The following is a 71,357-nucleotide window of genomic DNA, read 5'->3' on the forward strand; positions in this document are numbered from 1 at the left end:
GTTGGCACAGAGGGTGTGACCTGGAAAACCTGAACTTGCTTGCTTGTCAAATGGTGGCCTCTGGGAGTCAGCAGACATGGGTTCCAGTCCCAGCTTGATCGTTTTCTGTGTTATTAGTGGTTCTCCCTTTCCTGAGCCTCAGTGTCCTCATCTGTATAACAAGACCACGTGGGCAACCATTTCACAGGGTCATAATGTGGTAAGGAAACACGGACACTTTGGGCCAATAAGAGAAGTGCTGGTAAAGGGAACACTAAGGAGTCAAGGTCCCAGGGCTGGTGGAAACGGAAATGAACACAAGTTGAACAAAGACTGAGGTTCAAACCCCACATGTTGTCTGGGTATCGGAGGACCAGGCCATCCTCAGCTCAGGGCTCCCTGCTGAGATGCTCCCGGGTGCATTCTGTGTGAAGAAGCATCATAGCCCCGAGGCACAGAACCGGTCCCTGGGGAATACCCAGCCAGCACAGTCTCCATCCAATGTTTCTTTGGTTTTATTATTATAAACACATCATGGCTCTGCCAAACCTGGGAAATCCTGGGCTCTGCGTGCTCTACCTACCCTCTCTTATCTACCCAGACAGGGCCACACAGAGGTGTCTAAGCCACATGTAGACTCGAGACACGTTTGACAGAGCAGTTCAACTCATAGCTTATAATGACGCCATTTCTCCAGCTGTGAAAGAGCTTTACAAAAACCGTGCCAGGGCTCCCCAGGATGCTGGGTTGCGTGATTCATGTTTTTGGAGCTCCACAAACTTCAGTTTCCTTTCCCGGAGCAGTGGGCATAGGCAGGAATTTCCACGTTTGGGACAGGTCCTTTTCGGAAGGGAATGTCAGGCAGTGACATCCAGGTCTCTCCACGCAGTGGGTTAACAGCCATGTTTAGAGAGAACAAAAATTAAAACTACATCTCTCTCCCTCCTCCCCCAACCCGTCCAAGGCTCAGATCTCGTTATGGTGTGGCCCATGTACATTGAAGTGTGACATTTGGTTTCAAAAAACATTCAGTCTCTTTGGCAAACAGAGAAATTGGCAGGGAGCTGCAGAAGTGCATTCTTCCCGTGGCCCTTCACACTAGTGCTTCATCCTCTCCAATAACCGCTGGTAGACAGGGGCTGAAAGAAAGGCATTCGAAAGGTGAAAAGGATGCAGACTTCCCCGAGTCTGTCTAGGACCTGTCAGCACGGCCTCCTTCTGCCAACTCTCCTGACCACGGCAGGGGCTCCGTGGTTTGTGGAACCTCCTATCTTCATGAGGTTCTGAACTAGGACTTTCTACATCTACTGGCTTGGAACTGTGCCCTCACCACGGGCTCCTACCACACCCCTGTGCAATATTTCCAGGCTCCCAAAACCAAACATTTACGTCAACTCTAAAAGGTTAGTACTCTTGTTATCTCCATCTTATAGAGAAGGAAGTTGAGTGTTCTGTGTCTGACCTGAAGGCCAGGCTTGCTTTATTGCACCATGATGTTTTTATCTATAGAAAGCAGATGGTAGGTATGGCCTGCTTGAGGGTAAGGCCCAAACACATCTATGGGGACTTCAAACCCAGACCAGACTTACCTAGTTTCACAGAGCTCTGGGCAGCCTGAAAGAAAACACAAGGTGTCAGGTTTTCTAGTAAAAGGAGTACCTGCACCTGCTCAGGGCAGAAGCTTCGCTCACTGTCACCCTTAATCAGAACAAATGCTGGGGATGAGGAAGAGGAAGGGGGGTGTGGAACCACTGGGCCCTGGGGAGTCCCTCAGTTGGACTTGGCAGCCCTCAGTGATGTAAAGCTCCTACCAAGTGAAGCTTAAGGTGAACATTCCCAGGAGACCCCAAAGCCAGGCTTCCACCAAGACCACAGCCTAGAGCTTGGGGAGCTGGGACTGCACAGGGGGTGGTGCTAGGAGTAGAAGCTCAGGACCAAAAACCCTTCCTGAGGGGCACTAAGCACATCACTCTGTCCAAAAGAAAAGGGACACATTCCAACTGCATGCCTCTGGGTTAAGGTCTACCTCCTGCAGACTCTTCTCTTGAAATGCAACCCTTCTGGTAGGTGCCCCGTATTCCCGAGGGGCTCCATCTGGCCCGAAGTAGCAAAGCAACCTGAGTGGGGCTGCTGGGCCATGGGAGAGGTCGGAAGCAGGAAGAGAGGCACACAGAGTTAAAGAGGTCCTGAGAGGGGGTGAGGCGAAGGCAAGGAAGGGAGGCGCCACCCACAGAGCCGGTCCTGGATACAGAGCCCACACTCCAGTCCAGCAAGCCCCAGTATCACCCAAAGGGGCCAGGTCATGGAAAACAGAAGAGCAACTTGAAGGCCAAGGCTCAGGGCAGGTCACCATAAGCTGAATTCCTCAGAGAGGTGAATTCTGGAGCTATATCCCTTCTCACCATCAGTGGCTTCTGTAAGGACAGAGGCGCGGAGGCCTCGGTGTGAAGGTCTGAGCTTTCGCCCACAAAGAAAGCTGCGGCTGCCTGGGTTCTTTTCCCTGAACTTCACATAGGCCCGTGCTAAGGATGCCCCAATGGGAGAGGAAAGAAGTTTCAAGAGAGCCCTGGGACATCAGCCAAGGAAGAGAGCGGATCCGGAGCACCCCTCTGTAGGCCCAAGAAGAGGACCCAAGGCTGCTCAGGCCAGGGGCAAACCTAGCAGGCATCTTACCCTGGAAAATGCTGACGCCTGTTTGAAAATTTCAAGCGCAGAGTCTGCGAGTTCATCCCCTCGTTCCTGAGGTCTGTTGGCTGTGGATGAAAGAAAAGGAAGCTTTGGTGACAGAGAAACTATGAGCACGTCATTCCTAACAGCCATGCCTGAGGGGCACTGATGGGCTTCCTGGCCCACATTTTCCATGAATTTTCCCCTTATAACTTTCATAATACATGGCAGAATCTGGTCCATGGGGAGAGGGCACACAAAAGGTGAATGCACAAGTGAGGACCGGGCGGCACTCAAGCTCAGCTTTGCTGGAGGTGAAGGGGGCTGGCACGGGCCACGTGCTGGGAGAACCACATTCACGGTGTCCACCTGCAACAGACAACTGGGCTGTGTCTGAGTGGGCTGAGACAGCCAGGCAGTTCAGTAAAGAGAGGTCTGTCCTTGGTATAATGCCTTTGAAATAACAGTTCAAATTTGCTTTCAATTAGCCACAGCAATGCTGTCCACAAAGACTCAGTTTGCATGTAGCACCTTATTCTTATCTTTGCTTAGGAGAATTTTTCTATTGAGCATCAATTGCTAGCAAAGGGCCCAGGTACAAACTGAGTGCCGGTAGGATACTTCAAGGCCTTACCTGGAGGCTGCAGGACACTGGAGATGGCATAGACCACGCCATTGGTGGCCATGATGTCAGCTTCAGCAACAGGTTCCTTATTGACACTCACTACATTATTTTTCTGGGAGAAAAAGAAGCAACAGTTGTTGAACTTAGAGCATACGTATCTCATTCATTCAGCAAATGTTCACTGAGCATTTCTAGATGCTAGATTCTGGGCTGAGTGTGGGGGACACCCTGCTGAAAGTAATAGTCCCAGCTGGCTACAGACCTTTGGTTGGGTGGATTCATTCAATCCCTTGTGTGGACTCGGCATGTTATAATTTACAAAATGGAGATAGTATTGCCTCACTTCACAGAAGAGGAAACTGAGATTCAAGAAAGGCCAAGAGCTTCCTTTAAGCTAAGCCTGTGGGACAGATAGGGACAGAAGCCTGGCCTCCAGTTCTGGGTAAAGGGATCTTTCAAGCTTCTTCTCAACGCCCTTCCTACTTAGGATTTTCCCACGGGAAACACACTAGGGTAAATCTATCTCAGACTTTCCTGAATGACCCACATATCAGACCCAAGGAGTGAAAGAGGAAACTGAAGCTTGTGACAGACAGGACCTAACACCCAGATCTAAGAGCTGGGAGAGTCTCAGGTGACTTGCATAATCAAACTAGTCACCCCTGCCTCCCTACATGCTTTCCCGCACTCTGGAGAGAAATTGATGAGCAAAGAGATGACTGAAGGTCAGGAGAGTGCAGGGAGCAGAGGCTGAGCCAGCTGCATAGTGGAAGAGTGGTTCCTCCACAGGGCGGTCAGTGGCCTTGGCTGGTGGAGACAGGGAGGCCTCAGGGAGCTCCAAAGTAGAATATTTATCAATGTGCAAAGGAAAGGACAGCCCACAGGTCAAGCATCAGAAGGAAAGCCTTTTGGGATGGTCTGGCTCATGGTACAATTCAGTGAGCCTTGGATTTGGAAGATGAAGTGGGAAGGAGGTTGGGGATTGATCTCTGAGGACATATAAGTAATTGCCTATCATCTCCCTAAGGGACGAAAATCTAAAAGCCTCTCCCAGATGCCAATCAGATGCTTTATTCCTGCAAATCTGGAAGTTCTTTCATGTCTAACCGCACTCTCAATCGATTTCTCCGAAGACCCTTTTCTCTTTTCTTTCTTCCTTTGGACAGAATGCACTCGGAGATTCAGGATGTATCTTAAAGACTGTATGTGTGTCGAATGCCATTCCGGAGCAAGATGTGCCCTAGAACCCTGGTGGCAGGGCACAGCCAGCCTTTCCGTTTCAGACACACTCACTGAGCTGACTTCTAGTTTGTCGCCTTGGAGAGACTTCAGCCGCACCAGGGTGCCAACGCCTCCGCTAACCAGGATTTCATCACCAATGTGGTATTTCAGGATGTTGGCAAGCTCCTTGGCATTGCCTGCAGGTTTGTGGGAAAGAAAGCAGAGTTAATTCCAAGGCTGGTAATTGGTGTGGTCAAGAAGGCCCAGAGGAGAAGATACAAGTGGTCACCCCTGAGACAGAGAACTCCCTGCCTGACCAATACATACTCACTGAGCACCCACTGTGTGCTCAGCCCTCTGTCCCGCCATTAGTGATCAGGGGAACAAGACACATCCGTGGCCGTGCATCTCCCCTGTAGTCCGAGGGCTGCAGGGTTAAAACACGTGCTCTCTGTGAGGCTGAGAAGGAGTTAATCCATACTCCTCTGTGAGCATGACTCATGTTTCCATGAGCTAAATATTTGCTTGGAAAGCCAGAGACCTTTCCAGCCCTGGCATCTGGGACATTTCATCATCAGCATGGCTCCCGATGGTTATAACACAGTAGTGAAATATTTACACATTCTGCTCTCAAATGCATATTCTGAGACGGCTATTTCCTGAAGGGAGAACTTAAAAGAGTCAACAGCTGCAATCTGGAGGAGCTATGGAGCCGATGAGGTCAGGGTCGAGGGGGGGAATCCCGCCACAGCATCCCTTCTCCTCACGTCTCAGCATTCCTTCCAGCCCACATCAACTTCTCCACCAACTGGGGAAGCATCCGATTGCTCATAAAGGTGCACAGGCATTTCCCAAATTAAGTGTGGGAGGCAGTTCTTCAAGCTGCCAGCTGCTCTCTCATCTCTACCAAGGCTGCTCCTGGTGCTCACATTACCAACCAAATGGCTGAATTTCCCCAGGGCCATGGATAGCTATTTCCAGCATCTTGGAACTGAGAATAGAGGAAGCTTTAAAGCATTTTGGAGTGTTCATTTGGCTGTTGACACATCCACATTAGTGCTGTGGGATGAAGCCACCAGATACCAGGTGATTTCCAAACACAGACAGCCTGCAGCTGGCAAGAGCTCCCCTTCCATAGAACCACTGCCAGCCCCCGAGGTGCCAGGGGCCTCCCTCTTCTGCGATGTACAGCCCTCCATGCCCCAGGAGTGCTGCTGGGGTATACTCCTGCCCACAGGCCTGAAGCAGAGTATGTTTGGGAAGCTCTGCCCTCGCCTCTCCTCTGTTCTCACACAGCTGGAAATGAAATGGAAGCCAGGCAGCTCAGGCCACCTGGGGAATATTTTGTTCCTGCTGGACAGAGAGAGGGTGGAAAGTTTATGTTCAGAATGAACTTCTCTCCTCTTCTCAGGAATATACGTCATTATCAGAGACATAGACATTCATTTATCAATAAAGAAAATTAAAACAGGACACAAATTCAGCTCACAGCTGCCTTCAACCTGTTCTATTCTGTCCCAGAGTGGGAAGGGAGGTGTAGGCTATGTTGGCCCCAAGGTTTGGCCAAGGTTCTTCCTCCTCCTCATCTTCCTCCTCCTTCTCATGCCCACCTTTCTGTGATGGGTGGAAGTGTCTCTCACGAGCATGCGTCAGAACTCAACACCGTAACCCAGTCCCTCTTACCCACCATCATACCATTACTGATGGATGGATGTATGCCCAGCACTGTGGGGAACACCTCATTTAATCCTCACAACACACTGAGCAAGGTACTCTTACCACCCTCATTTTTTTTAAATGGAAAATCAGGCTAAGAGAGGTTAAGCAACTTGCTAGAGGTCACTCAGCTGGTCAATGCCAAAGCCAGGATTTGAACCTGCTCTCAGGTAATCCAGGAGTCCAAGCTCTTCACCACTAACTTTCTTCTCAAACATCCTCAACTACATTTCTCAGGGACGTGACCAACTTCCCGGTCAAGCTTTTATCCAGAGGGAGGGACGTTCGACGCAGGTAAAGGGTTCATTATCACTATTCTCACAGGTCCTAAATGGAAGCCATGTCTCAGTGACTGGGCTGGTTGTTATCCACCTTGAAGTCCTTTCTGCTCTTCTCTGCCTTGTTTGGTGTCCAGGATGGCTGATGGCTACAAAATGTGTCGTACCCTCCTGGAGCCTGCTGGCAGGAGGCCTGGCAGGCAGTGGGCATGTGGGAGGAGAGGAGGCTGCGGCATGCAGTCACCATGGTTCTGACAGCAGCTATCTGTGGCTATGGCCTCTATCCTGTGCCCCTCGTCCAGCTCTCCCTGGTCCTGCCCAACCACCCTGCTGCTAGGCCTGGGCAGTTAGTCCCTGGGTGCGATCACCCTTTGCCAGATCCTTAATCCTGCCCACACCTCTGTTAACAGACTCATCATTAAATTTCTCTCAGTCAAACCCTTTGCAATGTGCCAACTCTTCCCTGCTGGGACCCTGACTGATATAGTTACTTTAGAAAAGCTGAAAAATGCATTTAAGTTGGTCTTTACCCAAGAGTTTGTTTAGTTCTCCTGGTGGCATGGCTTGGAAGGCTTCATCTGTGGGAGCAAAGACTGTGTAGACCCCTTCCCGGTTGAGCGTCTCCGTCAGCCCTGCAGACTGGATGGCGGCTACCAGCATGCTGTGGACACACGCACAGAATATGTCACCTGCCTTGAGGGGGCCGTCACTTTCCCACATATCATACCTCTCCACTGCGGGCAGGTGGGGCCCAGAGCACCCTTCCACTCCATGCAAAAATGGGACAATCCCAGTCTGTCTCTTCCCTCCTTAAATGCTAAGCTCTGTTAAATGACCAGAAGTCAGAGGCCAAAAAGGGAAGGAGGAAGGGAGAGGCCAGCAGCATGGCTGACCCAGAGACGGGCTGGGGAGGGTAGAGGGTAGGTCTCCCAGGCTCTCGTGCAGGCAGCTGAACTCAGTGACAGGAAATACTCAATGTCACAGTACCTAGTGGTGAGTGAGGAAGTCAGACATGGAGAAACGGGCAACAAAAGTGACACAGGGAGCCTGCGAAGGAGCGGCAAGAAATCCTCAAGTGCAGTCAGATACTGCAGGGTGGGGGCACATACACTCAGGGGCTCTCAGCCCACTGGGACGTTGAATGGAGAGTGTGATGTCTTCCTTGCACTTCAATAACAAAAATGCGGTCCCTCTCTGTTCCCCATAGATGTAAGGGTTACGCTCCCAGAAATAACCCTTTTTCTCGACTTAGGCTTTCAAGGTCACCCTGATCTTTTCCACGTCCTAAGCCTGGAAGGTCACTAGCGTTCATGGATCCCCAGAGGGAGAGGGGAGCTTGACAGATAGCTGAAACCCAGCATGACCACTTGGCAAAAGCCCCGCCCTGGGAGGGGGCTGGTTACCTGAAGCGATTGTCCTCCTTCAGGACGTCCATGACAGTCCCCACTGGGGGGGTCAGCACCCGGTCCATGGTGAACAGGGTCGCATACCTTCCCCTCTTGTCATGGGCAGCGATGCAGCTGTTCTCGATGCACAGGCTCTGCAAACGGGGCAGGAAGGGCAGGTTATCCTCCTCACAGAAGCCCCCTGACTTGCGAGGACGGCTTCATCCACAAACATTCATGAATATATATTGGGGTGGGTTTTCAAGACTAGGACGAAATGATGTGTTTCCTCAAGGAAATAACATAAAAACAGTGTTCCTTAAGGAAAGAGGACCATAGAGGCTCCAATAAAGGTACACAGAGGCCCCATAATGAGAATATCATGTTACATGAGGCCCACTGACAATGATCAAATAAATAGGTCAAGTCTATTGGTGGACTGATTTAACAGATGTCAACAATCTTTGGTCAAATGGTGCTGGCTGGCCTCCAGCAAGAGCTATGCTGTGCCGCGCGTCCTGCCTGCTACTTCGGGGTAACGGCCGGGTTTGAAGTGAGAAGGGAGAAGAGAACCTTTGGACCGAGGAGGGCTGTGCTTCAGTCCAGGGGGCTTCTCTTCACACACACTAAGAAGGATTCAGACCTCCACCCTCCACCCTTCGTTCATCACTCTGAGTTCCAGGTGGACTGCTGCCCACACGGCCAGGTCAGACAGGTGTGTGATTTGTTCTCAAAGGCCCCCAGAAAAAGAGATTCTAATCCTTTGGCAAAACCTCATTTGATCCTTTGATATCAGATATACTTTGCAGAAATTCTTTCCTTCCTTATTATTAGAAGCTAGTTCACAGGCAAGCTCCTGGTTATTGAGGACTTTTTTTTTTTTTAAACGAATACAGCTTCTATTTCTTAGAGCTGAGACAAAGGAGCATGATTAATGACCGAGAACTTACATTACGATAAACAAAAACTCTCAGTTTTCTGCCGCCCAGAGTGTCCAGGGTCTGTCCATGGTACAGATACTTGGAGGCCAGCTGGTCTTTAACCATGTGGTTCAGAAGCAAATTCTTCATACGGGCATCAATGTGAGGGGTTCCATCTGCAAGAGGAGGTGCAGTCAGGGCCAGGGCATGCCCCGGAAAAGATGAGCAGAGAGACAAATGCAGCGAAGAGCCGGCTGTCCTTGACCTTGGGAATGGAGACTGAGCAATCAAATGAGGCTGCAATATTCCTTAACATCTGGCATCTTCTGTGAATTACAAAAACACTGGAAGGTCCAGATAATCCAGGGGTCTGGAGTTTTGCCCTACGAGGGAGGGGAATGCTCTCACGCAACTTGGCTCGTTCTCCTCCTTCCCCGTGGCCATGAGTCAGCTGTACCCTCACTGACCGCCTAACTATCACACTGGCGCTTGGACCCCATGAATAAAAAGGCAGGGGAGTGCCCTGCTCCCCTGACAGATCCAAACTCCTGAATTCCGAGGACCAGAGCCCCCAGTGCTCTGCCAGAGGAAACAGCAGCGACTGCAGTCCTGGCCAAGTCACATCTGCGCTCGGTTGAGCGGGGCGGGAGCGCTAAGGTCCACAGGGCGCTGTAACTCAGGGCGGTGACAGCGGTGGGGCAGCTGCCCCAGGGACACTCACAGGGATGCCTCCCCATGTTACCTTTGAAGACAGAATTCAGGGGTGCCAGGAGAGTCAACTGCTCGTTTCCAGAGAGGTGAGTGCTGAGGCCTGCTTGTTTGTAAAGGTCAATGGCGGTGGAAACATCGGACTCGGCAGCCAACTCAAACAGCGTCTTGGCTAGAAGGAAGGGGAGAGTGGGTTCAAAAGTTAACAGTGCTGTTTTCATTTATCATTCATTCACCCCAGGGCATGACATACATCAGCAGGAATGTCACCTCGTGAGTCAACAACACCTCGAAACACTGCTGGGGCACTGCGGGTCTGTGTCACCAGGGGACGGTCCCCCAGAAAATCTCACTGGTTGGGAAGTGAGGTGAGGTTTAGTTGAGCAGAGGTCGGCCACTGTCCCAGCCCTGGGGCAGGGCACTGTCTCAGGCCAGGGACGAAAGCAGCATTGTCTGTGTCAAGGCTTCTGAAAAGCAGATAATGCCAGTGACCACACCCATAGAGAATGTTCTCCTGGTTCGGGATTTTCCTCTGAAAATTCTTCAGCCACGTGCAGCAGACTGCCCTGGAATTCCAGAAAGGGGCTTGGATGCGGAATGAAACCCAGGCCAAAGTCCATTCAGTCATTTCTCCGGGGTCAGTGACCCTGAGAGATGCTTGGGCACTATTGAGACAGCAGTAGCCTTCTGTGGCAACCAGAACAGGTAGATGTTCTGAAAGGCTTTTGTGATTGAGTCGCTCCCTCCCCAGATGCCTTTAATGTCTCTCTACTGCCTCCAAGATAATGTCTGGACTCCCAGGCCTGCAGCTCAGGGTTCTCCATAATCTGGCTGCAACCTACTGGGTGCCCAGGCCTTCCCTCCTGAAAGGCTGTGAGCTGGGTGCAGGCAGGGAATTGGCCCCACAGATCCCTGAATTCCTCCGGTTCTGCCACAGTGGATGGCAGAGGGGGCAGTGGGCCTGGTGGGACCAAGGCCTGCGGAAGCCTGGCTTACCTGAGTCTGGGATGAGCAGCTCGTCGATGTAGTGGATCACACCGTTGGTGGCCAGGATGTCTTTGTTGGAGATGATGGCCTTCCCGTTGATGGTGAGCATGTCCCCGCTGCAACCCACCTCCAGCGTCGTGCCCTGCAGTGTCTCCACGGACAGTCCCGCAATAATGGCTTCGGCACACATGGCTGACTTCAGGATGTGGTTGTTCAGCAAATCTGAGGGCCAAACAACACAGGAGAGTCAGGGCCACTCCAGGCTGACCTCAGGGGCCAGCTGGCAGCCTGCCCACGGCTGTGAGGATTCTGTTCTCTTCGATGGATGCTGACCCTCAGACATGGCCTAGATCCCCCTCTCCCCCTGCCTGCTGTCCCTCCAAAACTAGCCGGGACTCTGTGGTCAGACTGCCTGAATTTGAGTACCAGCTCAGCCACTTATCAGCTGTGGGACCCAGGGCAGGTAATTTAGCCTGTTAGAGTCTCAACTTCCTCAGCAGGGAAGTGGAGATTAGCACAGCAGTCACCTCCTAGGGCTGGTGTCAGGATGACATGAAACTCTGAATATGAAGCACCCAGCATTTTGCCTGACAGAGTAAATGCCAATTCACTGTCAGGGATTAGCTTATGAACACTTGAACTTCAGGGTAAATTCTCTCTTCAGTACCCAAACTTTAGGGATAGGGGAAAAACTCAAATGAGTTTTTACCCTGGGACTTTTTAATCTACTTAGTAAAAATGTAAAATGTGGGAGGAAAAGATGGAAACTAGAGCAAATGAAGTTATGCATTATTCAGACACTTTACCCAGAGGTCTACTAGTTGCCGGGCTCTCTTAGGGTTTGGGAATGGTAACCAGTAAGACATGGTCTTTGCCATCCCATTCACCTCACCCATAAATCATAAATATAATCATTTATTTACTTGTCCAAGTGCTGCCATAGGGACCAGACAGTGGCTGAGGGCCCCAAGGAAGCTGCAAGGTGCAGACAAGGGGGGACGTGCCCCAGCTCCAACCAGACAGAGCAGGTTCTGTACATGGCTCACGGAAGTCACAAAGGCCCAGTGTCTTACTTAAGTTCTCACTGCAGGGGTGAGTTTCAGTTTGTCCTCAATGTGGGAACCAGAACCACACAGTCATGGTCAGGAGGAAGCTCTGAGGCCCTGCAGAGCCATCGGGCACCTGCAGAAGCATCAGGGGCTTTGAAAGCCAGTGATGACCCAATTCAACAAGACCACTACGGGAATGAGGCCTTGGGGACTTAGCTTCTCAGGGACAGAAACTGAAGGCAGGGCTGGGATAGGAGTGACCTGCCGGGGCCACTCGTAGAATGAGCAGGGCCAGGCCTGGAAGCCAGTCTTCAAACAGGGCACACCAGCCTGGGGCCGCTTCTCGCTGTCTGCCAACCCAGTGGTAACAACAGGACACTGTGGGATAAACTCATGGCCTCTGCCTTTCAGCTGCCAGCCAACCCCACACACATGGCTCTTACTTTGAGCAAACAGGTTACTGAGTAGGCAAAGGCAGATTGCATAAAGGATAAATAAGGGGTGTGTTTTTGTTTTACTTTATAATAAGGAGCTGAGATATCTATAAGATAAAAATGTGCTCTGTACAAAACATGTTTTAGGGGAAACATAGTTCTAAATGGAAAGCTAAATGAGCTGAGATGCACCCACATCTTACCTCCTCCAGGAAGCCTGCCAGATCCCCAGACTGCATGTGCCCACCCATGTCCTGCCCTCGTGGTATCTCTGTCACGGCGACCTATTTTTAAGCCTGTGGTCCCCACTAGGCTTAAACTTCCTTGAAGGCAAAGGCTGTGTCATGTTCACTTTTGTGGCCCAGTTTCTGGCTCAGGCCAGACACACAGAGACAGCACAACATCTGGAAACAGCAGATCCCTATCTGCTTTCTGCATGGTCGCAAGAAGAACTGTTTGCATTTATAGGCTGTTGGAAATGCACCAGGTATTGTAGACAGTACATTTTAAAGGTGGGTTTAAATAGATTAAAAAGAAATGAAGTCATCTTCGATTATATCTGGGAGGAATAAGTGTAGTTGGGGTACACAGGGAACCCGAGCCCACTTCTCTTTGCAGGGGACTCAGGGATCACCATGCAGCAGCTCAGTGGTCTTGGAGCTGAAAGGGGCAGGGGGAGGGTGGCTCATAGCCTGTTCTCCCCTGCTAATTTCCTCACGTGCTTGGTCCTTCCCTCTCCTCCAGCAATAATCAAGGCACCCCCTAACTTAGAGGCTCACTGAGAAGGTGAAGAAGGACCCAGCAATGAAGAATCAAGAGTTGACTGTTACTGGTTTTTAACTATCATTCTAGATTATCCATGACACCCTTGGCCAGACATAGGAAGAGTTCAAGGGTCAGCATGAAGATTTAATTTCAAGGATGCCAGAACCTGCCACCCTCTCCCCATAATGCCAAGCTGCTGCCCACCTGGCAGCCTTTAACACTCCCTGAGTCTGGCCTAGAACTACTTTGGACCTCCAGCTCTGCTTCCCTCTTCAGACCAACTGTGTCTCTAGGCAAGGACTGCAGATTCCACGTGCACCCCTCTGACCAGGGCTTGCTCTGGCCTCTGCAGAGACAGGGTGGCAAGCAGCGTGTCTATCTTAGATGAGAGCAGGCTTTGGGCTCAGTATGGCTGCTCCCATGAGGTGGCAACATGAACTGAGGGGTGCTCACCTCTCAGGGCCTCTGGGTCACCCAGGATCCGGTTCAAGGTCTCAGCAGGGATCTTCTCGAAGGCTTCATTGGTGGGAGCCAAGAGTGTGAACTGGCCATCACCTTCTAACAGGGTGTTAAGCCCCGATGCAGCCACGGCAGCCTGTGGGGAAGGGAGAGGACGGAGGGTTCCCTAAAGGCTCAGGGAATTCCTGCAGACAAGAGACACACACAGCCTTGCCAGTCTTCCCTCGAAGGACTCCAGGCTTTTGCAGAAGCTCAAGATGAAAAAAAGGCCAAACCAAAGCTCACCTCCTACCATAGTTTCAGGGACCTTTCCCAGCCTGAGCCTCAGCCCCTCTGGCCACATCTTAGTTATTGCATGTGCCTTCTCCCTTCCCACCTCCAGCCTGGGTCCCTCCCCCACCCCCTCCCCCTTCTCTGCTTCTCTGACTCCTATTCTTTCTTTGGGCCCTGACTAAAATGTCATTTCTCTAGGTAGTTAATGTGACATTGCCACCCATCTGCACCTCATCCTGCCACTGCCCCAGTGAAAATGAGTCTGTTACCCATACCTGCACAGCTTTCTGTCCATCTCATGTCGCAATTAAATAGTTATCGGTAATGATTACTTGTATGAAACCCACGAGTGTAAGGATCATAACATTCATTATCTAAAGAGCATCCAGAACGATTTAAAAGCATAAATGGCTTCCTACTGCTCTCAGGATGCAGCTACACTCCTTTGCCAGGTCTGCAAGGCCCTGAAGGAGCTGGTCCCTGGTGGCCTGGCCATGCCCCCCCCCCCCCTTGTGGTTACCTGGTTGTCTTTACTCTGGTCCCAATGGTCTCCTGCTTGCCTCTGAGCCTTTACCCTTGTTTACTTCTGTCCATCCTCCGCCTGCTGTGCTTTTGAACCCACGTTTTGCATAACTGGCCATTCTCATCCTTCAGGTCTCAGCTTAAAAGTCACGTCTTCCAGAGACTTCCCCTGACCATCCAGTCCCAACCAGCCTCCTCTGTGCACCACTTACTGATTTTTTATGCTTAGTCTGTGGGAACCTTGTTTGTTTCTTGTCTGTCTTCCCAGAAAGAACATACATGCCACTGAGGACAGAAATTTGTGTGTCTTATTCACCTCGCTGCTCTTGGTACACAGAATGCCTGAGAAAGTAGCAGGTGCTTAACTAAGTATGTGTTGCAGAAGGAAAGATGGGCTTCAGAGAGAAGCAGGAACCGGGAGAGAAGGCTACTCAGAAGGGATCAATTGATGGTAATCAAAATATGGGCCACCTACTCCGTGGGAACATCATTCCTGTGCAGACTCCTGACGTGTGAGTGACATGGAAGGCAAGCTGAGGAAGAAGTTAGACATAGGGTCCGCGGGGCCCTCCAGAGCCACTTCCTGAGGCCACCTCAGTACGGCCTGGCCGGGGGTGTTTGTCTCTGTGTGTTGGAGATCTCCAGGGGTGGAGCCACCCCACTCCCACTTGGTATCCTTTGTGGTCAGGAAGTTCTCCTTGAATCAGGGCAGAAACCCTGACGGGGCAGCCTATGTTCACTTCCTGAGTGGCCGTTGCCAAGAGGAACACCCGCTTGCTACTCCAGTTGTAAGACAAATGTCTCCTGGACACTGGGGAGGGACAGTATTTGGTGGCCCCGCTCTACTGTCCTGGGCTCTAGGGAAACATGGGTATGGCTGGAGCAGGGGTCCCAAGGTGGGGACATGTGGTCAAGAAGATCATGCAGTCTGACAGGCTATTTATTATAGTCCCACATGTGGGAAACACCACTGGGGACGGAGCGCCTTCCCACCTCTGAAACCCACAATGCAGGCCCCGGCAGCTCAAAGGACCCTGTCCTGCTGCGGCCACAAACCACTGAATTTTCCAGGGGAGTCAAGGAAAGGACAGCTTTATAAAGGGGGAGACAGGCTGAGAGAATTTATAGCAGGCAATTATGATGTTTACTGTGGCCATGCTAAGGGTCTGATTAGTGGATTCTCCACGTTCATGGGTATTTGGAGGAACTTACTCCATGTCCCCGAAATGCCCATGAACATGAAGACGACCTCTGTTCCTCCCACAGAAGCCCCTTGTGGGAAGCAGTGTAGGCTGGGCCTCCTCCCAGGGCAGGTCCTCACCCGAAGGGTCTCGAAGGTGTCCTCAATCTCGATGATCTGCTGGATGTTGTTGGTGATGGTGGAGATGACCTTATCAATGAGGTGCACCACACCGTTGGTTGCATGGTGGTCAGCCTTCAGCAGCCGGGCACAGTTGACGGTCACGATCTGCCCACAGAAGGAATGAGGATGAGCGGCTAACACACCAGAGGCACAGTCTTGAAGCCCCGGGCAGGGAAGACACAGCACAGAATGTGGGTTCCACAAGCTGTGGGACTAGAGGGCCCGAGGAGAAGCAGGTGCAGGACCAAACCTCAGGACCAGCCCCAATGTGGGCACGGGGCAAAGCTGGGTAACAGGGGATTCCCTACCCCATTGGGATAGTGGTGGATTTGGATGTCCGAGTTCTGGTACATGGAGGTGAGGGCCATGCCGTGTTTCAGCTCATCTGTCAGGACCCGTCTGTTCACCATGTGGTAACGAAGGGCGTTGAGCAGCTCGATGTTGACATTGCTCACCAGGGAGTCCAGCACTTCCTGGAAAGTCAGGGTGACATTTAGGGAGCTGCAGACCCTATGTTCAAGAGATGGGTCATTGCCACCCTGGCAAAGGTATTCTGAAGCCCCAGTGAGCCAGGCCTCTATTCTGCCAGGGGCTCTCCTTAGAGAATACTGAGGTCTGTCTGTCCAATCATAAGCAACCTCTTAAGGTACATTTTAGCTCCAGTTCCCTGGCTTTGTCTGAGGGTTAAGAGACAGTTTCCTGAAACAGTGGAAAATCACTACAGAGTTTTGTCCTTCATGCCCCCCAGCCCACCCCTCTGGGGAGTAAGGCAGTCCCCAGTAAAGAGTCCCCTGGGCAGAAGGAGGTCATCTCACAGCTGACAAGGAAATCCAGGCCTCATTGCTGGGGGCGAAGATGGTGAAACTGCCAGGTCCTTCCATCTCGGGCCTCAGCTTCTCTGTGCGGTCTGTGTACAGCTGCGTGGTGGTCGAGCCCACGACTCCCAGCGTCTCGTAAAGGTTTGAGAGAGGTAGGGCTGCAGGGGCAGAGGACAGAGGAGGGATGGGCCTGCGAGGCCACACCACCAGACCACACCCTCCCCCGTCCAGAGAGGATGGCACATCTGTAGGGGTGTGTGGGAAGACCCAGAGCCGGCCTGGGTGGGGGGCCTACAGCTTGTCCCATGCTTCTTAAAATAACTCGGTCAAATGTCTCCCTACTTGAACTCAACCAACTGGTAATTTTCAATCATTTTAACCACAGTAGAACAAAGCTTTAGCTCACAGACATTTAGATAATATAGGCAGGAATGTACACCAGAAATAGATATCCTAGTTAAAAACTAGTCTGACAGATTTATCTAGTTGTTAAAACTGGTCCCCAGAATGAAAGAAGTTTGCAAATCTTTGAGGTACTTTGTGTATTTACAAGCAGCTTAGGCGGGCCTTCGCGTCACAGGGTGAGCTTCATGCTCATTTCACAGGGCGTAAGACTAAGGCATAGAGGAGGAGCAGCCCTCCTGAGGCCACGCCCCTTTCCCATTCTGTGTTTCCCACCTGTCCTTCCTCTCAGGTCAGGAGCGCCATGGCCAAGACCACGCCGACCACACCGCCCTTGGGACCTCGGCACCAACCAAATTGCCCCCTTGCTTTTAAGTCTCAGTCTCACATTCTCAACAAGTAAAATAGCAAATATTTCAAAGTTTAAAAAAAAAATCTCCTCTGTATAGTCCCTCGCGGTATATGTAACTAAAAAGAAGGCTCTGAGGAAATTCACAGGCGCCATGCAGTCCTTGGCCTCATGTGGCCATGCGTGGCACCCTTGTGGACTGTAGGTTAGCCCGCCCGGCCTGTTCTTCTTCCTACGGAACTCCGATGGACCAAGTTCCACAGAGCAAGGTGGGGGTGGTTCGGTGTTCCCAGCCCAGCCGCAGACCATGCCTATTCCAGCTGCTCTCTTGCCGGGCTGGTCAGAAGCACTGGCCGTGTTTAGAATCACTCCCAGCCTGAGCCAACAAGGCCAGGAGCCTGGGAAGAGCGTGGACAGGTCAGAACTGGCATCTGTTCCACCAGCTTGTCAAGGAGGTCAGCTTGAACAGGAAGGAGCAGCACAGGAACTGTTTCCAGCTCACACACCCTGGCCCTCGTATGCACACAGGGGGAAGTCCACACAGCCTCAGCCCTTGGACCCCATTCCGATGTTGCTGCCTCCATCCGCACCAATGGGCAAGGCCTGGTTTATTCACCTGCCGGACAGCCTTTCTCTCCCGGGACCTTTTCATACCCAGGACAGCACTCGTAGCTGATGACTCTGCAATGAGACACACAAATGCAGTATTAGGCAGGGCTTCCTCCTCCTGGCATATCAACAGTCCTCTATCCAGGAAGAATGGCCTCCACTGACAAGGAGGGAAATGGTGGGTAAACATCCCGCTGGCAGCAGAATCCTTCACTGTCATGTCTGTGCCTTTCATCGCAAGGAGCTTGTCACTCCTCAGCTTTGTAGGATGTTCCCAGTGGCCGCCATCACCTGAAGAAATCCACCCGGGACAAGGTCAGAGGACTGTGGCGGCATATTCAGCAGTGGGATTTGAGAAACATACCAAGAACTTATCTCCAGTGTAATCCTGGGGACCCAATAGTTCCTGAGAGGCAATGGAGAGGAGCAGAAGGAGCCCCGGACCTGTCCTGGCTCTGAGGCTGCACTAACGGCCTCGCCGGGCAGTCCCACCTCACCCCTGGGACGCAGTTTCCTCAGCTGTGAAGCGTGTGTGTGTATCGTTTGATGGCTGTTGGATTAAATCTCTCTGGCCTCTAGCTCTCCGATTTAATAACCAAGAAGGGCAGCGTGGGTAAGATCAAGTTTTTCTCAGTCTTTACAATCAAACATAAAACTTTAAAAATTAAAATAAAAACAAAGTTCCTGTTATCAAGATGCTTTTAATATTTTTAAATTAAAAACCAAATTTTAATCAATGAAAACATATGGTTTTGAATGGAACATAGGCAAAGGATTAGATAGAACGTGTTCCCCACCCATCCTGATCCCTCAAAAATCCCACCCACCTTCCAGGGGGCAAGCAACATTGCCAGTGTACAGGATTCTTTGTATTTGGAGGAACAAGACCGGCAGTATACAGTTTTAAACTTTGAAATCATTTGGTAGAGAATCGTAAAACTTTCTCTTATTCTACTCAGACGAGTCCATTACAGAACATTTACATCCTTCCTAAAGTTGAAACACACAACTTCAGCAAACCCAACATTCTGGGGATGCCCCAATTATTGTAAGTATCATTGCAAGAAAGTAGGTGTAAAAGCCTACACCTAAGAAATACCTGCTTCACATCAACTCCCCAAGCTCTGCCCAAGGCCACCCTGCGTGAGTGGTGTGCATCACAGCCCCTACTTGGCAGCCCTGCAACCAGACGCAAACAGTCGTGTCTGGCCCCTTCCTTTCTTATCCATGGATATACCCTTTGGGACAGTACAGAACTCAGACTGGTTTTTACCACAGAACAGCTCACCACACTCTCAGTGGCTATTTAATGACATCACCAGAAGAGAGGTGGGCAGATCAGGAAGAAATGGGACTTTGCAGTGGGGGTGGGTGCTTGTAATGAGCCCATACATTCTGCTCTTATTAATTCACTGGGATCCTCCCAGGGAAGCCCTGGTGAGCCATGAGTAGATGAAGTCTGGTTCATCTGTTACCCAAGGTGGTATTTCAGAGATGGACTGGCTAGGGAGCTACACGTGTCTGGCCAGAAAAGCGCCCTCATCTCCCAGGATATGGCTGAGGAGTGACAAGCCATGCACGTTCTTCTGTGTCCTGCTCTCTCCATCTTTCTCCATTTCTTGTCCCCCTATCTCCAGCCCTCCTCCCACCTTGTTCCTTTCTAATCCGTCATCCCGATACTTATAAGTGCTAAACAGACTGGTGGGCTCAGGACTCAACTAGACTGACTCACAATTTTATCTTCAAAACTAAAGTAAAATTTGATTGATACTCAACCTTTCAAAGGCAGCACAGTGTAATAGAATAAGTACAAGAATTAGGAGACTTGGTGTGTGATCTGTCAGTAACTAGCAAGGTGACTTTTAAAGTCCACTCTCTCTGAGTCTGTTTCCTGATCTATAAAATGGGATAAAGTTAGCCTGGCCGGTGTGGCTCAGTGGTTGAGTGTTGACCCATGCATCAGGAGGTCACTGGTTTGATTTCCAGTCAGGGCATATGCCCATGTTATGGGCCAAATTCCCAGTGGGGGGCATGCAGGTGGTAGCCAATCAATGTTCTCTCTCATTGATGTTTCCATCTCTCTCTCCCTCTCCCTTCTTCTCTCTCTAAAATCAATAAAGAAAAAAAATTTTTTTTAAATGGGATGATATTAAACTAGATAATCTCTAAGGTTCCTCCCAATCTCACAATTCTAGTCAATGAGATTATTTCTAGGGGGCAGAGAAACTCTATTTCAAAGAAGGAGAGTACCAGCTTCTCCCAGTTAAACCTAGAGAGAGCTCCAAGCCATGAGCCCACAAGACCAGAGGATGCCCATGCATGGGACCCCAAGCTCTCTATATAAACACCAGGGTTCTGTGGCTGAGAGAGGGGGTTGGGATTAGGTCAAGTCCCCCAAAGCTTAGTTTCTTTTTAAAAGTGCCTTGGTGACATTCCATGAAGTTGGAGAAGCATAGCTGGAGGTTGGGTTTTCTCCTCAAACCCTTCCTTATTTCTGGGGTCCCTTGTATACATTGCTGCTACACACTCCATGCCTTAGAGCCCCAGCCACACTGGCCCTGGTGAGCGATGTGATTCTCCAGAAGACCCTTCTTCCAGGGTGTTAGCACCTGAGTTCCATCACAAAAAAAAGAGAGCTCAACAGTTCAGGGGACCTCATCAGGATTTCACCGAGGACAAAAGAAAACCAGCTCCCCGAGTGTAAACTGGTCCCTGTGGCCAAGTGTGTGTGTGTTGGGGGGGAGATGGGGGCAGATCTAAGCAGAAAAGTCAGCATGCAGAAGGATATTAGATGGAACCAGAAAGCTGCAAGGGCTCCGAGGAACAGAAGGGTTTCTTCAGATCACGGTGGGGAGGGGCAGATCCAGGACTCTCCTCCAATGTCATCAAGTCCAATCCTTTTCACATTGCTCTTGACAATGCACATATTTGGGGAAAGCAGACTGGTTTGGAAAGTTTGACACTGAGAGGACACGGGTGTTCTCTCCAGTGTGATCAGAGCTAACCCTTGTCAGCATTCGCTGTGCCTCTCCAGGTGGGCTTTCTGTATCCATGTCCCCTGCAGTTGGATGTGGATGGTACCCTACCCCCAGCAGGAGCTCAGTCCCCTAGCTGAAGGCTTTTTCCTGGTTCTCTGCCAGGAAGCTTCCTCCCAATCCTCTCGCCCTGCTGACCTCTCTCTCCCCGGCCCTCCTGCTGCACCCTGGCACTCTCTGGGTGAGCGTGTGAGCCATGCCTCCCAGCCTGAGCCTGTCAGCCCTGGGGGTTGAGATGCAACAGCTGGCAGTTCCCTGCTCGCAGCTGCCCCAGCAATACCAGCTCTCCTCGGAACCTGTCTGCATGGCCCCAGAGCAGCAGAGAGCAGCTGGGAACGGAAGATGACAAGACAGCCCATTAGACAATCTTGACCAAATCTTTCTGGACAAGTAGTCTCTGTTCTCAGCCCAGAGTGTCGCTCCAGCCCGGGTGAGAACACACATGCTGTGGAGAGATGGGGCTGGGGCCACCACAGGGCCATGGGCCTGCTGCCATCTCTCTAGGATGAAGGCAGCAAAGGATGGAGACCATGGGGAACCCCAATCTGTGTCTCCTCCATCCTGGGCTTACCTGTGCAGAGAAGACCAATCTGTTGGTCTTTGAATTGAATCTCACCAGCAAAAGCTATTCTAATGAAAGGCCCCTGGCTCTCCTCAGCCTCACATAAGTAAACACTTCAGGTCAGAAAAGGCACGAGACACTAATTATTTTGTTCCAGCTTCTCTGGTAAGAAGAACAAATTAAGGAAGAAAGTGAGGGAAGATACTTGATTTAGAAGGGCAGTTGGGGGAGGGTAAAGAGATAGTGTCAGCTCAAGTCTAAGAACAGAGATGCCTAGGAAGCTCTCCTTCAGCTGTCTCCAAAATTTTTACTCATGATTGGGTTAAGCAAGAATTATTGGTGTTCCTCTCCCCAGATAATTTTCCTGAAAGTTAATGTAATAAGTTAAAACAATCACTCTCTCCCAAGTATGCTTCATGCTTTTGGCCAGCTAGCTATTGTGGCTGTCGATATCCCAGATGAAGTAGCCTCTGGACATAGGTGGCCAAGGAACGGAGCCTGAGGGCCAGTTTTCTGTGACAGAAGGTAAAGCACTCAGTGTGTCATGATTTCCAAGAGGAATTGCAGAGCAAACACAGACCAACATTGTCTAGACATTCAACATGCCCCACAGACTGGCTGCCGGGAATGGTGCATTTCTGCACTGCTGACCTTGGAAGCTCGGCTGAGCTTTCTTGAGACTCCCAGGAGTCTCTCAAAATGTTGAGCCCACTGGTGTAAAAGGGCTTGTTTTAACCTACAATCCATCCCGAAAGACCCCACCGCTACCCCATTCATCAGGATGCAGCTTGGTTAGTGATGAGACTATCTTCAGAAGATGTAGTTACATTTTCTTGTGGTGGTCTGTGTGTAGTGTGTGAGGGCATTTGGGGGCCTCCTGGATGCTGACTGTGTGTCCTCAGTTCCCATGCCCTTCATCATCTCACTAGGGGTGTTGGGGAGGCCCCTTGTAGCAGAGGATTAGAATGACACCAGACTAGGGATGAGTAACCAGGAGAAGATTGGTGACTCTGGGCCAAATGTCCTCTGCTGACCCTGAGAAGGCTTTCTCCCAGGGGTCCAATGCCACAGGTTTTGAAGCTGTAAAGAGAAATCTGAGGCAGTTCACCCAGGCCCTATAGGGCTCCTCACTTGTGAATCACTGACATTAGCCACTAGGCTTAATTCTCCTTGGGAGCAGCAGAGTCGAGTAGCAGACATCCCCCACTTACTAGCAGGTGACTTTGAGTAGGTTGCTTAGGCTTTCTGAACCTCAGTCTCCCCCTCTGTAAATGGGCTAATAACCATACTGATCTGATAGGGTAATTGTAAGAATTGAATGAGTTTACATAGGAAAATCATTTAACAGAGGCCCTTGATAGTTACTAAGAGCTCAGCTGTTGAGCTCCTTCTTTAAAAACTCCTGGTAGCCCTGGCTGGTTTGGCTCAGCAGTTAGAGCGTTGGCCAGCAGTCCGGAGAGACCTGGGTTCGGTTCCCGCTAAGGGCAAGTACCTCAGTTGCAGTTTGTCCCCGGCCCTGTTTGGATCGTGTGGGTGGCAGCCACTTGATGTGTCCCTTTCACGTCGATGTTTCTCTCTCTCTTTCTCCCTCCCACTCTATCTGAACAAAAAATGGAAAAATGCTCTCGGATGAGGATAAAAAAACAAAACAAAAAAACCCCAGGTAGAAACTAAAATTGAAGTTAGGTTAATAACCTCATTGAAAGTAATGTCCTACATGAGACCACTGATCAAATTACATTGTAATCTCCCAAATCCATCTACATAACGCAACAGATAGGGCCTGTATTAGTTTCTCATTGTTGCTATAACAAACTATCACAATTTTAGTCACTTATAAAAACATAAATTTATTATCTTACAATTCCGGATATTAGAGTTAGAAATTGTCCTTATGATGCTAAAATCAAAGACGCACTCCTTCTAGAGCAGCGGTTCTCAACCTGTGGGTTGTGAACCCTTTGGGGGTGGAATGACCCTTTCACAGGGGTCGCCTAAGACCATCGGAAAACACATATTTCCGATGGCAAGTCATAACAGTAGCAAAATTACAATTATGAAGTAGCAACAAAAATAGTTTCATGGTTGGGGGTCACCACAACATGAGGAACTGTACTAAAGGGTCGCGGCATCAGGAACCACTGCTCGAGAGGCTCTAGGGAAGAATCTATTCCTTACCTTTTCCAGCTTCTAGAGGCTGCCTACATGTCTGGCTTGTGGCCACATCACTCCAACTTCAGTTTTCATTGTCACATGTCCTTCTCTGACCCTGACCTTCCTGCCTCCCTCATATAATGTCCCTTGTGTTTACATGGACTCACCCGATAATCCTGCATAATCTCCCCCTCTCAAGATCCTTAACTTAATCTTATCTGCAGTTTCCTTTTCCTTGTAAGGGAAGATGTTTGCTGGTTCAGAGATTAGGATATGAACATCGTTAGGGGACCATTATTCTGCCCACTACAGGGCCTTACCCCAGATGGTACATAGTCAATAGAACAAAATTCCATGTAAGCTAAGCTACCTCCTAGGAGTTTACAAAATGGGACAGAAACTTTAGGAATCCTTGCCCAACAGAGGTGCTTGTGAACCCCTGGTGTCAGGTATATGTCAAATCTCAGCAATCCCTAGATGGCTTCTCACCATCCTCTTCTTTTTCCTCGTGTGACCAAGGTTGTAGGAAACAGGAAAGGGAGTACAAGGAGGGCTCTTCTTCGGCTTCGCTGCAGTGTCCCTGGCTGCCCTGCCAGAATGAGAGCTACTGGAAATAGTCCAGGTGGCTGATGAACAGCTCAGCCATACACCAGCTGGCTTTGTAAGAGGCAAATTTCTAAGCTTCAATGTAGTGCTGAAGAGGTATTACTACTTCAGCCCCTGGGCAAAGCACCGCTTGCTACTAGAGAAAGGGGAATGTCCTGCCAGCTCGTCTTGGCCCTGGAGAAGGGCTATGGTGCTTGTGAAATGTGGTGCTTCTGAAACAGCTTCAAGACTTTTGGAATGGACAGCTGCCACTCCAACCTGCCAGCTCCCGCTGGCCTCCTGGTGCCACGTTTATGATGTCTGAGCTCCTGCAATGACTGTTACAGCCTCATGATGTCAACTCTGACTTGGCTGTTAACTAGGCCTCCCTCTGGCTGGAGTTTGCACAAAGGAGGCCTGTTGAGAGGCAGCAGGGCTTCCTGACCACAATTTCCTGCACCATCGCTCAAGCTGCTGCATGTAAAAAATTTTATGGTTGCTGATCAGACTGGGGCCTAAAATCAGAGTGGGAAGCCGCCTCCCTCATAACTCTCCTTGTTTAATTAGCTATTGTATTACTTTGGTGCTCTTTAGGATCTGAAATAAAAGCTAACTTAAATTTCCAAGCAATAAAATTCACCCAAGTCACTAAACAGAGACCCACTGGTAACCTCTTCCTGTAATAAAATCCATATGCTAGCTTGACAAATAGCACCGAAGACTTGGTTCTTCTCTGTTAGGAAATGCAGAAAAGTAGTGTCCCCTGCGAGGAATGCTAAGTGTGGCCCAGCTCCTCCCTCCCCCCACGGAGGTGGCTCCAGGCGCCTGGATCTGTGTGACCAGACACTACAAAGTCTTCACCACCACCCCACTCCCACCCCTGTGCTTGGTGTCGCTTGTCTGCTTTCAAGTTCAAGTTTTCCTTGGTCTTGAGCCCCTTGGTGACCTGTGTTGCCCCCTTCCCTGTGACACTTTGTACCCTTTTGTTTCAATACACACTTCTGCTCCAGTTTCTTCCCTGGAGTCTTGCTGAGAAAGTTCCCACTGCCCACATCGGCACCCCACTGAGACAGTCCTCCCGTCCAACCACGCTCATGCTCCCCATTTCCCTGTCTGGTCCTCACTCAGGTAAATGTACTTAGGGGCCCATTTTCACCAGGATGACATCAACTCCAGTCAGTACAGCTCTCTCCCTTCCCGACCACCCACGGCACTTAATTCCTGGGGGTCAGCTGGTCCTGGGTCTCGGTTCTGGGTGCACCAGTGAATGGTGAAGCTGCTCTTTCTCAGCTCTCTTGGGGACAACAGAGAGGAGTTCAGCTGCTTCCGCTTTCCCTCCCTGGGTTCTCTGGACCTCCACCAACTCAGCTCCACCTTCTTGACATGCACATGATGTTCCAGGAAGGGACCCTCTTGTCCCAGATCACAAAGTTTTATATCAACTCATGTTTTTTATCCTCATTTCCTCTTTTGAAGCTACCCAAAGCAATGGCCACGTTGGAGAGTTGAATGTGCATACTGTCCCCTCTGGCTTTGTAAGGCCAGGTCAATGGCTGGGCCTGGCACTGGGCTCTGCTGACTCCTCTGTATGCCTCGCTTTCCGCACCCACACCCCACCCATCTATTCCCTTTCCCACTGCCCAGGATGCCCCATACTCACTGGTGTGAGGGGGCTGCACCATCACGTGGCCATGTTCTCAAAGCCTGACCTGCCCGGAGGGGAAGACTGGGTCCTCAAGACATTTTGCCAGCACATGGCTGTGCTGCCTGTGCCTTGTTCTGGCGCAGAGATGGAGAAGGACACCCGGTACAACAGCCAACAGGCCAAGGTGACTCACCATCAACAAGAGTACCAGCCTGGGAACTGCCAGGGAACATTATCAATCTACCGTTAACGACTCAGGCAAATGCCTCAACCCAGGGCCACCTGAAATACCATGGCCAATGCCACCCTGCTGCCAGCTTGACATCACAGGCGGGTTCCATTTTTAGGGAAACCAGTACTAACACAAAGGTGTAGCTCTTTGAAACCCAAGCTCTGACATGCGGAAGAGCTGTCTGCTTGGTGCAGATGCTCTGGTCACTTTCCAAGAAGCAATTATATGGGGCCTGGTTTGGTGTTTAAGTAATTAATTGTTTATTTGAACAAATAATGTAGTGAAAATTCAGGGTACTACGGGTATTCTTTTTTTTTAACTTAAGCACACCATGAAAGGGTGTGTGGTCCAGAATTTGCATAATCTCTTTTGTCCTTAGCAGTAAGAACTATCCCTGGGTGTTTGTTCATTGAGCCCAGGAGGTGTGTTCTCTTAGCTCACTCCACCCTCAGCTCTGAAGCTGGGCTTGGTCAGGTGGGGAGCCAGCTGTCATGGACCTGCCCTTGACCCGCTCCCAGGGAGCTGCTGGTTTCTCCTCTGTTCTGCCATGACCCCTAATTCCCCTTGGTTCATACGAGGATGGATAATTGACTAACATAATAAGGATCACAGCTGGGATATTCATTTTCATGGACATTTTAAAGAAAGAGCATTTTCCCTTCCTTCTGTTTTTATGAAACTAGAGGAGATATCTCCTCAAAAGCAATGCCACAAGCAATGTTTTAAAAGTCTCTAACACGGGAAAATGTTCAAGATAGTAGCTAGAGTCTCTTACTTCTCCTATCATGCAGACAAGAGGAGGGTCAGGCCCTCACAAGTGGCCCAGGAGGTTGCACGCAGAACATCTTCCTGCCTGTAGGAGACAGCCAGCTTCGAGATCTGTTGACGGTTGGTGCCAAAACAGATTAGGTTTCCACGGAATTCTGTTAGAACATGCACGTTACCCTGTTTCCTCCCTGCACCCTGACGGAGGCTCCGACAAGCCCCATTGGAACCACACTGGTCCACACCCCACTGGCACTCCCACTTGTTTGCGTGGCCTAGATTTGCAAGTTCTCGGGGCAATGAGAACAGCAGGTAGCCTCTCACATGTATGATTTCATTCAATCCTCAGTATAATCTCGTAAGGTTGTCCTACTGTTATTTCCATTTTATAGACGAGGTAACTGAGGGCTCCAAGGTGAAGTAACTTGCCCAGGGAAGCAGCAAAGGCAGTGTTTGAATTAGGGTGTCTGAGCCTATGGGCTGAGTATGCTCTGCTGGCTTGTAATGTGCATATTTCTAGCACTCGGTGCCTTTCTAGGGCTGCAGAGCAGGAGTGGGCCATCAGTCCACCAGCGGGAATCACAGGCTGATGGCTTCTCCATAATGTAATATTTGTATCATTTAGTGAGGATCAAGAAACTCTCTCTAACACACACACATACCATGTTTCATGCTTCTTGTAATCTCAAATCAGCCCTGAAAAAATGGAACCAAGTCTCGTCAAAACAAAACTGGCCAGCGTACTAAAACTGCCACTCCCAAGCACACAGCTTGGACATGTTTGCACATGCGTCTCTGCGGCTCTTTAGGCAACCTGACCTTTCAGAAGACTGGCCCAGGTCCAAGGGTACCTGAGGCTGGCAGACACAGAACCCAGCCTCCTTGGTAGCTGCTGGTCTTGGGTGGTTACAGATACTCACGTTGATTTGCCACAGATTTTCCTCTGGTACCACTGCTTGCAGTTGGTGAAGTACTTTTTGTTGGTGCCGATGAGCTTCTGCACAGCACACACGTTGGGGCTGCAAAGAAAGCAGCAGTGTCAGCAAGCCGGTCAGCACATCTGCTCACCTCTGTGCCCTTCCCACCCCGGGGCCCACCAGGCTCGTCAGAACATTCTAGATATGGAGAAGGTACAGTCATTTCAGTCTTGGTAGGAGTTGGCTCAGGACAGACATTGATCGCCCAATCTAGATTTCCCTCACCCTCCTAGAAGTTGCCCTCCAAACTAAAAATTGCCAAAGTATATCACACATGGCCATACTCTTTATAGGTAAGCATCCTCTTTGACATGGACATTGAGTGCACAGAAGTAAAAGCATCTTAAAAGCTTCCAATTGCATGTTACAAATGGAGACAACTAGCTAAATAAAAGTTGTGCATTTGCACCCTGGCCGGTTTGGCTTAGCGGTTAGAACATCAGCCCACGGTCCAGAGAGATCAGGGTTCAGCTCCCGCTAAGGGCACATACCGCGGTTACAGTTTGTCCCCAGCCCCAGTTGGGGTCATGTGGGTGGCAGCCACTCGATGTGTCTCTCTCACATCTCTCTCTCTCTCTCTTTCTTTCTCTCTCTCTCTCTCTCTCTCTTCCTCTCCCTCCCTCCCACTCTATCTGAACAAAAATGGAAAAATGTCCTTGGGTGAGGATAAAAATAAAATTGTGCATTTGCTAAGTAAATAAAGCCACTTCTGAGAAGCCCCCCACCTTTCTCTGCATCTCCACCTGGCACTGACCACCTGGCACTGACCGGTGCTCTAAGGTGCTCTAACCTGGCACCCCAGTGCACGTTGGTGGCCCTGCTGTCACGAGGGCAGGCGAGGTCTGGGTCCTTGCACCTCCCAGGCAGCTCCACACACAGACATTCCTAGGCCAGCTGCCTGGTTTCCAGACACAGCCTATCCAAGTGCCACCCTAGAACCCAGAGGGCATGGCTGCTGCAAGAGACGCTCTCCCGCTGAACTCGCAGTCGTTCATACTCAGGTCCCAGCCTGAGTCCCGCTTCCCCCAAAATCCTTCTCCCAGTGCCCCAGGTAACACTCTTCTGTCTACCCCTGGCCCGGGACACAGCCGTTGCTTAACCCTGGGTACCAAACAGAATCTGTAACTGACCAGGATGTGTATATTTCCTCTCATCAACTACCTTCCAAAGAACCTTAAGGGTAGGAGCGCTGCTTCGTTCTTTCTTTTATGTTCTAGATGGAGCCTAGTGCTGAGCCAGGGTGAAGGAGCAGCTTGGAATAAACTTGAATGAACAGAATAAAAATATTGCTCCCAGGACCACCCAGTTCAGAGGGATCCTCAGGAACTCTGTGGAAAAGCTGTGGGCGAATGCCCCGAGGTTCTGCTGAGAAGCCTTCTTTTCCAGAGCCCCGGGGTCTGTTTTTGTGTATTTCATTCTAGTGTTCCAAGTCCTGACCCAAACCATGCCCAGGCCATGTGGCAGCAGGACCTTTGTTAGGCTCATGGGCACAGGAGGTAGCTGTGGCCGTGGTGACCACAGGAGGGGTTCTTCCTGAGCTGGAGGCAGGCAGTTCATCTGCTTATTCACAAGTCAGAGGAAAGCAAAGCAAAGAGGCTGATGGTTTTCACACAACCTCTGTACCCAGAGAAGTTCAGGTATCATTCTTTCATATCAAGTCCTCTGTTACTTTAAAATGCAACCAATAGACACCATTTGATGTGCATGGTATTTTTCAGGAAGAAACTGATAATGCAGTGCGACCTCGATCTGCCATCACATGGGCTCCAAGAACTTGGTCAGTTATCAAATACCCACAGCCAGGTTACTGGGCGACAGAGCATGCTGACCCTTTATTTCTTGCCCACGTGGCTGTCACCTCTTGTCCAGTTTGTGGTTTGGTTGGCAAAGGTGAGTAAGCTGAGGAGCCATAGTAAATATTACTGAGTCAGATGTAAGAACCTGAAGGCCAGAGAAGTTAAGGCTGGAGAGGAAACCACAGGCTGGCAGGGAGGAGTGCCCATGTCCTCTTAGTCCCAGCTGGGTTTGGCCAAATGCCCAAAGCTCCCAGAGGATGCTAACAAGAAGCCACCTTGCTTCTGTTTGCTGTCTAGGACTCACAGGTTACAGCAGTCCCCAGATAACCCCCAGAGAGTTCCTGCTTGCCACACTCCAGCCCTAGGTGTACAAACTCAGAGGTTCTTCTATCTGACCAAGCAGGAAACAATTACTGTTGAATTCCCTGCAACTTTCCGTAGGCGTTTGGCAAATCTTTGTCTCTTGTGGATGTGGCTCCAACATTCCTCTGTGGAGTGAGTTTCCACGGCTGCTGCCTTCTGAGACAGGAGCAGAGGTTGGGGGTCGCCGTGACCCATTCCCATCTCACATCAGAGTGAGAGGAATGGGCTGTGCACGTAGAAAATTGACACCAAAGTTTCATCAAAGTGAGCAGGCCATTTCTGGGCCTCTGTCGAGCACAGCAGCTCTGCTGTTCAACTTGGACCGGAAAATCAAGTGCTTCAGGAAATTCAGCCCTGTTTTGGTTGGTGATATTCGGAAGTGTGTTTGCGTTTTTACTTCTCTTTCAGTGTTATTTTTTTGTTCCCTATAGCAACACAGATACAGCCGGGAGCGATGTGACCATGTCCGAGTCACTACTCTCCCAATAGCTGTCTGTGTTTGCACTGTCATTCCATCTCACTAAGCTGCAGTCTCTCCCTCTGTGAAATAGGACCACGAGCGGTCGGTGTGGAAGTGGTGATGGGTGACACAGGGCTGCACAGCAGCTAGGCACCTCATTAGTTCTTCTTTCACATCCTGGAGCACACTGTAAGTTACCTAAGACAGCGGAGATTTGTCTTCCCTTTTCACCAGTTTTCGCTTTGAATGAAGGGCCGGAACTTGAACAAGGTTGTCCGCTGGGCACAGGGTGCCATACCCATGTGCCAGGCAGGCATCCTTGTGACATTTTCACAAAGTAAATGTAAATTGTGCCTGCAACCATTTTGTCACAGTACATCTGCCTGTGCACCCAGACTTTACTGGGGGGGGGGGGTGCACATGTGACTTCTTAGACCATTCTGCCCATCACAGATCATTACAGGCCTTTCTAACTGTACATAAGAAGTTAATCAAGAGGATTTGCCTGGCCCCAGTGTGGCTTGGTTGGTTGGAGTGTCGGTGTACCGTATACCAACACTACAACAGAGTGGTGGGTTTGATTCCCAGTCAGGGTTCATACCTAGGTTGTGGGTTCGATCCCAGGTGGAGGTACATGCAGGAGGCAACCAATCAATGTTTCTGTTTCTCTCTCCCCCTTCCTCCTTCTAAAATAAATTTTTTAAAAAGACAGAGGATTAGCCTGCAGGGGTATTTGGGTGGGGGTGAAGAGGAAGTTGACCTAATATCAGAAATTCATAATAAAGAACATTTGCATTAAAAAAATAAACCTGTTTTTTGGCTGGTTAGTGTCTCTTCTGTGTTCTGAAGGGAAGGAGGTTTGCTATAGAGATGGTTCTTGATGAAACCCTACCAACACCTTTGGGGACATTTCACTGTGGTTTGCATAGACACCATTCTAGGTGACAGTGCCACAGGGTATACTACAGGGGTCTTCTCCTCACATAGTGGCTGAGACACAGAAGGAAACAAACCTCCCAAGCAGATAGTATACTACGCTTCACTTGCAAGAAAGGCAGAGGGATAACGGCAAGCTGGGCGGGGACAGTGCCAATGCCAGTTGCTCACATTTTGACTTTTATGCCTCATACCCCCTCATCTTTCTGACCTATCCTCTCACCCTTTTGTACCAGCCTAAGTCAAAGGTGGTTCTCCCACTTCCCTAAAGACCCCAGCTCATCCCTGGTGCTCTCCTTATTCTGGGAGGGTACTGAGTTTTGGGCATGGCCTGGCTTGATTTCACGCTGCAGAGTGGCCAGACTTACTCCCAGCCGTGTCCCTCCCTGCAGCCCTGGGCACCTGAGAGGCCAAGTAAGTGCACAAGGCCACAGGCCGAGGTAACAAGGATATTACACCTAACCCAGAGCAATCCTGGGGTAGGAGCTAAGGCTTTGTAAAGTGCTATGAAGTCAACTCTAATCACCATCAACAGTGAGTTTTGATATGAGTACAGATTCCACCTAGTCACAAGGTGTTCTGGGCACTACCTGGGTACGAATGCCTAGACCCAAAGGCATTTGGGAAGCGACAGGACTCTATCCATATATAGTTTTACCTAGTTGTGAAAAAGGAGTTAATGCAACAAGGCAGGCTGGAAGCTGCCGTAAAGCCTGGCTATGTGTGAGCAGGATGGCCTCATTGGGACGTAGAAATATTGCCCATCCCTGTCTGGGTTTGCCAAAGTCTTTACCAGGTCAACCTTAAGACCCTTTTAAAGCCAACAAATCTTCTTATGCAGATATGCCCCTAAGGAATATTGGCAATGATAACGTCCCAAATTTACAAACCTAGCTATTGTTTTAAGAGAGATTCCAGTCTTGGCTCCAGTGTGTACTGCAGGGCCATAGGAAAGTGGTATGTCCCCTCTCAACTCAGTTTCCCCATCTGTACAATGGGTGTGAGGCCATGAAATTCTCCTGCTCTTCATCTGGCAGGGGAGGAGATGCCACAATGTCTTTACTGCCCTGGTTGTACCCAGAGAGTGCTGTGAGTGCTGTCTGGTGCCAGGTGGTGGGCTCAGGGCCAGGCCAGGGGAGCAGAGACCTGGGGGCCTTGGATGCTACCAGCTTGTGTGGCCCCAGTGTCAGGTCTGGAGGAGATGGACAAGGATCTGGCCAGACTATAATATGTGTACTGTTGGGTGGGCTTCCTCTTTGCCCTGGAAGTTCCCAAGGTGATTCTGGGCACAGCTGCCAACGCCCCTTCTCTCCTATTGGCTGGGAGGAGCAGCGGAGAGCCGGGGTTGAGTGGTCTCATGCTCTTGGCCTGAGTCTGGGGCCGCTGGTCAGCTCTCCCACCCCCTTCCTCTACAAAGCTTCCGCTGCTGGACTTTCACCCCCTCATCCCCTCCCTCTCTGCACTTCAAGCAGAGCTGGTCCCCCGTGAGGGAGGGCCCCATGCCGCTGGCTTTGTCCCGGTGTCCCCAGACCATCCCTCCACCACCCCAGCAGGCCGCCGGCTTACCCGTGCTGCCGACCCCGGAGCCGGCTGTGCTGCAGCACCAGCTGGTAGGGCGACCTGGCGGGGCCCGCCAGGGTGGCAGTGGGACCCAGGGCCAGCGCCAGGGCGAGGGGCAGCAGCCGCACAAGAAGCGCCATGGAGCAGGAGGACGCAGGAGCGACGGAGCGGGCGGCCGGGCAGTGAGCGCGCCTCCCCCGCGGTGGGGGCTAATAAGCAGGCGGCGAGGGGCGGGGAGGCCTGGCGGGCAGGCCGGGGCGGGAGCCCCGGTGCCTCCCTGCCCCCGCCCCCTGCCCGCCCGCCGGGGCTGTGAAGATCCGCTCTCTCTCCTCCCCGCCCAGTCCTCCGTCTGCTCCCCATTCTGCTTACTGGCACCGGGCTACAGGTCCCCGGAAAGGAGAAGCTGGAGTGAGGGGCAGCGGTACCCGAGGCTCTCTGCACACCTCACTCCCTCCTGGAGCCTGTGGGGCCCTAAACGCAAAGATCCCTCAGGGTCTTGAGGCTACAAAACACTACCCAAGGTGGGGAAGCAGGCAGTGCTGTGCCTACAATACTCCCCCAGCAGACTTGCCCCTGTAGCCCAGAGGCACCCCTCTCTCCCCCAGGCTTGCCAATTGAAAGATAGATGAGGAGCAAGTCTTATGATTGACAGAAGCCTAAAGAATATGGGGCAGGTTTTACTAGAGTCTAAGCTGCTCTTGGAAACCCTTGAGAAGGGCGGGGTCTGTCACCTTGGTAGGCTCATTCTCCCTTTCAATAAATATCTGTGCAGCACTGCAGCCAGATGGATGCTGCAAAGATTTCTGCGCAGGGGGAGCTCAGAGCAAGTCAACAAATAGTCACAGGGAGGGAGGATTCACCCAAGTATCTATTAATCACCCACCAGGTGTTACCTGGCTCTGCTAGCCTGGGGGAGACAAAGATGGATGAGTCGATGGGATCCAGGCTCTTTCTGGAAAAGCTGACAGCTTGGGAGATCTGCAGGCCACCCAACCATGTGCCCCAGCGAGGGGCAGCTGGGGCCTTGGGAGCCTTGAGGAGGCACCAGGCCCTGACAGGAGATACCTGCTCTTAGATCTAAAGAGTGAGAAGGAGTTTGCCAAGCAAAATGAAGTGTGCAGTCAGGGAATTCAAGTTGTCAGGTTGGCTGAAGCAGGGGTGGTAGAGTCAAGGGTAGAGGGAAGTCATGTCACAGGCCTAGATGCAAACTAAGAGTCCTGCAGGTGCCCTGGCCGGTTTGGCTCAGCGGTTAGAGCGTCAGCCTGCGGTCCAGAGAGACCCGCTAGGGGCGCGTACCTCGGTTGCAGTTTGTCCCCGGCCCTGGTTGGTCATGTGGGTGGCAGCCACTCGATGTGTCCCTTTCACATCGATGTTTCTCTCTTTCTCTCCCATTCTATCTGAACGAAAAATGGAAAAGTGTCCTCAGGAGGATAAAAACAAAACAAACAAACAAAAAAAGAGTCCTGCAGGTGAGAGAGAAGCAGGCAAGTGATACCCTCAGTGTCAGAAGCAAGCTATAAGAGGATCAGCTAAAAGAAAATAAGGCAAGACTGGAGGCAGGAAGGTCAATGACTAGGAAGGAACCATGTGAGAGCTTGACCCATGGTGTGGAGGTAGGCATGAAGAGAGGCGACAAATCTGGAGGATGTCTAGGGCTAACGGATTCAGCAGAACTTAGAGGCTGTACAGAGCGTGGCAGGGTGGGTGGGGAGAAGGAGGAGTCAAGGATGACTGAAGTGCTAGTGGTATGGGCATATTGGTAGGTGGTAGTACCATTTTTACAATGAGGGACATGGAGAGGGTAAATGGTGTGAACACTGTTTGAGGTGCCTGTGATTCACCCAAGTGGAGTGTCCCGTAGGCAGCTGGATATAAGGACCTGGAGCTCGAGCCAGAGATCCGGGGTGAAGAATAAGATGCGGAGTCATCGCTGGCAGGTAAGAAGCGAAGCTGTGGAAGTGAATGAATTTCCTGGGGTGGGCATGTGGAGCAGGTGGAGAGTGATGACAGATGATGGAGAGCAGGTGTGGCAGAGAGCAGCCACCAGGAGCTGAGGAGTGCTGACAGGAGAGCCGGAGGAAGAGGGGAGTGTGGGCCCAGGAGGAGGGAGCCGTTCGCAGTAAGGCTGCACACAAGACACAGCCAGAGACCCACTACACCTCAGACGGAGGGGCACTGGGGACTTGGCTGTGGAGAGCAGGCAGGCTGAAGCCAGATTATGTTTGTTTGATGGAGAGGCAGCAAGTCAGAATGTAGACAAGTCTTTCAAGAAGCATGTCTGAGATGGGAAGGGGAGAGTCAGGGTGGAATCTAGGGGAAGACAGAGCCAACCGAGGCTTGGACATGTTAGGATGCTGAGGGAAAGGAGTTGGTCAAAGCCATGGGAGAGAGAAAGGGATTATCAGAGTGGGGGAAGGGAAGCAGGAGAGGAGCAGGGCACAGCAGTGTGGGCTGGGGGTGGGGGGCAGGGTACTGAGGGAGTAACAGCCACTGAGGACCTGACTTGGGGAACGGTGGAAGGAGTAGAGAGGAGGGGTCAGGTTTCAGGGAGAGTTCAGTGGTAGCACTGACTAGACTTGGAAACCAGGGACAGCCTATGATGACTGGATGAATGTTGGGCACTGGTAAAGGTCCACACTGGGCTGCCCGCAGGGAGGGAGGCATGACCCCAGGTAGGTTCACATCATTCCCGATGGCTCCTGCATTTCCAGGAGGACATGTCCAGGAGGAAACTACCTTCAAAGGTCTGGTGTTCAGGGGAGGTATGAGGACTGGAGATGCAGATTTGAGTCACCACACTAGCAGGTGATGTCTAGAGCCATGGACTGGACATACCTGCTCGGGAGCATGTGTGGGAAATGAGGAGGAAGAGCGAGGGGAAGAGGAGGAGATGGCAGGCCAGAGCCTGGGGAGCACCATCTGGAGAGGTTGAGGGGAAGGCAGAGAAGGAACCTGAAGGGACAGAGGTCCTGGGCGATCCAGAGTGGCCACAGAAGAGAATTTCAGATAACCACCATCATCGCCGGGTAGAGCGGAGAGTTCCATCTGGATCCTATCACTCAGTAGTTCCTAGACTGTGGTTGGCACTCTGCAAACCAAAGACCACAGACTACAGAGAGTTTCCTGGGACATTCTGACCCCAGGTTGTATTGTCTGCATTAAAGACTAGGAGTAGTTCTGGCGTGGCTTTGACCTTGGAGAGAGTGAAGTCTTTCTCGGATGTCCTCCCTGTCTTCCTGTTTCCCCATCTCCCCAGAAAGGAAAGCTGGGACGGTCACTTTCCTGGCTTCCTGTGAGAGCCAGTCCCAGCACTGGGGACCTCTCCACAATGGGTGAAATGTTCCCTTTGCCTGTCTCTGTCCAGGTGGGGCTCATTCTGCTGGCTGAGGAGGACTTCAGTCTGGGATTATGGGGCTTTTCTGAGAGAAGAGAGGGCCTCTCTGCTGCACTGGATTCTGCGTCTGGGCTTCTGGGACTTAGCTCCACTTTACCTAAGGACCCTTTTCTTCATTGTAGTGTTATTATCATTTTCTTTTCCTTTTTTTTGGATTCTTGAGGAGAAAACCCAGAGAACAGGATAGGAAGCATTATTCTGATGATTTCCATATCAACAAATCTCATCTGCTGACTTTTGCTAGTTAGTGATCATGCAAAGAGAGGAGTCTTTGGGAATAACCCTACTCAGTGAGTTGGTATGGATGCCATCAGGTCAGGGGCTGGGAAGGCTGCACTGGCCCGGCTGAGGTCTGAGTACACAGCAGCTTCCACGGATTGGCATCCCAGTCCGAGCTGCCGTAAACCAGCCCCTTTATAACATTGGGGTGGTCCTGACCAGTAGGGCAGGGTAAGAAATGATAAGAAGTTTCAGGAAAGGGGAGGGAGGAAGTAGCCTTTGGGAACTTTGCTTGATGGTTTAGGGTCATGTGTCCCCCAGCCAGGATCCAGACAGAGCACCAGCCTTGCCTGCACAACGGCATTGGTATAATAAAGCTGCTGAGTGAAGGCTCTGGAGGCAGGTGTCCTGAGTTAAAATCCAAGTCCTGCTACTTACAAGCTGTGTGGCCTTGAGGAAGTTGTTCAACGCCTCTGGACCTCAGCTGCTACTTATAGAGATGATAATAAAACCTACCTCAAAGGATGCTATGGTAGGTTACATGATATAATTCTAGTAAAGTGGCTAATGAATATGAGTTGCTTACCTCTCCCCAGTAACTATTCTATATAATAGAGGTCACTGAAAAGACAGTAATAATAATCTGAAAATGATCATTTAATTGATTGAAGCAAAATATTTCCCTATTTCAACATGATAACAGGACATTGGGAAAGCTCACAAATATGCAAACTAGGCCTTGAAGTGGTCCCCCCACCCCACCACCGGAGGGAGTACTGGCTGCGTTCTGATTTTAGGAAGATGCCCTTTGTGTGTAAGAGCTTGGGAGCCTTCCTGGTCCAGCTCTTCCTCTAGCATTATTTATAGGCTTTAGGGCAACTCAGGTAATCTCACTGTAAAACTTCCTTCATCTGTAAAACTAACATTCCATGACTTGAGTTTTCCCATGAGCTCAGAAAAGAGATGGCAATAATACTTCATTTACTATTTAGATGTAAAAACAAAAGTCCCACCTCCATGCCCCAACATGATCCCCTCTCCAAAACCAGGAAACGCAGACCACTGTGAATGGAAACACATTCTCCCACCAGAGATCGCTGCTTCTGTTGATTTGAGAGCGACAGGAAAGGAGAGAGAGGGGGAAACATCGATGTAAAGGAGAAACATCAGTCAGTTGCCTCCCACACGTATGTTCCCTGACCCGGAATGGAAGCATTTTCTGGTGTTTGGGATGATGCTCCAACTGACTGAGCAACCAGGCCAGGGCTTTGAGGGTATTTCTGTTGCATAGGACAAGACGTGGCTGGAGGAAGGAGTACGGTCCTCCATTGCCTGATGATCAGAACCGGGTTTAGCACAGCTCACTACAAGACCTTTCATTTGGGAAGGATTTTCTTTTTCTTTCCATGTTAGACAAACTGAAGAGAAAGAGAGGCTTGTCTGAAACAATAATTACTAGACTTTTTCTGGCACTTTCTAAAAAATGACTACTTTCATATTCTGTGGCTCATACAAGATCACCAAAAAGAGTTTGGTATTTGAAATAATCCTGTTGAGCTTAAACATCAAGATGAATTAGGAGCTCCAACAAGTTCCCCACAAAGAAGCTAAGAAAGAGACTGGTCTGGGCCGGCCGGGGGAGCTAGCGTTTGCAGCCTGGCTAACTCTAAGCCTTCCTTTCGTCTTCCTCCAGGGTTCCTGATGATGTTGGGCACCAGTTGGACGACATGTCAAAATAATTTGCAGAGGGCACTTGCCTCTCTCACCTGCCGCCATGTAGTGAATTAGAGAGCTCTAACCTTCAGTTCCCTGAGACTTTCTAGGGAGAAAGAAGGGTCAGTTTTGGCATGATAGCCAATTTAAAAGAGTACATGAGCCCTGGCCGATTTGGCTCAGTGGTAAGAGCATTGGCCCAAGGACCAATGAGTCATGGGTTCGATTCCAGTCAAGGGCACGTACCTTGGCTACAGTTCATCCCCGGCCCTGGTCAGGGTCGTGCAGGAGGCAACCAGTCAATGTGGCTCTATCACATCAATGTTTCTCTCTTTCTCCCTCCCTTCCTCCCTTCCTCCCACTCTATCTGATGACAAATAAAAAGTATCCTTGGGTGAAGGAAAATGAAATGAAATGAAATGAAATAAAATGAAATGAAATAGTACATGAATTACATTTTGAGAAATTTTCCGTTCCTTTTTGTTGTTGTTGTTTTTAATCCTCACTCGAGGATATTTTTTACCCATTGATTTTAGAGAGAGTGGAAGGGACAGAGGGAGCAGAGAGAGACAAAGAGAGAAACATCAATGCGAGAGAGACATCAATTGGTTGCCTCCCTCAAGCACCCCAACCGGGGCTGGAAAATTGAAACTGCAACCCAGGTACGTGCCCTTGACCAGGCCAACCCTCTAACCACTGAGCAACACCAGCCAGGGCAAATTTTTCATTCTTTATACAATACGCAGGACTTAGAACAGTACTTTACACACAGTAATTATTCATCTACCTAATAAATGCAAGAAACATCCCTGCTTACTAACATTAAGAGGTGACTCCAGTACCATTTAGGGAATTCGGTACCTTTTGGTTTTCTAAGGATTTTCCATAATCTTGCCACTCAAAATGTGATCTGCAAAACAGCAGCGTTGGCACCGCCAACCCCTACTCGAACCCCCTGGCACTGAGCCAGACTCTACATTTTAAGATCACCCGTCACTTGTGTGCATATCAAAGGTTGAGAAGCACAGGCCTACAGGGTTATGTTAAATAGCTAAAGCTCAGATGAACTTCAGCTAGGATTCAATTCATGTAACACTTTTCAAGAGATATAATCATTGACAAAAAAGAAATACACCTGAAAATGTATGTGTACCAGTGGCATGGCCACACTGGAAATCTCTGCTCACCTAGCCAGTCATTGGGCATTAAGTATCTTCCACACAATGAATGGAAGAAGGAAATTGTGTTCAGTCTGGGTCACCTTCAATTCTCCCCTTTCAAATCCTGTAAAGGAGACCTGGGTGACCCACAGGTTTGTAACAGCAAGAACCTAACCTGCATCTTCAGGCTCCATAGTGGATGGAGACAGAACAACTGTCACTGCTCTAACATGGCAGTAAGTCCCCCGTGTGTACTTTCCTCAATGACTTGCTATTTTCACAACTTCTCCAAATGCTGGCTTTCTCAATCAGGTCTTGCCAAATGCTACTACTTGTTGTTTAGAACCCAAATTTATTTTCCTGGGAAATTGATTTTTCACAGAAGAGTTCCATTGATTTGGCTCAGATAAAATATCTCGAAAGAGGAGAATCCAGAGGCAATTTTGTGGTGGCTTCGATGGCCTGACCTCAAGTACTTGTGTGAAGCAATGCCCACAGTAGGGAACCTACCAGATGATGGTCGGCTGGACAAGCAAAGCTTACCCATGCCTTTAATCTGCTTCTGTCAAGTCTTCTTGCAAAGGTCTCTGAGAAACAGACATCACCCAGGGGCAATGCATTCACAGGGCCAGTAAACCCCACGGCTCATTTGTCCAGCTCTTCTCTGCTTCTTTATTCTCATCACTGGCACTGCCCAAGGTTGGACACCAACGCAGCCAGTTTTGTCGGGCTCCCCTTCCTGCCCTGCCCCCTGTGATCAGTCACCAAGACCCTGCAGTGCTCTTTCCAAATCTCTCCTAGATGTTTCTACTCCCCCACACTATCTCACCTCTCAGCCCCCAACCAGTCTCCTTGACATCACCTCCCACCCCTACCCTTACCCCAGCCAGCCATCTTTCCCAACACTGCCTGTCTTATTTTCCACAAACATCACTTCTACCAAAACACCGCTCTCCTAGGACATTCCCAATGCCTTCTGTTGTTTATCAGAGAAAATCCACACTGCTCTGCCTGTTTGGATTTAGAAAATAACTTTTCTCCCATAGTTAAAAAAAGGAGCGATACAGGAACATTGTACAAAGCTTGGAAAACACTGAAAAGGTTAGATAAGAGAATAAAAATGTTTCGTCCATAATCCCTATATCAAAAGATACTTTCCATGTATTGCCCTCCTATTGCACCTGGTCTCTGGGTCCTCTACAGAATTTCTCCTTTCGACCCAGTGTCAGGCCTGGCTCCTGCAGGGCTGTGCCTCTTCCCCGTCCTCACACACAGCCCACACAGCCCGTTTCTGCTTGCCCTGTGCAGAGCACTCCTCCTTGTCTCTACTGACATGTATACTATTCTCCCTTCAAGACCAGCTTTGCTACTGAGATGCTGTGTGTCCTCAGGTAAATGCCTTCACCCTTCTGGGCTGCTGTTTTTCCAGGGATTCCACAGTATTCCATAGAAGGCTCTCCTTTTTGATGTCTAACATTTCTAGACTTTAGCCTTTGGGTCTGTCATTACAGTTTGTATCTGTGCTTCTTTGATAGCCCTTGATAACTTAGCATGGAGCCCAGTTAACATTTAGGGATTGATTAATTGACTGGCTGTCTGTGTTTTGAAAGTTCTGGCCTAAATCCCTTCAGGTCCAATTCCTACCTGTTCCAGTGGATTGGTCCCGGGAAGACAGAGACTAGCACTGCTTTAGGCTGCTCCACCATTCACTTTGGACTAGCCTGTGGCCCTCTGGTCAGTCAAAGGGGCCTTAAACAACACTGGTCCTGGCTCCCCTCCCCAGCTTCCCTGGCTGGGGCACTCAGTCCCAGCAGGAAGAAGCCAGTTTCTCAGGAGCTGGGTGCTCCTAACATCACCTCCTGATTCTCTGACTGTCTCCCATGCTAGGTGAAAAGAAAGCCCTCACTCCCTCAGCTCCAGGGCTGTGCTGGCATCAGAGAGAAGAGAAGAGATGGGAGGCTGAAGCTGCCTTTCTAGCTGGGGCAGCCATTCTAGGAGCCCTGTCAAATGTGCCTGAGAAGTTCTCTTATGCTGACACCACCCTGCCTCACCCAACGTCACCCTGGACATTTACATCCATGGACTAGAAGGCAACGTGTGCTGGCTGAAGAGCTTGTGAGGTTGTTATTGGCAAGACAACGAGAACTCGGTTCTCGTCTTCTTGAAGGGAAGATTTTAAGCAAGAGGCAAAATACAGCAAAGCACGTAAGAATTAACTGGCTGCAGCAAAAACACACTTAGGACAGTGAAACGAGGAAGAGCACAGAAGAAGCAACAGGAGAGCCTGGGCTGGGCTGCCTTGGCTCACTGGGCAGTCAGAGAAAGGGGGCCTTGAGGAGAGGTTCGGGGGTTAGCCTGGGATGAGCTGCCACTGCCCACTGCTTCCCTGCTGAAAAGTCTTGTGGAGGCCCTTAGAGTTTAGGGGATACATGACTGTGGGGGAGGAGAGGGAGAAGGAAATGCCAGGGGCTGTTCCTCTAGGGGAGAGCCCACCGGGTCCTTTGTGTTAGGGTATTTATTGTTCTCAAACCTTAGGGGACATCTCAGAGGAGGGTCTCAGTTGAATATTCATCAGCTTTCCAGGTGTGCTCTTTCAGGGTCATGTTCTCCACTGATTGGTCGGCATCAGGCAGGGGGTCACTAGTCAATGTGGCTGGTCCTGAGGCAGCCAAGGTGTTACGTCTCTGGTTTTGCTGGTTTTCTGGGCCTAGAGCTGAAATAAAGCTGAGGCCTAGATGTTATCTTTAAGGAGGAAAAGATGTGCTAGGGAGGAAAGGTTACCCTGGGGGTAAGGTTCTTGTTTTCTCAGTTTTGCCCCTTTCTCAGTACCCAGGACTTTTCACCCTGGTGCCCTTCTGACCCAGCCCATTGTCCTTGTTCTGCTCATGTCTGTCTAACTGCCTATAACAAGATGAGAGCCACAGAGTTTTGACTGCTGCTTTTAACATTTGGAACATGCTCCTTCTCCAGACCAGCACCTTCACCTTGGAATGAGTGAAAGGCCAAAGTTAACCCTCATACAACTGCTCCGTGATACCCACCTCGACTTCCCGGGACCCTCCACTACCCACCCCATCCCCCAGCAGTCAGGCTCTGGGCCCATCCAAGGGGACAGGGCTCAAGGGTGCACCTGTCAGCACCAGCTAGCTGCAACCGCCCCCCCCCCCCCCCAGCCTTTCTAAGTAAGCATTTTCTTTCTGAAGCTTAGCTTCTATCCAGGGGGCTCCTGCTAATTCACCAGGTCATAAATGGGGTAAATGATATGATGAGAGGAGGTACATAAAGGGACTGGGATTGTGTTTCTAAAGACAGCAAAAGCAGGAATGAGCCTCTGAGGGTTCCCCCGCTGAGACTGTCTGGGAAAGGCTATGAGCCAGCGAGCGAGCCCGGGGCAGCAGTCAGAAGAGGAAAGCAGATACGTACATGCATTTGTCCAGGCAGAATATGAGCCTATTACAGAGCAATTATAGCTTACCAACGGCAGGGACTATCCTAAGCACTTTCCATGCCTTAAGTGATTTCATCCTTAAAATGATATGTGGGCTGGGTATTGTTATTTTTTCTGTGTTACAGATGAGGAAGCAAGGCCCGGAGAGGTGAAAGAACTTGCCAGGGCAGTGACAAAGCTAGTAAGCAGGAGTCAGCATTTGCACAGAGCCAGCTGGGTACCCGCTCTACTGAGTTCACTGCACTATCACCCTCTCCTGAGTGGCGTGGTTGCACGTTTTGAGAGCCCTGGAACCTCCTCTCCCTTGCACAGATGCTCATTCGGCAACCACGGCAAGTCCCCAGCGGCCCTCTGGTGAGAGAGGCAGCCTTGCTGAGAGAGTGCCGCACGTGGCCATGCCCCTCCTGCCCCACGCAGGAAGGGACCTGAGCGGCTGGAGCACCATTAGCTAGGTTTACTAAGTGGATCAGCTCGAATTATTCAGCAATCTTCAACAACCTTGCCGGAGGCCATCCAGCCTACAAAAGGAGTGCCCTGTAGGGACTGCAAGGTGAACCCAGGGAGCCATGCTTCCCAGGCACCGGGGGCGGCTATCAGCCAAGTGATGCTGCTGCCCCTGCAGCCTGACTTTCAGCCTCTTCCAAGTCACCCTGTTGCAGTGCCCTCCTCTGATGAAGTCTCTAGAATTTGAGTTAAATAAAAATTCACACAGCTAGTATGGGCATGAGGGGAACTGCTTTCTTGAATTTCTGGGGAGCGCATCCCCGTGTGTGGGTGGACACCTGAGGGAGCCTGCAACGCTGACATGAGCTCCCTGTGGCCTCCGACCGTCCACAGGGAACTTTCCCCAGCTGCACCCCAATTTACCAGTATGTGTTTTTTAGGCTCCAGGTGCTAATGTACAGTTTCTGTTCATGTGAGATTCTTCAACATACCGAGGCAGTCGCTGGCAAATCCCACCCTTCCATCTTAGTTACCTGGACTCCTCTGCAGTCATCTGCACCTCAGCAGGGCCTCTGTGTGACTCTTTGGTTGGCAAGATGGAGCATTTTCTTCCCTAATATATTTCACACTGGGGATGGACCAATATACACTGAGCCATAACTATCTCTTAGAGCACCATGGAAATAGAGTAGTCCCATCCACGGGGGATACGTTTCAAGACCTGAAACCAGGGATAGTACCAAACCCTATATACACTGTTTTTTTGTTTTGTTTTTTATAAATGCCTACAATAAAGTTTAACTTACAAATTAGGCACGGTAAGCGATTAACAACAATAACTAATAATAATAAAATATTATGATATGATATAATAAAAGTTATGTAAATATGCATTCTCACTCTCAAAGTATCTTATTGTAGTGTACTCACCATTTTTATGATACTGTGAGATGGTAAAATACCTTATTTAGTTGAAAACTTTCACCTTTCACATGATGAAAGCCCTGTGTGGCTTCTCCTCGGCACATCCGAATTGCAAGCACCGCCGCTCTTGCACTCTGGGGCAGTTATAAAGTAAAATAAGGGTCGCTTGAACACAAACACAGCGATACAGCAACAGTCAATCTGATAACCAAGCTACTGTGTGACCACCCCGTGGGTAGTGTGTAGCGTGTGGACAAGCTGGACACAGAGAAGACTCATGACATCCCCGGTGGGACGAAGCAGGAGGGCACGAGATTTCATCACACTACTCAGAACAGCACACAGTTTAGACCTTAAGAATTATTTATTTCTGGAAATTTCTATTTAATATTTTCAGGCTGTGGTTGACTGCAGGTCATGGAAACTGCGGAAAGTGAAACCGGGGAGGCGGGGGGACTACCATACGTAAAATGATAAATGAAAGGCATTGTTTGGTGCTTGGCACAGACAGGCCCACATGTGACAACACTTTGGCAAGACACGTTAAAAAAACACCTTTTCTTTTATTCTCACTTAATTACTGGTCAACCATTATCTATGCCTGAGAATTCGTCAAACTTATAGCATGGTCATCTAAGTTAACACTTAATACAACAAAATTCCAGGGCAATAAAAGAATTAAAACAAACCACGGGGTGCGTAGAAAAGCTTTGCCTAGTAGTGTGCACATTTTTAAAGTCACAGTCAGACGAGAGTCTGAGTTTATGCTATCGCTCTGTGTCATTTAAAAGAATACTCCGACACCGTATGGACCACCGTGTGCTCCAGGGGCTGCGTCTGGACTGACTGTAGACACTTAGGAACCCACGCTGCAAGCCTGGCAGCGGTTTGCAGGCTGCAGTTCTCAAGGTGAGGCCGTCATTCTCGGGACCGAGACAGTCTGGTGGGGCAAGCAGGCACATAGACAATGAAACAAGTGCCTGATACATTGCTCTATGCAAAAGGAACTCCAAAGGGAAGTACCCAACCACACAGCAGGGGCAGGGGTAGGGGAGGGTAGAAAGACTGGCTGGGGGTCAGGATTCTTCCCAGAAGAAGTGATTCATCATCTGGTAGAGAGGGGAGCCAAGTCAGCAAGGTAGACTGCAACTCATCAAACCAGAAACCGGAGACAGACTGCTGGTCTGGGTTTCTGGTTCTCATTAGTGCTTTATACAGTTCCCGAGACACAAGAGCCCAAAAGAATTGCTCTCTGTGTGTCCATTCGTAATGGCCAAGGAAAATGCCATTCTGATTATTCTATTTAGGATCAATCTTTCTTTCTCCCCCTCTCCATTGTATAGAAATCTACTAAATATCCTAAAGGTTGATTTTTGGTCCTTCTCAAAAATAGACACAAGTCTTCTCTGTGGGCGCTTTCTAAAGTCAATAAGCCCTGGAGCAGACCCCCAGGCCCCGTGGACTCTCTTTCATCAGCAATTCAGGGCATGTTTCGGTGCCACACAAACACAATTCAGGCGCCTTCCAAACTTTCTAGTGCTTACAGTTTAAAGGAGAAAAGGAGGAGCACCAATGTGTGTGTGTGTGTGTGTGTGTGTGTGTGTGTGTGTGTGTGTGTGTGATGTGCAAACAGCAGACTGTATCTGTGTGTCCACATCCAGTAAGTGTAAATCCTATGGAGCCCCTGAGACAGATGTGACCGAGTGCTGCCAAGTTGGGAGAGGCACAGAGCTCAAGGCTGAGCTTATAAAGCCTTGGCTTGGTGATTAAAGTCTAACACAATATGCAACTTCAAAAGCATGTTTGTTTAGATACAAAGTTTATCCAAGACCCCATAAATAAGACATTGGCCTCTTTTCATAGCGTATGTGACAGTCATGGCCTTTTTAAATGTTGGCTCCTATGCTTATACTGGGGACCGGAGCTGATCACTCCAAACCAGTAAATTAATAAATAAAGCAGCAGAAAGGAAGACTGCAGGGTCATGAGGCCTGGCTTTCATGCCTCTTCTTTTTTTCTAACTGTTTCCAGATGTGGAGGGTTGGCACAGTGTCAGCTCGGTGACAATAACTAATGAAAGTCCTTCCTCCCCAGCTAACAGCAGGCAGCTACCGGTCCCAGCAGGACAACCTGTTTGTGTTTTCATTTCAGAGGACTCACTTGGCTGGAAGCATGGCCCTTGTTGGGTGTTTATCTGGCATAGGCCATGGAGTTTATTACAGCCAAATGCAAGAACTTCAGTGTAGGGTGTCTCCTGAAAAAGGCTTGGGACACCGCATACCTCTACTGGTAGTCCTAAACAGTGGAGAAAGATGGGGGCTGGATTTGGGGTCCAACATCCCATCACTAAGGCAGTGGTACACATTTGGTCACATATAGCCCGGGACCCTGTCCTTACCACTGATCAAATGTTTCCTTTATAGTCCCCGAGAGGAGAGGCGAGAAATGGTTTGCTCCTGACTCCAGGGTGCTTAGGATCTGAAATGGAGTGCACATGGCAAAACAAAACCAGAGGGGCTGGGGCCAGATATCTACCAGAAAAGCCATCCTGGGAAACACACACATTAAAGGACTCATGAAGGGCAGCTGGGCCTTTTTTCAGTAGCGAAAAGAGGTGCTCCTAGACATTGGCAGGCTCTGGCATGGTTCACATGGTCAGTGTCCATGTGTGGGGAACTTTGCTGTCAGCTCAGACCTCGGTCAGTGTACCAGTCAGTCTGTCAGTGGCCCAAGGCCTCACATCCTGCTTCAGTTCTCATGACTTTTGGGAAAGTTTCCCTTGTCTGCTGATTTTTATTTACTGGCCAACATGCTCATCACAACCACAGGGAACATCAATGCTGAATTTTTAGGACTGGAGACATAAGTTAGTTTGACATATATGTGTTCTTCCCCAGCAGATAGATAGGGAGTACATGTGCCTGGGCGGCGGTGTCCCTGACTACCGGGGAGTCAACAGTAAGAATGAGTTTCATTGCTTTCTAGAACACAAGCAGCACTTACTTGTGGATTTCCAGGAAAATCTGCAATTGGGAATGCTCCAAAAGAGCCCAGAAAGGATTTGCTTTCATGCCTCAAAAGATATATCTGATCTCAGTTGGTTTTGATTTGTCGATGGCCAGAACTTGTTTCCCTGAGTCATTTGCAGGAGTTCATTTTGTGGACTCGAACAGAAAACCCCAAAGGGTGTGAGGGAGAGAAGGGAGCTTGCGGCTGGCCAAAGCCACTTTGGGGAAATAAGAAAAGCTGAGTCTGTCTGCTGGTGACAGGGCCTGCCACGCCAGGGACTGAGCAAGAGTGTAAATGGACAGTCCTGCTCTCCCACCCCTGCAGCTGCCTCTGTGCCCTTCCCTAGTCTCAGATGGGAAAGGCAGGCTGAGGCAAGCCACGCGACTCATCCATCCCACAGGCCCACGGCCCCAGCCCCAGCCCCAGGGGCCACTGGGTGTGCACACCTCTTGCAGATGAAATGTTCCTACATAATCCTAATTTTGGAACAATGCATGAAAACATATTTCAAAGCATGGTTTCCTAGGGCTTGGTGTCTTAGGGGCCAACAGATAGGGTTCTGTAGCCCATTTCCTGGCTAGACAGTTCCATGCAGTACCACCCAACCCAGGGATGGATGAAATGAGCTCCCGAGTTCTAGGAGGCCTTCTTTTCCAGTAAGTTCAACACCCAGTGAGCACATATTAAAGGGTCAGCTGTGGATGTTGCCCAGCTGGGCAAATATAGAGGTAAACACAAATGATGTAGAAGAGTCTTTGCGTTTTCCAGAAGCATATCATCATCTGGAGGGCCAACAAAAGGCAAGAAATAACTCAAGAGTGGGAAATCGTCATCTCTGTGGCCGAGTTTACTAAGATCTTGTCTGCTCCGGACCCAGCGTGCTCTTTCTCATCTTCAGGCCAATGACACACTGCTCCTGCTGGGTGCTGTCCACTTGTCCATTTGATTTTAGTTCAGGAAGCCTTTCTCCAGGAAGCCTTCCCTTCCTGATGACCTTTCTCTGGGCTTGCACTGGCCCCTATTTTTCTACTACTGTGGCATCTGTCAGGTTGTAACTGGTGACATGTAGCCTGCACATTTGGGGAGGGCAGGGAAATGCCTGCCTCATTCACTCCCCTATTCCCAGCATTCATTAATTCACTCATTCACTCATTCATTCATTCATTGACTTACAGATGGAGTAGCTGGCATGAGCCAATCAGATGATCAAAGAAGAGAATGTCGTTGTGAGGCTTTATTACTGGAGGAGGCATGTTACAGGTGCATAGTGAGGTCTCCTTTGAAGAAGTCTGAAAAGGGAAGACAGTGGGAGGTACGGAACCACCCCCAGGAGATGTCTGGGCTTCCACCGGCATATATCTGGGGGTCATTAATAAGTGGGAAGGTTGCTCACATTTGAGGAGCTCCTGCCACAGGCCAAGATGGCTTTCCAGATGTCAACCATGTTAATAATATCTGCCATTCACCCAGAGCTGGCTGCAGGCCAGGACACTTCTCCGGCTCTCTCATTTGATCTCTCAACAACCCTGCGGAGTAGAGGTGGTTGTCCCTGTCTTTACAGATGATGAACTGAACCTCAGCGAAGGTGGGACTGGGCCAAGACCACATTGTCACTGAGCCAAATTTTAAAGTTGATATTTAAAGATTTTTATCATATGTTTACATAACTACTGAAGATGCAACAGTACTGTATTTTGAATATGCACATTACATTATATTTTTTTCAAAATATTGGAACAATAGATTTAGTTCTTGCAATTTACAGAAAATGTCTGCTATATATCAACTCTATCTCTTACCAGCCATGTGACCTTGGGCAAGTTACTTAACCTCTGATATGTCAATGTTCTCTATAAATTAGAAACGATAATAACACCTACTTACAGGGCTGTTGGGAAGACTACATTAGTTAATTCATAGAAATTGTTTAGAATAGGAACTAGTTCATATTGTTATTTCTGGTCAGAAAAGTATGATTTCATTTTTTAATTCAAATAAATATATTACTATCTGCCCTCCCAACAACCATGTCTCTTGTGAATTCTAATTCTAGCGGAGACAGTTGAGGCCCTGTGCTCTATAAACCAAGCTACACCTTTATTGCTTCTTGCTGGGATCACAGGAGTCTGCATTTTCCAGCTTTCCTTTGCTAGGTATCCTGAGGACTTTGTTCTGGCACAATGCCCCATGGTAAGCCAGATGAGAGGGAAGTCTTGCTTTTGCAAAGTTGGGACAGGGGAGGTGGGCCAGGCCAGCCAGCATAGAGGAGAGTACTGTCAGGCAGAGTTGCTGTAGGAAAGCTGAGAAAACTGGTTCTGGTAAAAACTGTGCATGCCCAAACCCCTGGAAGGTCTTTCTGTAGCCCCAGAGGTATGCGTACTTCAATTTAAAGTTCCCATTTGTCCTTGAAGGTCAGTGACCACTAGTGCCCTCTCTCAGCAGGAGCCCAGCATCCTAGAGCATACCAAATAAAAAAGGTAAAAGGTGTTCTGGATTCCCCCTCCCCCACCCCCAAGACAGGTCACATTGCAGGCAGGTGCTCCTCTGACATGCCATGGCCAAGTCCTATAGACCCTTGCTACTCAAAGAGTGGCCCATGGACCACAGTCACTGGCATGGCCTCTAGAACAGGCCCCACCCACTGAGTCAGTATCTACTACAAACAGTGGTTCCGAACTTTGGCAGCATCTTGGAATTTGTGATCACAGGGAGCTTTTCACAAATCCTGATGCTTGGACCACACCTCAGACCCATAAAACCAGAACCTTGGTCCTGTGGTCGTCTAAGCAGCAGTTTTTAAGCCCCCACAGTGATTCCCATGTGTGGCCAGTGCTGAGAGTCATGGCTGCAGGCGCATCTACAGTAGTGCATCAGTCCCTCTGTCCCCTGCTCACTGCAGCATGCTCTTCTCTTTACCTGGGCTCCTAGGGTGGCCACAGTACTTCCCTACCCTAAGCAGACCCCACAGCCTGGCCCTGACTATTCTTCCCAGCCTTTTCTCCAAACATTCCCCCAACCACATGTCTTGGCACACACACACACACAGCCACCCTGCTCCTTCCTCAGGCAGAGGGCTGGACCAGGACAATTCCAGAGCCTGGAAAATTCAGGCAGAGCTTGAGAGCCCTTGCGGTGCTGCAGACCATCTCCACCAATCCAGGGAGTAAGCTTGCATGCCTATGTGTTTTATTAAATTAAAGCTATTTTAAATTACTACTCTAAAAGGAGTGGGCAAAATCCACATGGGGCGATTTTCTTTGGTTTCAGCAACATAAGATTTGTCTGGAAATAACACATTTTCTATCATGTGTAGCAATATTAATACAGAACTTCAAATGTGGGGCCCCACCCTTCTAAATAACAACTTTACTCTGTGGTGGCACAAGATAGGGTTATTAGCACAGCCAGCAGGACCCCGACCTCCGCACTTCAAAGGAAACGTTCTCCAGTCGGGCTTTCCAGCTCACTCTGGCAGCCGGAGCCTGACCTCAGTTCAAACCCAAGATAAATGTTCCTTTAATGCAGAGACAGGCATGAGCATTTGGGCTTGGACTCTTCTGCTTTCCCTTCATGATATAGAAATCATTTACTACTTTTCTCTTATCAAATTTAGGCATATTTAATGTCTAGCAACAGGATATATGGAGGAGGACTCCCCTCACCATCACTGCCACCCATGTGCCTTCCTCCCAGGGACCCAGACCCCTAACTGCTCCTTTAGTGCAGGTGGCCTCCTCATCTCCACTGTCTGCCCTTACCAGGCATTTACTTTTATTTTAATTGAGATATAACTGACATATAGCATTGTATTTTGGTCTATAATATAATGATTTGCTGTGGAGAGTAAAAAGACTACCATAATGAATTTAGTTAACATCCATCACCACACATGGTTACAAATGTTTTTTTCTTGTGATGAGAACTTTTAGGATATACTCCCACCCTGGCTGGCATGGATCAGTAGTTAGAGCGTTGGCCTGTGCACTGGAGGGTTGTGGGTTTGATTCTCGGTCAAGGGCACATACCTGGGTTGCAGGTTCCATCTCAAGTCCTGATCAGGGTCATGCAGGAGGCAACAAATCAATGTGTCTATCTCTCACACAGCAGTGTTTCTCTCTTTCTCTCCCTTCTTCTCTCCTCCTTCTACTGTCTCTAAAACTCAATGGAAAATATCCTCAGGTGAGGATTAACCAAAAAAAAAAAAATCTACTCCCTTAGCAACTTACAAATATGCAACACAGTATCATTAACTATAGTCACTATGCTGAACATTACATCCCCAAGACTTATTTATTTTAGAACTGAAGTTTGTACTTTTTGACCTCCTTCACCTATTTTAGCCCCTGCCCCATGTAGTATTTGTCTTTCTCTGTCTTATTTCACTTAGCCTTATGCCCTCAAGTTCTATCCATGTTGTTGCAAATGATAGGATTCCTTTCTTTTTTTCTGAATAATATTTCACTGTGTATACATGTATACACAAGACATTTTCTTTATTCATATACTGATGGACACTTAGGTTGTTTCCATGTCTTGGCTATTGTAAATGATGCTGTGGTGAACATGGGGGTGCCGACATCTTTTGGAGTGAGAGTTGGTATCCACTCCCTCTGTGGCTCTGCCAGCCCACAGACAGGGTTCTGATAAGTATCAGTATGGGTCACATTCAAAGTTCATTTTTTCCTCTGAGATCAGAAGTTATACTGACAAGGTTATATTACAGGTGTACGGCAGGATTTATAAAAGAGTCAGCAATTTTTTGCATTATCATCTTAGCCCCAAACCATAGCTCTCACGTGAGATTTTAGAAATTGTTGCTTTGTTAGTATGTAGAACTTAAGAGGAAGGATACTTAACAGAGATAGAAACTAGACAGTCTCTCTCTGTCTCTCACCTGGACAAGCGATGTTAAGGCGGCGAGCACCCCACAGGACCCCAGGTTAGAGCAGGGCAAATGTGTATGACATGTTTAAAGAATCTCTTGACTGTGAGGATTGGAATAGGTTGCAGAAGCTGCTGGGAGTTGTCCTAAGGAAACTTTTAAGAACATACAGCCACCTATTACACTTGGCTGAGGACGGGCACTGCAGAGCAGGGAGGGATGGGAAAGGAGCCAATGGAGGCTGCTTCTGGGCCTTAGTGACACGTGCCGCCTGCCTCTGGCCAGGGCCAGGGGAAGCTGCCGTCCTTCTCCAACTTTCATGTAAGTGCCTGTGCCTCCGCAGATGCTCCAGCACGCTGTACAACTGCCACTCTGAGTGAGGCCTCCCTCTCACAGAAACTTCAGCCCAGGGGAGAGAAACGTGGGCTTTCTGGGCCCAACACCAGGAAAATTTAGTTTGCACATGCCTGTGTGATTCATATCACCACAGATAACACAGTTGTCAAAGACCCAAAGTCTGAGCTGCTCCTTGTTTCCAAAGATTCTTTCAGAGAGTGCCACCTCAAAGGCACTTGGAGATTTATACTTTGAGTTCAAATTTTATGATGAGAACTGCAAATTTTTATTGGGAAAAGCATGAATTAGACACTTATAGTAAGAAGAGGAAATGGCTTACCAACTATCAGCACTAATTCTTGAGATTCTGTTTAATTACACAATATTCTACTTCCTCTTCCTCAACTAACATGAACAAGCAATTGTCTGAAATACCAAATATACGAAACCACAGCAAATACGAAGAAATCCTAAACTGTGTGTGTGCTCTTTGTGTACCAAGACAAGCAGACAGCATTATAGAAAGAAGAGACTAAATAAGAGAGAGTCCTTCCCCTCCCAAGTTCCTTGGAGAGTCTAGGAAACCATTTTTGAAGTTTATTTCTGATTTTCAAAACCACAGGCTGATAACATTAAAGAGCTTTTAAGTCTTTGGCTACAACCACCCAGAGTAAATTGCTCCCTTATTAACCGAGGGAGAATAATGATCGAGTCAAAGATCCTCTCTTGTACCTCAGTCGTGGTTTGTTTCAAATGCGTCTGCTCAGCCCACGTTCCATGCTCGCACATATGTGAACACTCAGACACGGGGCAAGTTTCCTGCTGGGGCTGTCACTGTGCGGTGCTTCTCAACTTAGAAAGAGATTTAGAAGATTCTCAACGAGAAAATATTTCAAAGCTTAGAACAAATCCTCTTATTGTACTCCCCACTACTTTATGTCTCTTATCACAAGGTTAGATTAGGTAATACTCTGGCTGTTTTCCCAAACACCCAGACATACTTCGTGCGAAGTGTGAGTCATGGCGGCGCGGCGTGCAGACGTTGGGACCGTCTCCTTGGAGGGAAGAATGAATGGCAGTCTTAAGTTATTAGTGTTGATGGATTGGGAACTAGACATTTATCCAAGTGAAGAAAAACAAAATAGGAAAATGTTGCCTGCCAACTTTAAATAAAAAGAGCTAATTGTCTTATGTGAGTTGTGTCAACGAAGGTGTCTGGGACCGTGGCAGTGCCTGGAAAGAGCTGATGTTAGAGGTGAGCTCCATCACGAAGGAAATATTTAGACTGGAGAGTAAACTGTGGACTTCTGAGAGTTTCATGGGAAAAAAAAATCGCTCTCTCTCCTCCCTGCAATGTTGTTTTCTGTGCGTTGGAGTTTTACGATGGCAATTTCAAAAGACAATGAAGTCAGTTATTTCCTGAAATGTCGATTTTAATCCAAACACTATTTAACATGTGTGCAACAACACAAAAATGATTAATGGATTTTGTATCTAGAGCCTTTGCCTTTTGACATCCCCATTGGAGGAGAGTTTCATTTCTGCCAGACCGCTTATTGAAATTTCTGTGGTTTTGAATCAAGATATCAGACAGAGGAAAACAGAACCACAGAGCAGGAGGAAAGAAGAAAAGGAGTCTTGCTTGGTCTGCCTCAGTGCTGTCCAATACTGAGCTACACATGTAATTTCATATTAAAAAGGTAAAAAGAAACAGGTAAAATCAATATTAAATATATATTTTAACTCAATATATTTAAAACATTATTATTTCAACATGTAATCCATATAAAAATTATTAGTTTACATTTTTTTATACAAAGTCTTCAAAAATCCAGTGTGTATTTTACATGTAAAGCATGCCTCAATTCAGTAGCCACATTTCAACTGCTTAACAGTCACATATGAACACTGTGAACAGCACAAATTTAGATAACAAATGGTTGGGGAGCCCTGACCGGCTTGGCTTAGCGGTTAGAGCATTGGCCCATGGACCAAAGGGTCACAGGTTCGATTCCCAGTCAAGGGCACATACCTGGGTTGCAGGTTTGATCCCCGGCCTTAGTTGGGATCCTGCAGGAGGCAAGCAATCAATGTATCTCTCTCACATCGACGTTTCTCTCTCTCTCTCTCTCCTTCCCTCCCTTCCACTCTATCTGATGATAAATGCAAAAATATCCTCAGGTGAGGATTAATAAATAAATAAATGCATTAATTAATTAATTGCTGAGGGAGGGGAGTGGAAATCAAGAAGAAAAACCATACAGGTTGTGGGTTTAGGAGTTGGGACAAGGTTAAGGATTTTGAAGAGACATGATGGAACAGGTGTGAACTGTCAGGCAAGTGTACAGAACTCCTGTGAAGAATGTACTTATGTCCCTTTCAGAAATTTCAAGTAGTAAAAATAAAATATTTGAGTTACCTTAAAATTAATTTGGGTAGACAAACTGTGTTTCTTGAAACTGGACAACTTGGTCCTGGCTATATAAGGGTTACAAATGCAACATAGATAGAGGAAAAACAGACTGAAGTGTAGGGTAGAAAGATTATCATGATTGTGCCCAGTCGGCTCAGTGGCTGAACGTCAACCCATGTACCAAGAGGTCACTGGTTTGACCCATGCACCAAGAGGTTGCCGGTTTGATTCCCAGTCAGGGTACATGCCTGGGTTGTGGGCCTGATTCCCAGTGGGGGCATGCAGGAGGTGTCCAGTCAATGTTCTCTCTCATTGCTGTTTCTATCTCTCTCTCCCTCTCCCTTCTTCTCTCTCTAATATCAATAGAGGGGAAAAAAGAAAGAAAGAAAGAAAGAAAGAAAGAAAGAAAGAAAGAAAGAAAGAAAGAAAGAAAGAAAGAAAGAAAGAAAGAAAGAAAGAAAGATGATTATGGTTGTGGGCAGAGGCCAGAGCTATATTATCATCTAGATCTGCATAAGGAATGCCTGTCACTGGTGTGGGTCACAAACAACCCAGAAGAGCACTAAATTAGCACATCAATCAGATGCAAGACAGGGTATCTATTGGAATGGCCCACTGGTGTTATGGAACAGTGGTCTTGAAACCCTTGGAGGAGACAGGCATGGCCATGTGACACAGATCCTGACATGTGGTGGAGTGAGGGGTGGGTACCTGGTGCAGCAGCACCAGAATAGGATGAAGGATGCCTACCACCAACCTGCAGCACAGTCAGACACGGACAGGAGAAACAGACATACCAGCCTTCACATGCAGCTCAAGCCCAAGAGTCAGGGTAGCCCAGAGGTCTGAACTCATCCTATGTCAGATGGGAATAAAAGTCTTCCCAAATCAGCATGCTGATATCATTTTGCTGGCCCAATCTCATGAGATACTGTGAAAGAAATACCATGTTGCCCTGTGAGAGTGATCTACTCACCAGACCATCCTCCTGGAACTGGGGTCTGTCATAGGGTCCCAGAACAAATTCGTAGATGTGGGTCCTGTAGTTCCTTAGAGCATCTGGTCAACCTGCACGGGGGCAAGTACATCAGAGAGTGCCCCACATGGAGGTGATGAGAACCAGAGTTCACGTAGATGGAACTGATGGCTTCAGCTGGTCCCCAATATCAGAGGGGACTTAGAAAATTTCAAGGAAGTGCCCTGACCAAGTGGCTTAGTCAGTTGAAGTGTTGTCCCATACACCAAAAGGTTTTGGGTTCAGTTCCTGGGTTCAGTTCCTGGTCAGGGCACACACCTAGGTTGAGGGTTCAATCCTTGGACAGAGTAGCAACCAATCAGTGTTCCTCTCTCTCTCCTTCCTCCCTCCCTCCCTTTCTCTGTCTCTCAAATCAATAAACATCCTCAGGTGAAGATTAAAAAAATTTGTTTCAAAGAAGTTACTCCAAAGCATGGGGTCCCTGAGGCATGGGGCCCAGGACAGAAAGCCTCCTTTGTGGGCCTAAGGCCACGTGGGAGAAAGTAAGAGAAAATAAAGTCAATACAAAGAGAGAAACAGAATAGGGAAACCAAGTGACAGATACAGTCTTGCTGACATTAAGTCCTTGAGACCAGTTCAACCCTGCAATGACCAGTTTTGGCAATCAGGAAATTTTCTTTCTGAACTTAGCTAGATTACATGGTGTCTCTGCCACCTGCAACTCTTTTGTTTTTTTTTGTTTTTTTTTATCCTCACCCGAGGACATTTTTCCATTTTTTGTACAGATAGAGTGGGAGGGAGAGAGAGGAAGAGACAGAGAGAGAGAAACATCGATGTGAAAGGGACACATCGAGTGGCTGCCACCGCACGACCAACCAGGGCCGGGGACAAACTGCAACCGAAGTACGTGCCCTTAGCGGGAACCGAACCCGGGTCTCTCTGGACCGCAGGCCGACGCTCTAACCGCTGAGCCAAACCGGCCAGGGCTCTGCCACCTGCATCTAAAAGAGGCCTGGCCAATGCCAAACTGTTCGGTGCTTTCAAGACCAAAGTCATGGTTTCTGCCACACTCCCAGTCCCAAGACCAAAGACACCCCTCTCTTATACAGGTCTGAACATGTACCGGAGGTGCTGAGCAAGCAAGTTTGTAGCAAAAGTGCAGCAAAAGTCATATCCCTCCCTAGGCAGAAAACATGAGTGTGAAGGGTCATCCCCATAGAAGGATGAGACACTGGATTTATCATGAGGTCTTTTCAAAATACCTCCATGAAGAAATGTGTCTTGGCCTCCTCCACTCAGCTCCAAGCACCTGGGTTGGTTCACAATGCAGTTAGAGTACTGTGTGATCTGGCTCCAGCCTACTTGCTTCTTTCTCATGCCATCTACTCCCTACTCCCACTCTGTGCTCTTCAGCCTTTCCAGATGGCTTCCTCTTTCTTTCTCCCTCTCTCTTTTTTTTTTAATTGATTTTTTTAGAGAGAGAGGAAAGGAGAGAGACAAAAACATTGATGTGAGAGAGAAACATCGATCAGCTGCCTCCTGCACGTGCCCCAGGCATGTGCCCTGACTGGGAATCGAACTGGGACCTCTCAGTCTGTGGCATGATGCTCAATCCACTGAGCCACACTGGCCAGGCGTGCTTTCTGTTTTCTTTAACATGCCAAGTTTAGCTCTGCCTCAGGGCTTTGGCACTACCTGTCTCCTTCACCTGGAATGCTCTTTCCTCTGTCTCACTTATCTTTGACCTCAGATCTCAGTTTAAGAGAGACAGGTCTTCCCTGAGCTCAACCACTCTCTATCATCCTATTTTCATTCCTTTAACGACAACTGCTATTTGATTTGTTTTGTTGGTTGTTTATTATCTGTCTCCCATTATATTTAAACTCCTTGTGAGTAGGAATCTTATTTGTCTTGTCAATTGCCACATCCTCAGTATCTAAAAGAATACCTGGTGGCGCTTGCACAGTCGTTTCCGAGGCGGTGTGGGGTGGAGGAGCGCTCCAAATGGGTTGCAGTTGCAGCCCAGCCCCCATCCCCGAGAGGCGATGTAGGCGGTCCTAGTCCACTTCCTGGGAGAGAGAGTGCCGGCGCTGAGAAAGGTCCCCTTCCAAAGCAGCCCCTCTTGTCACGCACAGAAGACACTCCAGATCCCCAGACCACACAGATCCACGTCTCCTTCCCCTTTCAACTGCAAGAAAGAAGGGGGTGGAGGTGGGGGGAGAAAGAAACAAAGAGCAAAGAACATCAGATTACTGAGGAAGACTTAGGGCAAAACACAGAAAGAAATAGAAATGACGAAGGAAATGGGATTTGCCTCCTTTCACTCCAGGAAAGGAAAAGGGTTGGATGGCTCTGTAAATGCCTGTGCCATACATGTCTCAGATGAGGAAGTACTGGCAGTACATGAATCCAAAAGGTGGATTCAACAGACCTTGGATTTCATTGCGTGAGAATTGAAAAGTTGAAAAATGAGTCCCCACCCCCTCACCTTGATCAGAAGAGTGGATTTTGTATTTTGTATTTCATATGCAACAAAAGAGGATCACAGTCCTTCCTCCTTGTAAAGTAAGAAAATTTTATCTATGATGTGTGCAGTTCACTTACCCTGCCTCAAAAAAACCCAAATGTTAATATTACATATTTTCTTTTGGGAAATATCACTGGGGGCAATCATCAACCCCATTTATTCCTGTGGAAGATATGTTTTCTTCTTGGATGCTCATTAGGACTTTTTAAAACACATAAAAGTAATTTGGATGTAGGTTTCTCAAATAAAGCAATATTTCTGGGGGGGAAAGCACATAGCAGGTGCTCATTAAATATCAATGATACAAGCTGAATGCACACAGGCTGTTTTTGTCGGCAGATGCAGCTCTCTTCTGGGGAATGTCATCCTTTCAGCTCTTTAGCTAAGTCTAGAGCTGACTTTTATTTGGCTTAACAAATCATTGTGATCATGTACTCTTTCTGAACTGATAACTAGACACGACCCTGAACCTCCAGAGGCAGACACAGACAAATGAAGACAGCGTGGACAGTGCTGTGATCCAGCTGGGGAGACGAAGGAGAGAGCACGACCCTCTGCTGGGCGCAGGCTTTCAGGCAGTGAGGTCAGGGGAAGCCTCAGAGAAAGATCCTTTGGGGTGTGTGTCTTTTCTTCTCTCGCAGCACCTCACAGATATGAATTATAAAAGCAATTCTCCCCATTCTTCTCTCTCCTAAGCACATGAGTGGGTATATGCAAAAGGCCTAAGTACAAGTGGTTTGTCCTAAAAGAAGAGAAAGCTGGGACACCAGCTACTTGGGAGACTTCGTGATTATTATTTTTGCATGTCAATAGCCAATTAGATTATTTATACCCCTAACTTGGATTTTGTGTTAACCTGCGTATCTGGTTTTGCCAGTGTTTCTAATATGCTAAATTAGCTAACGGCCCCTCCTATCTGGGCCTGGGGTAAGGAGATGACAATAAGACAGAGGAATGGGTAGTGGGGCCCCCTGCTCACTGAGTGCTCCAGAGGATGGCCAGCCAGCAGTGTCCCCACAGGAGTCCCTGGGTTCTGGGCTTCCATCCCATTGCCCCAAGGGGGTTCACCCATAAGACCAGCCTCATCAGACAGCAGCACCTTGGGTGCTGAGTCAAGCTCCTGCCATAATCACACAGACTCTGGAATTCAGAATACAAGAGAAAAATCCTCCTGGAGCACAGGAGGCTCCAGGTCAGACCCCGAGGTCTTTGCACACCCTGATGCCTCAGAAGTTACTCACTGTGCCTAAGACTCCTTGTATAAACTCGGCCTAGTTAAAGGATCATGGCTCATGGTCAGAAAGAAGCAACATCCAATCTATGGCTAGACTATGAGTCAGTCACAAAAGGAAGAATGGACTTCTCATTTTTAGAAGGAAGACTGAAATCCATTTTCTGCTACATTAAACATACGCGCGCACACACACACACACATACGCAGGATGATTTAAATAGACAAGACTTTTGTAAACTGTGAACTCATAGACTTGATAGGCCATCTTGTCTAAGGAAGTCTAGCAGACAAAGAGATAAGGTAGAGAGGTTAGAGTTGGGCACCCCAGGTGGGACAAAGGGCACCCACTGAGGCTGGACACTGGGAGGTATCTTAGTTTGTTTCCTTGGCCTCTAGAGGTGACCGATCAGCCCAAATCAGCAGATCCCTCCTTTCTACAGTACTCCTGTTGAATCACAGTTGCCAAAAAGATGATGAATGTTGGAGCTGGTCTAGAAAGTCTCTAGACCAAACTCCTCATTTGTAAACAAGGCAAGAGAGTTCCAGAAGGGAGCCCTCCCTTGTCCAAGGTCACACAGCAAGTCCATGCTGGAGACAGGCATGAGAAACGAGTCCCTGAAGCCAGCCCACTGCCCTCCCAGGGCCCCGTTGTAACACACTGTTTGGTATTGAGAGTTATTTTTCATGGTGCCTGTGCCAGCTCCCTAATGAGACTATAATCTCCACTGGTTAGGTACAATGCTTTATTCTTTGTGATCCCCAACAATCCCTTAATCAGAAGGTTCCTCAGGATTTTAGTTTTAACATGGTGCTTGATGAAGAGCCTCCATCAGAGCTACTCCCAACTTCTCATGAAAATACTTAAGACAACACTGACAAAAGTAAAAACTTCCTACTGTGAATCAGGATCAATATTCAAACAAAAGGGAGGCAAGAAACTGGGTTAAAAATGCCATTTCAGGACCACTCTCTCTCTGTGCCAGGAAGCAAGCCCCTAAAACTAGTGACACGGGAGCTGAGCTGCACAGGCGCCTTTCTCCTCGGGTCCTGGGAGCTGTGGAGGTGGAACTGGGCTCCACAGTAGCCCAGGAGGGGCGCCTTCACAAACACGGCACTGTGGCCACAGCCTCGGAGGGCAGAGCCTAGAGGCTGGCAGGCTGGGCACTGTCCTTTCTGCACTCCCTTTCTTTAATGTGTCAGAGAGCTACCCGGTGGGGCAGGAGCAGAAGGACTTTTATTAACAGATGTTCCAGCAAATAAAAACCCGCTGGTCACTAGAAACAAGGCCAGAAAAATTGCATCACAACCTATGACTCAACAATTAAACAGGGCTTTTGACAGGCACCCCTGATGATAGAAGCAGCAACAAGCATAAGCCCCCACAAACTTCCTGAAGATAAATGGATCTAGGTAGACCTTCCACAGTGTGAGGATGAGTAGCAGGGGACAAAACAATCCTGGAACATCTGAAAAAACGCACTCAGGTTTGCCATTTAAAAAGTTTTAATGTAATAAAACCCACCTGCATTAGGTCCACAAGAAGCAGAGCTGACACCGTGGAACAGTGAGTTAATAATGTGGAAGACAAGCCTGAGACTCAGAGGATGCGGAAATAGGCAAAATGATGAAAAGATGAGGAAGAAATGGGTAGGTTGTGTCCTCATTCTCCATCCTGCCACATCCAAGAACTAGTACAACTGGAACAAAAGTAATAATGGAAGATATAATTAAAGAAAACTTTGTTTAGTATGCAAATCGAAAGGGCTCATGGTAGTCTTAGTAAAAATAGATTTGAAGTGGGCTGTGCAGAAAAGGGTTAACAAGGCAGGTCTGAACTTGATATTCTTAGAAAGGTTTGCTTGCTGGTGTCTGGGAACTTGACTGGTAAATAGTTCCCTACACTCATACACAACTTTTTCTAAATGGTAAGTACGAGTAGCTCATTGTGTCTAAACTGTTTTGTTTTGTTTTTTATCCTCACCTGAGGACATTTTTCCATTTTTTGTTCAGATAGAGCGGGAGGGAGAGAGAGAGAGAAACATCGATGTGAAGGGACACATGCCCTTAGCAGGAACTGAACCCGGGTCTCTCTGGACCGCAGGCCGACACTCCAACCGCTGAGCCAAACCGGCCAGGGCTAAACTGTTTTTTATAAATACTGTGGTTTATGCTGAACACTTCCTTTTCTTTTAGAAGTCTGGAATTGGGGTACATGTTAGGTAGAATGGCTACATAATCAGACCCCGATAAAACACCTTGAGTTCTGAGTCCTTAATGGGCGTCCCTGGGCAGACACATCACACAGGGTGGTCGCCCTCTCCTTGCTGGGGAAGAGTGAGCTGTGTGTGGCCTCTAAGGAGGAAGGTCGGATAAGGAAGCCTGGGCTCATACCCTCCAGACCCGACCTGTGCCTCTCTCCTTCTAAGGCAGTTGTGTGTCCTTACTACATTGCCACAATAAATCTTACTGAGTACACTTAATTCAGGGTCTTGTGAGTCATTTTGGTGAATTTCCAAACATAACAATGACCTTGGAGACCCCTGACACAGGGCTTTACTTAAAGCACATTCTAGCAAAATATTTGAATTATAAGAATAATTTACTTTTATAAGAATCAAGGAAGAAAAAACAACTTCTTACTAAGAATATCAACATTGGTTGGCTTCAGACTTTTCTTTTGCCTTTGAGGGTTTTGAAGGGAGAAAATTGGGACCCAGTAATTTTGTAGCCTTCAGAGTAAAGGCATTAGACATTCTTAGATATGCAAGGACTCAAAATAGACTAACACTAGTGAATGAGATCATAAAGTTTAAAAATGTAAGAATCAAGAATTCTGGGTATGCAATTCTTCTTTCATAGAGATCCCAAACACAAAACCCAGCTGGGTTGCTTTGTTGGAGAATTCCTTGACTCTCGGCCTAACCCTTCACTCATTCCCTCAGTTGCTTTTCTGCTTCTTGAGTTTCATTGTGACAAAAAATGAAATCCTTGCACCACATCTTTCACCCCACAGTTCAGGAGAAACCTTCTGCCACAGTTGATGGTCACTTAATCTATTAGGCAGTACAATTCTATTCCTAGTGATTGCTACACATAAATAGCAACAAATCTCAATGTGCAAGAGTTATTATACTGAAGATGGTGTGTTGAGCAGAATTCTGAGTCGCATAGGAGCTCCATGGGATCAATGTGTAGTGCCTGGCCTGGGGAAAAATGGAACATGGCACTCATTTGCTACCCTGATCACATACTCAGGATACTGTGGATTAAAAATTAATAAGCAAAAAAAATCTTAATTTTGTCTTCAAAAGAATAGTTGTACAGTGTAAGAAAACATTATTTACATTTTAAGAAGCTTGAGTAATAATTTTATGCATTTAAAAAAATTCACATAGGAAAAAAGTTACTCCCATTAAGTGATTGTGTGTGTTTGTGTTCACCATTCAAATGCAATTACCATCTGTCATCAATGGTATCAAAATAGTTTTTTATTTGGGCCTCTAATTGCTCGTTGGTTAATTATGCTTTAAAAAGCAATTATGGCCCTGGCTGGTTTGGCTCAGATGTTAGAGCTTTGGCCCACGGACCAGAGAGTCCTGGGTTCAGTTCCCACTAGGGGCATGTACCTCGGTTGCAGTTTGTCCCTGGCCCCGGTTGGGGTCGTGTGGGTGGCGACCAGTAGATGTGTCTCTCTCAAGTCGAGGTGTCTCTCTCTCTTCCTCCCTCTTTCCCTCCCACTCTGTCTGAAGATAAATGCAAAAAAAAGGTCCTCGGGTGAGGATAAAAAAAAAATTAGCAATTATATACTATGGTCTTAACTATATAACAGTAACACATATAAAGACTCAGAATGGTGGTTACCAGAGAGGAAGGAGGGTGGGGGAGGGTAAAGAGGGTAAAGGGGGTCCAGTATATGGTGACAGAAGGAGACTAGACTTCAGGTAGTGAGCACACAACAGAGTATACAGATGTCTTATTATAAAGTTGTACACTTGAAATCTATATAATGTTGTTAACCAATGTTACCCCAATATATTTAATAAAAAATAATAAAATAAATAAATAAAATAGTAAAAGTAATGCATATTAAAAAGCAATTGAGGGAACCTACCAAAAGTGTTCATTAAGGGTTGCATCTGGATGATGGATTTTTTAGTGATTTTTCACTTTCTTCTATTGTTTATCCCAGCTTTTCTCAGTCTGCATCACCATCAGATCCCGTCTTCGCTTTTCTCTACTGTGCTCTGCGACCAAGAACTGCAACCCCTCTAGGCCACATTGCCTGGCTCTCTTGCCCTCTGGCCTCTGGTGGGTTTGGCCAATGGAGGTATTTGGAAGAGACCAGAGGGAAGAAGGGAAGAGAGGCCAGAAAAATGGGACATCTGAGTAACACTGGTACACTGTGATACTTCTCAGCCGTTCGGTGGGTCACCCAGGCACACATGCTGCTCTCCTTCCAGCTTTTGGATATTCTTCCCCATGTATGTGAGTAAATTGCATCACTTCTAAAGGTTACACACATCAGAATCTACCCTGAACTTGTTCACCTACAAGATTTTTATTCCTTCCCATGATGAAGAAATTGAGAAGGCAATGAGGGGTCCAGGATTGAGGACGGAGGCTGAGGTCAGGGCGGCACCCTGGATTCTGAACTCTGTGACAGAATATATCTTAACTTTGAACACAGCGAGATTGGGTGTAGTTCTATGCTAAAAATGTTTAATGTTAGCCTTATAATAATTATGAGGAAAAGCAAGCAATGCTTTCTGATCTTTAAAGAATCCCATTGACAATGGTGAGATCTTCCTCACAGGTTTGAAAAAGCAGACCAAAAATGAACATAAAAAAGTTTCTTTCACTTATACTTGAATTCTAAAATAAAATAACTATGTTAGTCTACATCTTGGTTTCACTGTCGATGGGTTTCTCAGTTTTGTTTTCCTGGGCAGTCAGCTGATATGGTTTCTTCATGTCATTCTCTTTGATCATCAAGTTACCCATTTTGACATCTCAATTTTTCAGTTCATATCATGGCAAGTTCAATTTTAAACAACAGAATAAAGATCTATGTTTAATACTCATGTTTATATAATATTGTTGGGGAGAAAGAAGAAAGTTTGGAAAAACAAAATAGTAAAAGGAAGAAGGTACAAAGAAGAAGATAAATAGATCAGCCACAGGATAAAGTATTTTTAGACCTCTGACAAAAATGCAAAAACATCGTAAGATCGAAAGACAAATGACTGAGATATCTATATGTAATACAGGCACTAAAGTGTCAACGCCCTCATTGTAATAAGCTTTTGCAAAGCAATTTAGAAATGAATTACACAATAGAAAAGAGAATAAACTGTAAATTTACAAAAGAATAAATTAAAATGGAAAATGAGTGAATGAGATAATTCACTGTTTAATCACTTTAAAAAATGAGTTAAAAGTTTAAAACGTGAGTCATAAATTTTAAAAAATCCTTGCCAATGTGCCAGATGAAAGCCGATGACGCCCAGTGTTGCAAGTATAACTTTTATTAAAGGCAATTTCCCGCATCTTTCAAAACACTTAAAATAAAACTTTTATGAGAGTTTATTAGAGCCAAACTGATGACATATGCCAAGGAGCCAGATCTCAAATACTTTTTAAAACTCTTTCAACCACACATGCCCATCCACACAGAAATGGCCCTACTGCCAAGTGATCAGGTCAGGATTATAATGGCAAAATTTGGAACAACCTAAAATTAGGGGATTAACTAAATAGGTTAAGACAAGTCTATGCAACGGAGTAGATGAGGCTGTAAATAATCTAGAGCACATCAGACTGAATGGGCAAGTAATCCTGACCAACTGTCTGGTAAAAAACAGGACACAAACTAGCTGGCATCGCACAGGTGTGTACTGTGAGGTGATTCTGAGCTGTGGAATCGTGAGTACCCAGCCTGCAGCTGAATCCTGGCTCCACCAACCTCCCTGTGACTCTGGGCAGACTTCCCGCCCCTTCTGAACTGCACTGTCTCCATTTGTATAAAGGGTGTTAATGAAAGTACTTACCTTATAGGGTTGTACTATATGCAGCCCGAGTTCATCCAGGCAGAGTATTTAGTACACTGTCTAACCCAGCACTGCACATTAGGTCATTGTTTTTAAAAATAATGCTAAAAAATATTCACCAAAAATAGCCCAATAGAACATACACCGAAACTCTTGGTAGGGAGGCTGTCACTAGCTTTTGCTTCTTTTACTCTTCTAGGTTTTCTGCATCGAATGTAGATAACATTTATAGTGTTAAAAGACACATACAGCCCTGGCTGGTTTGGCTCAGCGGTTAGAGCATAGGCCTGCGGTTTGGAGAGACCTGGGTTCGGTTCCCGCTAAGGGCACGTACCTCGGTTGCAGTTTGTCCCTGGCCCTGGTTGGGTCATGTGGGTGGCGGCCAGTCGATGTGTCTCTTTCACATCAATGTTTCTCTCTCTCTCTCTCCCTCCTGCTCTATCTGAACAAAAAAATGGAAAAATGTCCTTGGGTGAGGATAAAAAAAAAAAAAAGACACATACAATAAATATCACTTTACAAAGAGATGATCAGAAGTCTTAGGGAAACAGCTAAAACCCATCTTTCTAGAAAGAAAAGAAAGAAGAAATGTCCAGCTGAGGGGAACCACCCCACACTCTAGGAAATAAGCTCCCAGCCTATGGGCTGCTCCCAGCCAGCCAGGCAGCAGGCCCGGGGTCAGCAATGTGGCTCCGGGTGCAGGCCGCACACTGGCCCATTGTCTGCCCACAGCCCACTGGTCAATGAGAAGCAGATGGCCACAGTTCCCTGAGCTCACCACGCATCCCCTCACACACCTCGTATGCAGGCCTACTTCGAGCCACCAGCGAGGCAATCTGCTTTTCATTTTATGGCACAGAAAAGCCACAGAGGATGGAGGGAGGCCATAGTTTCCAAGGTGTTGGAGGAGTCAATGCAAGAATAATTCAAATCTCCCCTACTCTGAAAGGCAAAGCAGTCCAGCCCAGCAGGATGCCTGCAGCCCTGGCTTGTAAATTCAAAGTCTCCTCAAACTACCTCCGGTGGATGCAAGCCAACCCCGGAACCTGCGACCTGGAAGCCGAGGCTCCAGGCTCTTAGGACCAGCAGGGGAAGAGAGTTCAAACAGGGGCTTCTTCAGTTTGCACTGTGAAGAGGAGGTAGAGGAGGGCCAGGGGGGCCTCGGAGCAGAGGGGAATCACTGTAAACACTGAAACCAGGGGGTAGCCATCTGGCCTGTGGGGCCCATCCCTCCCATTGCCTTGAGGTACTATCCTTTCCAGGCTGAACCTGGGGTTCTGCAGTGGCTGTTCTGTCCAGGATCTTATCCCAGCTCTCTGCTTACTTGCTGCATTACCTTAGGTGAGCTACTTAACCTCTCTGAGCCTCTGTCTCCTCATCAGACAGATGGACATAGGACTCGTGGTACCTGATAGGAAACGTCAGCTGCAGGAGTTAATCCATAGGAAGTGTCTATGCAGGGCTTGGCACATAGCAAGTGCTCATTAACTGTTGGCTATTATTATTATAATTATTATTTCCCTCGTCCTTACACTGTGACATAATTTACTCCGTGGCGTGCTCTTGTACGTAATTTCTTCCCACGGCAGCAACTGTTTCCAGTTTTTGCTTAAGAGTGTCCTCTGCAGTCACCGACGATTTATAGCCTCTGGGGTGAGTTCAGATCATTGTGATCACTCCCCAGTGCAGCCCAGGGCTTCTCCCATCAGGCAGTTGTGTAGCAGGGACAATGGTCTCCAGTCCAGAAGAGAAGTGCCACTCTGAAGTGCTAAAATAAGGGCGAGTCCAAGGAGGAGAAAGCCCAGGGCCGAGGGAGCACAGGCAGGTCTATGAAGAGAGGAAGGAGGGGAATTGTTCCCAGAGGAAGGGAAGCAAATCAGGGAGCATCCGAACAGGTGTAGAGGAGGCTGCAATTTGAGAAACATCAGAGAAGGTACAGAATCTCGACATTCTCAGGAAGGAGAAACACTACAGTGGCCTCTTGGAGGTGGTGGCAGAAAAGAAAGCCCCTAAAAGAAAGACATCATCAACATGAAAGTCTGGAAAAACAAGAATCATAAAGGTGCCTGGATGGACAAACCAATTATAGGTGTAGGTGAAGAAAAGAGGATGGCTTAGTAATTGAGATTCTCAGAAAGAGAGGACAGGTAAACTGCTTCAAGGCATGTCCCAATCAGGTGAGGATGCGTTTGACTGGCAGCTTTCTCTGAACATACTAATTACACTTATTTGTTCTCAAACGTGATGGCTGAGGTGTGAGAGCATCTTTGCTCAGTGAGCAGGTGTGCAGCTCCGTTTGAATGCCTAGGTTTTTGGATCGGGCCCTACAGCTGTATGTCACAGAAGGAGCTGGATGCTGGATCTGGGTCTGATGAGGGTTCCCAGAGTGAAAGAGCAGGTGGCAGCAGGATTAACAGTGATACAGCCCTTTGTTTCAGCAGGATCGGTTATGTTATGATGCAGGAACAAACAACCCCAAATCTCTGGGCTTTAAACAACAAAAGTTTATTTCTCATTCACCCCACATGTCTACGGTGGGTTGGCTGGGCTCTGCTCTGCATACCCCTCACTGAGGAACCTGTGCTGATGGAGCAGCCACCACCTCGAATCTTGCTAATCACCATGGCAGAGGAAAAGAGAGTGAGACAAAACACCCACTGCATCTTAACACTTGTGCTCAGAATGATATCTGTGACATCTCATTGGCCAAAGTCAGTCACATGGCCGCACAGAATCACAAAGGGATTGGGGAGTCCAGTCCTACCATGTGCAGCTCAGAAGAAGAAACATACGTATGAACAGCCAGCCCTATGGGTTATGCCCACCATACAGTCCTCCACTTAGCCACCTGCTTGTCACTTGGCTGTCCCTCCCTCTCAATGATTCTCAGCCATCTCTGCCCACGTGATCACCACAATCTTCAAGCCACATTCTGGATGAGATGATTGGTGACTGGTAACAGTACTTCCAATTGACTCCATAACTATAATATCGAGGGAAAAGATGACTCAGAGCAGAACCTCTGACAGGACTCATAACACCCCGTTTACAGGTGAAGAAACTGGGAGTCAAAGGAGACCATGTGTGGTAGGCAGAGTTTTAACATAGCCCCAAGGTTCCTGCATAATCTCCCCTTGAGTGTGAGTGGGACCTAGAAATATAATGAGATATCACTCCAATGACTATGTGACTTTATATGGCAAAAGGGATTTTGCCGATGTAACTGATTAGCATTAATGCATTGCTAATCCCTGAGGTAAACCAAAAGGGGAAACCAAAAGGGAGAGTGTCCTGGGTGGGCCTGAAAATCCGGTGAGCCCTCAAAGGAGACAAGCAGCAGCAGGTGCTCTCCTGCTGGCCTGGGCGAAAGCCCACGGCCTGTTGTGAATGGCCCTTGGAGGGGCCGCATGGCTGGGACCTGAAGGCAGCCTCTTGGTCAGCAAGGAAATGAAGACCTCAATTCTGCCAACACCCTGAATGAGCTTGGAAGAGGACCCTGAGCTCCAAATGAGCACACAGCCCCTCTGACACCTTGATGTCAGTCTGGTAAGACTTTGAGCGGAGAACCCAGCTGACCTAAGCCCTGATTCCTGACTCACAAAAACTGTGAGATTAAAAAAAAGTGTGTTCTTTTAACCACTAAGTTTGAGGTAATTTGTTACATGGCAGTAGAAAAAGAATATACCAGGACAGTGGCAGCTTCTGTGACTCGGCCGCAGCTGGGAAGGCCAGCTGAGGCAGGACAGTAAGGAGCTAGAGAAATTCCTTCACAACTGGAATAGGGGAAACTGAGACAAAACAGTTAAACAAGGCCAAACGTTTGAGCAATTTACAACCAACTAATGAATCGCAAAGTTTCATCTTCTCTAACCAAGGACACTTAGGAGCAAATGGTTTACACATTTCAGACCATCCTGGGACGGAACTGCCTCAGTCCCCGTCCTTCTTCAATGACGTTCTTTAAAACTTAAACTAACCAGAAAATAACCCCCGACCCTTCTATACATACTTTTTGATGAATCAACATATTTAAGGACACACCTGAAAAGCTAATGAATATTCTGTTAAGACCTGCCCTTGAAACCTCCCCTAGGATTCTGGCTGGCTGAAGAAAGATAAAACACCTCAGACAAAGGACTGCAGTGTGCTCTGGCCTTGTATCTCTGCTCTGCTTCTCTAAGGAACCCCAGGAGACTTGCAGCCAGGGGAGCAGCGGGCGCGGTAGCTCGTCCACACTTGCCCCCTGAGCCTGTCTCCAAGGCCCCCTTCTCTCTGATTTCCCAGTGAGCTGAAGCAGCCCACCCTGGCTCACTTCTGGTATGTGACCTTTACTTCTCAGTGAGTTCACACAGCCCAGCTTTTTTCCTATAACATTTCTAGGAAGCCAAAGCAGCCCTGCCGAGGCTCTCTCTCATTGCTTCTTCTATCCTAAGCCCTTGTTTCACTGTCCCCAGCTTTAATAGACATACCCTCAGAGACACCCGGACTCATGTTGTCAAATCTTTCCTGCATGAAGTCAAGAACCCACATACTGGCCAGCCACAGGCAGACCTGCTCTGGGCCTGGTCCCCAACTGGTAACACAACCAGACTTTACCCTCAAAGTCGTCAGGAAAACAAGCTCAAATAAACACCCACCATGTTCTCTTTTCTTGCATTCTTTACTTCCTTCAAAACATCTCATAAAGTCATGACAGGGGTTCTTTCAAAACTACAAGCACACCTTGGAGATGTTGCGGTTCGGGCCCAGACCACCCTCATAAAGTGAGTATTGCAATAAAGCAAATCGTAATCGTCTTGCTGGTGGAGAGGCTCGTCTTCAAATTATAAAAAAAATGCACCACCTGTGAAGTGTGATAAAACGAGGGCTGCCTGGCCCTGGCCGGTTTGGCTCAGCAGTTGGAATGTGGGCCTGTAGGCGAGAGAGTCCCCAGTTTGGTTCCCACTAGGGGCACGTACCAAAAAAAACACAAAAAACAAAAATGAGGGCTGCCTGTACTTCACCCATTCCCTTGCCTTGCTTGGAAACCTGTAGCAACTCCCTCTTGCTTAGGATATAATTCTGGGCTTCTAATCTCAGTGCTCAAGGATTCCCAGCCCTTTCTCTTCCTCCTGCTGGACATAAACTCTCTGTTCCAGGTCTGGTGGTATCTGCATGGCCCCTCTCACCTGGGGCTTTAACATGCCAGCCCCTAGCAGCATAAAATCACCTGCAGTGACTCCGCCCACTGCACTCTCTCATCCTCCGACTGTTCCACCACACCGCCACACGCTGAAGCATTCTTGAAGTTGATCATATCTAATAATAAACTTTCACAAGTATTGTGTTGTTTAAGTCTTCTTTCCCTGACAAGATTTCAAGCTCTCTAGGAACAACAACCATGGTTCCTTCAGGTGCTACAATCGAAAAAGGTATTTGTACTCATAATATCCCTTAAGTAGAAACAACTCAAATGTCTATCATCAGGTGAAAAAAGAAACAGATTACATTATATCCATACAATGGAATACTGCTCAGCTAAGAAATAAATTACTAATAACATACTATCATATGGATGAATCTCAAAAACATTATGCTGAGCAGAAGACACAAAAGTGTGTATAACGGTCTAATATATATGTAAATATATATAACTCATTTATATAAAAATCTAGAAAAAGCAAAACTAATCTATATCAACAGAAGGCAGATAAGTGGTTTCCTAAGCCTGGGGGTCAGGGTGATGATTGCAAAGGGCACAAGGGAACTTTTTTAGGTAATGAAAATGTTCTGTATGTTTATTAAAATCCTCACCTGATGATATGTTTATTGATTTTAGAGAGAGAGGAAGGGAGAGAGAGAAACATGTTGATTGCCTCTCATCGAATCCCCAACCCAGGTGTATGCCCTGACCGGAAATTGAACCTGCAACTTCTTGGTGTAGGGCCAACCAGCTGGGGCATGGTCTGATCTTGATTTTGGTGGTGGCTACATGGGTGTATACATTTGTCAAAAGTCATCAACTGTAGGTAAATCATGCCTCAATCAAAATT

The 71,357-nt window shown here is 48.2% G+C and overlaps 1 protein-coding gene across 1 annotated transcript; it reads right to left on the bottom strand.

Annotated features, from left to right (window-relative positions):
* Positions 1-480: 480 nt before the first annotated feature.
* Positions 481-32,794, bottom strand: TGFBI (transforming growth factor beta induced). The gene is made up of 17 exons (XM_036282002.1): positions 32,606-32,794; positions 27,428-27,526; positions 17,537-17,601; positions 16,167-16,327; positions 15,660-15,824; positions 15,310-15,456; positions 13,188-13,329; positions 10,496-10,708; positions 9,534-9,671; positions 8,822-8,967; positions 7,890-8,026; positions 7,017-7,147; positions 4,565-4,689; positions 3,281-3,383; positions 2,653-2,732; positions 1,569-1,593; positions 481-1,118 (listed from the first exon to the last, which is right to left on the bottom strand). Exons 1-17 carry the CDS (start codon positions 32,737-32,739, stop codon positions 1,078-1,080), a joined length of 2,052 nt encoding a protein of 683 aa, XP_036137895.1. The 5' UTR covers positions 32,740-32,794; the 3' UTR covers positions 481-1,077.
* Positions 32,795-71,357: the final 38,563 nt, after the last annotated feature.

This window comes from Molossus molossus, unplaced genomic scaffold (genome assembly GCF_014108415.1).
Source record: "Molossus molossus isolate mMolMol1 unplaced genomic scaffold, mMolMol1.p scaffold_m16_p_4, whole genome shotgun sequence".
Classification (NCBI taxonomy): domain Eukaryota; kingdom Metazoa; phylum Chordata; class Mammalia; order Chiroptera; family Molossidae; genus Molossus; species Molossus molossus.

Excerpts from the sequence above, each read along its gene's own strand:
- TGFBI (XM_036282002.1), bottom strand. The coding sequence starts at position 32,739 with ATGGCGCTTCTTGTGCGGCTGCTGCCCCTCGCCCTGGCGCTGGCCCTG. Across the intron at positions 17,602-27,427 it reads AAAATCTGTGGCAAATCAAC|AGTCATCAGCTACGAGTGCT; the intron begins GTGAGTATCTGT and ends GTCTCATTGCAG. Across the intron at positions 16,328-17,536 it reads AGAGAAAGGCTGTCCGGCAG|CCCTACCTCTCTCAAACCTT; the intron begins GTGAATAAACCA and ends CTGCCCCTGCAG.